At 39.0% G+C, this 72,089-nt stretch overlaps 1 protein-coding gene across 2 annotated transcripts; it reads left to right on the top strand.

Annotated features, from left to right (window-relative positions):
- Nucleotides 1-22,998: 22,998 nt before the first annotated feature.
- On the top strand, nucleotides 22,999-70,057 carry CARD11 (caspase recruitment domain family member 11). 2 transcript variants are annotated; one of them, XM_080556742.1, is made up of 24 exons: nucleotides 22,999-23,435; nucleotides 45,204-45,416; nucleotides 46,054-46,191; nucleotides 46,832-47,157; nucleotides 48,170-48,349; nucleotides 50,122-50,274; nucleotides 50,370-50,495; nucleotides 50,979-51,176; nucleotides 51,650-51,829; nucleotides 52,852-52,906; nucleotides 54,119-54,234; nucleotides 55,423-55,526; nucleotides 56,760-56,812; nucleotides 57,476-57,608; nucleotides 58,139-58,340; nucleotides 59,206-59,332; nucleotides 60,423-60,663; nucleotides 61,077-61,173; nucleotides 62,173-62,268; nucleotides 62,773-62,905; nucleotides 63,442-63,621; nucleotides 64,766-64,890; nucleotides 65,725-65,840; nucleotides 66,395-70,057. In XM_080556742.1, exons 1-24 carry the CDS (start codon nucleotides 23,423-23,425, stop codon nucleotides 66,597-66,599), a joined length of 3,510 nt encoding a protein of 1,169 aa, XP_080412868.1. In that variant the 5' UTR covers nucleotides 22,999-23,422; the 3' UTR covers nucleotides 66,600-70,057. The 2 variants fall into 2 exon arrangements, with proteins under 2 accessions (XP_080412868.1, XP_080412869.1); XM_080556743.1 differs by lacking the exon at nucleotides 22,999-23,435 and adding an exon at nucleotides 29,474-36,006.
- Nucleotides 70,058-72,089: the final 2,032 nt, after the last annotated feature.

Below are 72,089 nucleotides of genomic sequence, written 5' to 3'. Positions count from 1 at the left end.
TTATTTATGTTTAAAATTTCATGGTTTGGGGTGGATGTCTGTGCGTGACAAGAAATGATTTGGTGTTGCAGTTACCTGATAAAGGTATCGTACAAGATTAGTCAGGATGAAAGTTGTATTATGATTTCAAATTCTTTTGGAAATAAGAATCAGTTTTCAGAGAATACTCTGATGGGGAATGTGAAAAAACAATAAGCATACAAGTAACATTGCATTGCTTTTCATTGATAAGGGAATATTTTTAATTTATGCTCAGGTTACAACTACTAATTTGAAGCTCTTAATACATTTAGGACTCTTCCTTTGAAATATTAAAATACTTAAAAGAAATATACTCAGAAAGCGGTGGTTTTCCTAAGTCACCATTAGTCTCATAGTCTCTCTGATGCTTCTGCCCTCGTTAGAAATAAGTAGTGTTATTGTAGCTAAGGGGGCACAGGCTGAGCTAAGGCAAGGATCGATAAGGACAAGAACAGTGTCCAAATGATAAAAGTTTCCATCTAGCTGCTTCACTCTTCAATTTCCTTACCCCAAGTAGTCTCTCTAAGAGAAGGTAATGGTCCAGCAGTGAAGTGTACTATAAACTTGAGAAAGATGAATGATTCTTGTAATTTCTACCATAAATCTGCCATGCACAGAAACAGGATGGAATTCAAACACTGTTTTAATGATGACCGAGGAGGAAATCCAGAGGAGTGCCACAAGTTCAGATTTTGGTGTATTGACAAAGGGCATATTGCTTGAAAAAGAGACAAGCTACAACTGTCAGTCCCAAAATATAATGAAAAATGTAAGAGTTAAGAGGAAACACTTTGGGACTGAAAGAGGAGTGAGTGCTCTCTAGCTAGAATTAAACACGTTGTTAAGCACATGGGTTTACCAAAGGTGAGTGGTATTGCTTAAGATACATTTGCAGAGTTGATGAAGCTGGGGCTTAGACAAGTTTCACGTCACGATTAAGGCATTTAGGCAGAGCTCCTGAGGACAACACATTTTCTAAAAATACCACATAAGCCATTGTGTGAAAGACATTTGAAGCTTTTTATTCTAAAAGTGAAAAATGTTACTTTTTGCTGTATTTGTATGAGAAGAGGAAGAATATTAACTAGTTGGTATGCGAATAGTGATTGATCCTGACCCAGTTCTTAGCTGTCACTTGTCATCCTTTCAGACAATTGAGCCATTATTCCAGTTTACATAGCTAATATTTGCACAACCTGAGATGACAGCAGGAGGGAAGTTAACGTTATGAGCTCTTGCCCTACCCAACCCCCTTGCATTTTAGTTAAATGCCTCTTTAAACTTCTGCACCTTTTGCTTCCAAAACTTTTCCTCTGGGCCTTTCTCCTTACATGTGGCCAGCAGGAGACCTGATTTAATATAGACTCAGCAGCACCTGTGCTAAAAAAGAAAATAAATGCTGAATGTCCTAGCCACAGAGAAGCAACTTTCTAGTGAATTATCACAAAGTGTTGTCTTCTGTTATGTTACAGGATGGTACGGCTGAGAGCATTGGATCTAATTTCTCTCTGTGAGAATATAAGATCTCAGAGCCCCAGATATTAGGGAGAAGAAGACTTGTGCTGTATGAGTTTCATTTCTTGAGACTATCCTAATTATTTTGATCACCATTTGAAAAGTTCATGGCACTATGAAGGTACTGAAGTCCCAAAAGAAATGTGACAGCCTTTTTTCTTTGAGATCTGCCAGTGGCTGTTTTAGTAGATATCGTGGAGAAAGATGTTACATGGACAGAACCAACTCAATTTCTGATGCGAGCGTTCTCGCACTGAGTCAGTGGATTGAGAGCAGGGCTTTATTTTGCCTGCTCTTTCGAAGAGGTTAAATCCCCTTTGCGTTCGATGTGTGTGCAGAGGATTGGTGTTTAGGCACCAGGGGGCCACATGGATGAACTGCGGCACGAACACCGCAGCAGCTCTGCAACAGTGCACGCAGCTCCTGCTCTGCCTCAGAATTGAGTTGAAAACCGCCTGGTTTGAACATGCACGTTTTTGAATGTGAAATGTATGTGTGTCACGTTTATTCTTTCAGCATGGAAAGAAGTAGGTTTTATTTCAGTGATATATTTCTGTGGCATATGCTGTAGCATTGTTCCACAGATGCTATCACCACCCAGATGTTATGAAATTACTGTTCCAGAGCTCTGATTGCTCACAAGAAGGCCAGACCTATCAAAACTATTCAAAGACATTTCTAGAGGAAAACTGTACTCCTATGCTATCTTCAGAAGAAGTTAGCATTTTGCTACTCATATTCTATGTGTTCATTTCAACTTGTAGTAGTTTGCTGCAACAGTACCTTCTGGTGGTGGTGTTTCTGGACATAGTATTGCTGCACTACTGAACCATTCTGCTGGTCTGCATAGTAATAGTACAGCATCATCTTGTCCTGTGTTATAACACAGTCAGTCCTTGCACAGGACAAGTTTATAAAAGTGCTTTCTTATCTGAGGTTCGTTCTTGTGTATATACACACACATGCAAACACACAAGCACCATGCAGTTTCTGTATGTTTTGTATTTTACGTGTTGTGCATCTTTGGGAATTATTAACAATAGCTTATTAAAGAATAATACATGAAGATGACAACTGCATTTGCAAGAACAAATATGTGCAGCAATTACGTACATAATGCTGAAATAATGAGCAAAAATGCCTGTAGTGATATTCAGTAGTGGAACAGTTGTTGCTTTTTCTGTAGTGTGTTGAAGTGGAAGAGGGGAAATGGTGTTGAAGATAAGGATAAAGACTAGTGGCTGTGTGGCATTCCTGATGCAATGCTTGAGGGCTGATAACAGGCTTGGGTTTAGAATTTGTAGAGAGGGTCTATAAATCAGACAAGTGCTTGAAAATTCTGATCTTATATGCTTGGCCTCTGGGGCTTATTTTTGTTTGGTTGGTTTTTATTGATTTACACACAGTTAATGGCTTGTTGGAATTTACTCTTAGTCTGATGTAGGATGTAGGGATATAGTATAAGGGAGATACCTCATCCTTTCAAATCCCAGGACTGTTGAAGGTTAAGACCTTGTAAAAAATGTGCAACTAAGGAGTGTTAGGAACAAATTGCCCTCTATTTTCTGATCCCAGTCACCTGACGTAGGCCCAGGTTACAAGAATTGAATGCCTCCTGTCACATGGGTAGATTATTATCCATGGACTGGAATGGTTTCTGTCTCTGTGATTTCTTTTTCCAAATTTCAATCACTTCGCTTTTGCAAATGAAAAGTGTTTATACTGAACACAAGCATTTCTGTGGTGTAGTCTATATAGCCAAGAGAAAACTTTAGTCCCACATTTGCAATATTTTACCTTCATTCTTTCTGCCATTGCTCATGATTTGTGTTCTTAAGGAACACAAGTTTCTGGCTTCCTCCTCTTTACACTTTGAGTCCTCTTGCAATTCAGAAAAGGCAAGTACTTAGATAAGAGATGTTTTTCTCTTTTTTTCTGCCTTCTTATATCCCTGTGTATGAGGAACAATACACACATTCAAATAAATTAAGGATGCAAGGGCAACCTCAGCTGTGTCTTTCTTGGCCTATAAAGTGATTAGTTTTACAGCCCTGTTTTTCTTATGCTAGCTTGTGGAATGGAGCAATGCTCACTGCAATGTTGTGCATATTACAGTTCCAGAAAAAAGCCCTCAGAATTCCTGTGTATGCCATTATAAGCCTAAATCAACATTCATCCTGAAATTTTGCACATTGATTGCAAAATGTCACATACAAGAATATCGGAAGTTTCCAGAAATGCTTGAAGAGGAGCAAGGAGCAGTGAAGGTCAACAGACTTGGCTATGTCTACGGCATGGTACTGAGGAAGAAGAGTAAATAGTTTTAGTAGCATTAAAAAGCTGGTAACTGCACAGCTGGAAGCAGTGAACAAGGTTCTGGTCCTAACCAGCATGTATCCAGACTGTAGTTCTTAATCGCAGGGAGCCTTCTTACACTCCAATTGGTATAAAGCTTAACCAGTGGAGGTAATTATGTGGGGCAGTAACTTGGATGTTGTTTTTCTGATATATATATTTTTTTAATAAAAACAAAGGATTAGATTAGGGTGCTGCTATGATTTGCATTTTTTTTTAACAAGGAGTTATTAGGTTATTAGGATTGGCAGGTAGGAAGAGGCACCAGAAACTCTTTGAATGATGTTTTATGGTGTTATTGGCTTCAACAGGAGTTGGCAAAGAGATAGGAACAAAGGAGGTGGAATCTCTTTGTAGAAGAGAGAAGGACCCTGGAACTTGCATGAATATTTTGTCTGAGATACAAAGCAGGTCTCAGGCTTGAATTACAGAGCTATAATTTGCGCTTTGGGCTCTGTTGATTACACAATCCACTGGAGCTTCTCTCCCATAGTTTATGGTGTCGTTAGAAGCCCCAGCGGAATTAAAGCCCCGTAATTCAGTGCCTCTTATTATATGTACACATACACACACACGCGTGCACATTTTTTATATTTAGTATAAAATTCTGAGTGAAATTAAGGTCCAATCTGAAACAGAATTAAATTCCTTTGGAAATAATGGGTCATATAAACAATATGTTACTAGAGTTGAATCGTTTGGTGTCTGTAGACGCAGACATGCACTTTGAGAACAGTGGTAGCTATGAACGATTTTCATGGTTTTATGCTTGCAATCTATAAAGAAACCAAAAATCCACATAAACATCCTCCTTGAAGCAAGTGCTTGGAAGTGGAATTTAGATAGGGAAGGGTGAGATGAAACCCTGTAGGTTTTGAGTTCTGGGGGAACTGCACATCCACCTGTGGACTAGAATTACCCAAACATATTAACGTGATGTGTATCAGTCCTGGCATCTAGGTAAGTGTGGGTCTGAGGAACGGTTTCCTGAGTGGTTGCACAACTTATTAGTGGAGGAAACCAGTGTGAGTTTTGCAGTTCTTTCCATATAAATGATAACCAGTCACACTAACTTACACTCAGTCTACACCATAGTATTGTTTTGTACTGTTTTCTCACTAACATGTTGTGTTTTGTTTGTTTGTTTGTTTGTTTTTTACTTCACTATGAGCAAGCTGTCTTGTTACCATTTATCAGGCTACAGAAAGGTATGTGAACAAATAAATTCGTTTATATGACTAGAATACATTGATTCCCAGCTGTCTCTGAGGATGTGCAGGAAGCACACATTTTGAAATCACATACTTTGCAAAGCAGTAGATCTTAAATCTGTCAGTGGTTCAGCATTAAGTTAACCACTACAGACATTCAAATACTGTCTTCTGGTTAAGAAATTAACTATATACTGGGGGAAAAAGACTTTTTTGCTGGGCATTTTTGATTAAATAAAATAGCAGCAGTGTGGAACCACGTGATGCCTTAGCAGATTATAAGTGGTTGGCTGTTATTGTTGGTAACTAAGTAGTTGTAAGGATGAAGTCTACATAATAGTTTGCTTGGTCATATGTTGGCAGAAGTATGAACATATATGTGTCAATCATCAGGTGTACAAGCAAAACTGCCAGCAGTCAGCATTAACTTTGATTTTCACAGCTTCTGTCAGCTTAAGTTACATTTATAATGATGTTCTAACATGGTTTTCCAAAAGTAATAGAATCATGGAGGAGAAATGATACCCTATGTCATATAAACCTGAATGTAAGAAGTATAATACTGCAGTAATGGGGCTTCCAACCTGCCAGGATACCTTTTGTAAATGGAAATTGATTTTTCTCAAGGATTCTTTACTGGGTGAAATAAATTAAGTATACTTTTAGTTTTTCTTGTTTAAAAACCTCTTTGTTAAAATAAGAACCAATGATACAGACACAGATTCTAATAAATTAGAGCAAGATAAATTATATCAAGCAGTTTGCTGAATACCTCAACTTAAGAGTTTTTTTACATCTGAAGAATGCTATAGGGGCCTCATAGGAAGACAGACTGTGGATGTCATTGAAACACTTGGACTAGCTATAGATTATTTTAGTGTTGATTATGTAATTATATGTCTAGGCTCTTTTTTCCTTTTTTGCTTTAGGATTTTAATTTGATAGGATTTTTCTTGTGAATGAGTTGGAAAGTCAGTTTGGTTTAGGTCAACAGGCCTCAGTTTGACCTTAGACAGTCAGCCTCAAAATGCTACACAATTTATACTCAGACACTTAAAATGTTAATAGGTTTCTAGGGCACAGATGAAGCTTTTGTACTCATTTTGCTGGCATAATTTACTACATTAATGATCAAAAAAGAGTGAAAAAACAGAGTAAAAATGTTAATTTCAAGCACCATTACAGAAATACAATACAATAAAATAAAAAATCAGATAAATGTTCATTTGCTGCAAACTGATGATTGTTAAGAGTCCATTGCCCTAAAGCAAGTTATGCTTGTAGCACCAGAAGACCTAGGTCAATATCATTTGTGAAATGCAGATTACTTAATGGGGATTTTTGTAAATGTTTTAATAGAAAAATAGTGATTTAAACAGTGTTTCTTCAATAATGAAAAGTCAGCATTGTTATGGTGATTGTGTTAATACACGGCTGGCTGTTGCTTTAGCAGCTAAGGCATTCTTGAACAAATAGACTAAAAAGTCTCGGTGTAACTCATTAGTCAGCATCTTGTGCATCCCAGCCAGGTGCTGGGTAGCCAGTTCTTCAGCTCCTGTTGCTCTTGCTCGTGGTCCTAGGTATGGAGATTTCACTTTCAGCCTCTGCCTCTCACTTTCAGACTCTAAACACTGCTGGGGCTGTGTTTAGAGTGAATGTGTAAGCCCTGGTATAACACATGCATTGCCTTTCTCCTGGCCTGTTTGCTGGCAGACCTGATTCTCTAGCTAAAGATGGAGAGTCGTGTATTCTGCTTCCCCTGTTACTGGTTCAAATGTTGGTGTGTCATTTAACTATCACAGTAGTGTAAGTATATCTCCCCAAGCCCAAAATTAGATTCCAGTTTCTGACAAAGCCTACGTGTATAGGAAATTTACGGTGCTCAGGTGACCGCAGTAGATCTCTGTGCTGCTGCTTCTCTCTGATTAAAATTATGTACAAAGCAGAAAGTAAGGGATACCAAGTATAAGGGGCATTCAGGGTTAAAACTGGGTAACATCTGTGGGAAAATGGATCCTTAGAGAAGTATAAGATTTCAGGGTCTGCAGCATTTGTTGACTCAAATATGAGATGTTTCCCTCCTAAGAACTGGAAGGCACCTTAACTTTTCAAATTTGTTTAAAAACTCAGGTATGATAGGTTTGCTCAGTTTAAAGCTGTTGTGCATATTTATATCTCAGTGTAGATCCAAGTCTTGTTAATTGTTAGGTGTGCATTACTTATAAATATCTAAAAATCGGTATGGATTTTTTTTTTTAAAGCTAGCTATTGAGTGCTGAAGATGTAGCAGGAGAAATGTAGTTTGGAGTAAATATTTTTTTTAAATAAAAACTTCTCTAGTGTGCTTTTGCATACCAAAAAGGCCTAATGACACTTCTGATATACTTCATGCATTCTGACATTTTTGCATTTTCAGCCAGATAAACATGCAGTACACAGCAGAAAGGATTGTATTAGTTTCTTCGTTTCTTCACTGTCTATTGTATTAAATAATGGCTTAGAAAAATCAAATAGACCCAGGTCATGCATAAAGATGATTAGAATAGAATAATAATTATGTGCATATGTTCAAACCTTGAGTAGTGCCTTCTGGGAGAAGCCAGGCTCCATGTTGAGTGAAGGCATACAAGGGAAATGGATTTCTGGCATCTGAGAGAGCTGTATCAAATCCTTTCTGCATAGGTGGGGACACAGGCACTTCTTGTCAAGGGATTCTAGTGAGCTCAGCTTCTTTTCCACAAAGACTTTCACAATGGACACTACATAGACATTCCATTTCACCATGAATTAGGCAGATGATCTGCTTTCTCCCGTCTCCATACATCTTAACTCAATAAATACTCGTTGCTTTGGCTCTCCTTGTATTGAATAGCAGAAAAGCCACTCTTGCTGTGGAACATTTGTACTCATGTCAGCAAGGAATACATTTTTCTCAAAGTCCTTTTTATCCAAGATGGAGTTCACTTTGCAGATTGTAGGTCTACGCGTGCAAATATCCACTCTGGGGAGCAGTGCACTTAAAACTGGTAATTTGCCCAGGTATCAAGGAGCTATTTGTGCAGGGAAACATCATGCATGACAGCAAATTGTTTTCAGAATTAGAGGGTCTGATGCCTAATTCTGCATCCCATTCATTTTAATTGGTATTTTTGCTACAATAAAGTGGCGAGAATAAATCCACTAATTTCAGCAGTGCACTTAGAATATAGGTAAGGGTATACCACTGGTTCATGAATAGCAAAACTAGCAGAAAAGTGGTCTGATTTGAATTTACAAAACACTACAATTTCAGTGTTGTGAAAAGCAAAGGAACTGAACAGAACAATGTTAGAGTAGTATAGAACAGAATACAACAGATTAGAAGCTAAGCCTTAGCTTTTCTACTTTTCACATCCATTTTAACTTCTGAGAATATATTTCTTCTTTAATGCCAAGAAAAAATAGCCCAGAGAAGCTCATAGAAATCTTAGGAAAGATTTAAAATATTCCATCTCTGAAACTGTTTGCAATTAAAATATTGACACACAATCAATAAACCCAAGAAATTTTACCAAATATAATTCTGCAGTAGCTGCAAAAATGTTGTAGGATAATTAATATTGGAATAGTATGAATTAATTTAGTCAAGAGTATTAAAAGTACATGCAGAGAGTTTGAATTTTTTTGGTGGAATAATAAAAAAAGACACTTAAGAGAGATGATCATTATGCTTTCTCATGATTCTCGCATATGCTTGCGCTTTCTAAATTTCTTGGGCATTTGTCCAGTGAAGAAACACCAATAGGCTCTTGCTGTTACAGGAGTCATTGCTGTCAGAGGCTGAGCTGTAAAGACAAACCTGGCTTTGCAATGAAATGAATGGGGTTGGAAAGGTCCAAGGTTATTCCAGGACTTTATTTTGTCATAGGTGCCTGTATATTTGTTCTAGAACAGTTTTAAACACTGTTTTTAACCTCATTATGATTTTATTAATTTTGAGGAACTGTTTTGCTGTTTAATGTAAGAATTTGGCTATAGGTTTGCACGTGCTTCAACACAGAATGTTTTTTTAAAAATGAGATGGAGTAAGAAAGCAGTAGTTTTTTGACAGTATGACTTTATATTACAAACAGTAGTTCTGAGACAATATGCTTATTTATCCTCTCCTATGTTTGATACCAGCTGTCTTGTGAAATATAACAGTGACACAGATAACGACAATAGCAACAACAATAATGGGAGAATGCCTGATCACTACTATCATAACCTATACCCCCAAAAGAAATCATCACCCTGTGAAACTGAACCTTTAAAAAGAAGCAGTGTTATTTATGATGCTCAAAACAAGCATACTGAAAGTCAGAGAGCGGCTAGGATAATATCGGTCTCTCAAGGTGTAGATATTAGCCATATCTGTATTTAAAATTATTTCTGATTAGAATGTGATTCTGCATATTTTGTACCCCTATGCAAATTCAAAATGCAGATAAGGTTCTTAAAAAGAGGCACACAGAATAGCATACACTTGGAAAACACAGAATGTGAAACCAAGAAGCAGTTGGTTGTTAATTTTGTGTATTCTGTATGGTCTTTTATTGACCCAAAGAGATCTGGTTTTTTATGAGCCTAAAGAGAAGACACAACCTCACTAACGTTGTGGAGACCCACTCTGTGTGGGCTGCTGGGTTTTGTGAATTAACAAATGCTCTAAATGAATGCTATAAAAATAAATCAGTGATGCTGCATTGCAAGATGGGCTTTGTTCATTTATTTCTGACACGAATGGTTTAGTTTTAATTATTTATAGCACTTCACAGTGCATTGGTAAATGTGCTGCAAGATATTTTGTAAAAGTAATGAAGTTTTTGAAACAGCAGACCACAGTACATCTGTCACACCCATTTGGTACAGTGGGAAGTGACCACGCTGGGGGGAAGGGGGCGAGAGAGGTGCTATTTGCTTTATTTTGCTTGTGGTATGGAAACAGCTGCAGTCACAGACTTTGCGATCTGGGCTTTTTGTTTCCATTCATGCTGGTTGGTAGAACTGGCACATCAGTGTAAGAGCTGAGGGCCTTGTGCTGGGGATTTATGCAAGTATTTTGCTTAGGAAAGGAGAGCTGCTGCTAGCCCTTCTAGCCAACACTGTGACACTCAGTAATCAGTGACACGTGCAGATGGCAGAAAGAAGCAAGTAATACCAAGACACATGAAGCAATTCTACTGCTGGTTCTGGGGAAGACTACACAAGGAGAGCACACAGCACAAGAGACTGGGCATATACGGGAAGAACTTTGAAACTGCAAACTGTATACACCCTCTGATTTCCTCTTTTCAGATCATTGCCTGCTCTTTTAGGTCAGCATTGGGAAACAAGGACCTAGTTTTGGAGTCAAAGTTAGTTTAAATAATCCCAAATCTCTTTCATATGATTTTGCGCAATAACTAAAGTATGGAATCACCTCTTTTCATGAAGAACAAGGAGAAAGAGTGGGGTAGTTGGAGAGAAGGGAGGGAAAAAAAAAAAAGAAAAGAAATGAACAGAGTGTAATCCATCTTTCAATTCATCCAGAGCCTGAAAGTTCACTTTTAGTTTTGACTGTGCTAACTTATGAGTTTGTCAACTCTAAAAACGTTCAATTTAAATTTTCTAGTTTTATTCTATTTTTAGCACTTCTTATGTCCTTGAAGTCATTAGCTATCTGAATAAAAAGCTAATGTATGAAATGACCTGCTCTGCGTCCATGTGGAGGTAATGGAAGATATTGGGGGGAGGGGACTGATAGTTCGTTTGAGGCAGTGAAAACACTCATAGAAGTGCACCATGGGAAGGACCAATTTTTACCTTTCTTGTGGAAAAAAAAATAAATAAAACAAACAAAAAACCTAAACCCTCACCTTTTCTCTGCATCTGTTTTTGCATCGATAATAAATGTCTTCCCCTGGACTGGATGAAATGCTGGATCTGCACAGCTATTCATAATGCATGTTCTTGTTCCTTCTTTCTCTCCTGCTTTTATCTTGCTGTTTCACACTATTGGTATATTCAACATTGGAAATAACCCAGAGAATTAGCATCTTCTTTTTACCACTTTATGATGTCAGATATATCGATATAAGTATGGAGATGCAACACAAAGGCAATCAAATTTGGTCTGGATTTATATGTATGTAAACGTTTTACTTCTCAATAGTATTTGCAGCCCTTTGCTGCTGCAATCATGTTAATCTCTGATGACTGGGGAATAGCAGCAATATTAATGAATAGACCGGCTTGTATATGCTCTAAGATCATAGAATTCTGGGAATATACTTTGCAAGCTATTTTATTCTAATGTCTTCTTCATGAAGCCACCTTCATGGAGTAACATGGGATTTAAAATACAAATCTTGATGCTGATCTTGCAGAGACTTACTGACAACCTTAATTTTATGCGCTCACACTTCAATAGGACTGTTTACAGTATGGAAAGTTAAGAACCAACGTGAGCCTGCAGAATCAAGATATAGAATACTGTATCTTGTTTTAAGGCTGTTTTTTCTCAATTATAGTGGTGTGCTATTATCAGGGACAATTGCCAGCTACCTCAGTTACAGACAGCTGCAGAGCAGCAGGTTGCGTTCATGCATCGATCCTATAATCTTTGACTTTGCAACCCTGGTATCATCCAGTCAGTGAACTACAGACAATACGTATCCTTATTTTCCCTTGCTCTCTTTTGCACTATAACAGAATTAATTACCCTTTGCTTCTGACTGTTCCAGCAGCATAGCTGGGTGCTTCCTCCTCCCTTCCAAAGGAGTGCTGGGTATTCATTAGAAAAAAAAAAGAAAAAGAGAATGGCTGACATACCCAAAGGCATCTTCTCCATCAAAAATCTCAGTGGGCTAATCTAAGTTCTGTAATCAAAAAGATGGAGTTTGCCTTTGTAGTGCCCCTTTCTCTCCTCTCGGAGTCATGCCAGAAAGAATCCTTCCTTACTGCATTATCTTCACCCCCCACAGCACACAGAGACATTCTGAACTGTTAAGCAGTATGTGTATGCCTCATCCCAGAAAAAGATTTGTCTAGCATCTATACCATGTACACACTCCACAATACATCCTGATGCTTCTCCCTGTCATCCCTCCTCTCTTCAAGGATGCAAAGTTCCTGTGAGGTCTCTTGTGATGATCACGGTTTCCTCTAGATTTGCAATAGTAGACATTGTGTCCCTGCTTCTCTATTGTAAAATTGTTGAAATTCATACAAACAAAAGTAGCTGTCCCTGGTACACTGATTCATCCAGCTGATGTAAAGCTAAAATGTTACAGATAAGCCTGCAGTAGTTTTGTAGGATACCGTGTAATGGGCCGATAAACCACACAGTTACTGCATTCTCAGATGTCATTTACTTTCTCCAGGGCAGAGAAAGCCAATATGGGGTGAGCAGTAATGGTCTCCAGCAACTATAAAAGCAAAATGAAAAGTGACACTTTTCAACCCAGCAAAAAATAAAAGTGAGCTCCCCTTCTCCATTCCTTGGAACACTTGAGTTTTAGCTTCCAGCCAAGGCTGTCACTTTTGACTAGGCTCAGCAAAGTGAAAGCCTCTGCTGGAAGCATTATATCATCATTGTAATCTTTCTTTTCACTTTTTTTTTCTTGCTAATTCATCTTTATTGACTTTATTTACTTTACTAGTCCTTTGTGTACTTACTACCATATTTGTTTTCTTTCTAATACGCTGGGCACCCACAATGGTTTCCCATATTGATAAAAGGTTGGCCACTAAAGATAGCCCACACTTTAGGTATTGTTGAATTTGACAATGGTGCCATGTAGCTTACATCACTCCAATGGATATCCCTGGTAATCTAAGACACAATATATTTTTATTTTTTAGCTTACTTAATGAAAAGATCCTGATGAATCTTAATGATTCCCTAAAGAACTCCTCCATTTCTTCATTTTTCCCTAGGGCAAGAGGTCTCATACAGGTACATTTGTTGACTCTGATAGTTCAACTTACTTGTGGCATCCATTCACTACTACCTACTCTGATCGCTAATTCTACCTTAATCTGTTCTATGTCAGCACTAACTGCTATTACCATATAGCTTTTTTAGATAGAAATCTGTAAATGTTTATTTTAGTTACATAAATTAGGGTATTAAATATATCTGTAAGATATCTGTCTTAAAGATACGTAGTGCAAATGAGGATTGGTATATTTCATGCGTTGAAAAGAAGCTGGACATCAGAATTCATGATTGCTGTATTGCTTTCATGGTTTCCTGTTCATGTTGGGCAAATTACTCAGAATTCACAATAAATAAATAAATAAATAAATAAAATAAAATTTGTTCTAGAGTGCTCAAACACTATTTTCTTCCAGCCTTCTGAATTTGGTTCCCTTAACTTCTGTGTCTCACTTCATCCACTTATGAAATTAGTCGTTGTCTGTCTTCCAACTTCCTATGTTGTATGACACTTAGGTATAGAGATCCTTAGATGAAGGACCCATAAAAATGCACAGTACTATTTATAGCAAATGTCTATTTCTTAGTTTTGCTGAAAGCAAACACTACCATTTTCTTTAGAAATGTAAGCTAATGCCTTGCCTGTTTCAAGAAATCAGTACAAAATCTACCTGACTGTATACATATTTTCAGTTTCATCATTACTGATTCTTTTACGCCTGCTCAGCAGCCCTTTACACCAGTGCTTTGTGTCCAAGATTTGGTTTTGCATTTTGCCCTTTCATCATCTCAAATGCAATATTCATGAATTATTTTTTGACTTCCTGCAGATTCTGTATTCAGAGCTTTTTCTTCTTCCTTGCGGTCATATTTTCTCTCTTTTCTTCTCTCTGAAGCCTTCAAATACCAGAGTATTTCTTATGCAGGTCTTAGGCCAATGACTGCTGTAGTTTCTGGATCAGAACAATATTCTTTATGTATGAAATAGTTTCAAGACAGTTTTAATACCTTTCCTTTTGCATTGCTTTATTTTTTTGCTTCCTTTTCTATATAGAAGTATAGAGAGCTATAGCTTCTGGACAGCAGACCTTCATTTGCTGACCATTAATATCTTTTTCATTGGTCTACACAAAGAGTTAAATTTTCTGAAACTTAATTTATGTACCTATCTTCACTATGCCTCTTTTTGCTCCAAATCCTGTTTTGTATGTTATTACCTAGTTTGCTTGTATTTGCGTACATAGACTTTGTTCAAATGTGAAGTATTTTCTTGACCTTCTATTTTAAAAAATAAATTAGATTATACCCCGGTGGAAAAGCTGCACCCTCTTTCAGATCCTACATTAAATTCCAGAGAATTGCAGTTTTCCTCTTTGTTACTGTCACATTTTGGCTAATTCTCTGTGCAAGGAATATTTTATGTATGCTCACTGTTTTAGAAGGATCTTCTTTATCAAAGTTGTACTCAATGATCCTTGTGGGTCTCTTCCAACTCAGGTTACTCTGTGATTCTCTGATTCTATAATTCCGTAAAAGTTAATTTTACTTGTACCATAGCACACTTGACAGTAAAAATGCGACTTTTAAAACTATGCAGTAGTCTTCCAGTGAGTAGCAATTTTAAATTACAAATGTTCAAGAAGTCCAGTCACACATTGAAGGAGATGATCAGAAATGTCTTGCTGGACAAAGCTAAACTCAGATGCAGCCATATACTAAGACACTGTTTGTTTCAGGGGTCCCGTGAGAGGGCATCTGCTGATGCCTGTACGGGGTTTGTGTAGTAGTTTGTTTCAGTTTCAAAAGCTGGTCACAGTTCTGCCATCTGTCTCATTCGCATCTCTGGCAGGCAAAACTAAAGATAGCATTAATGTAATGGTTTCCAGCCTGCTAGAAATGCAAGCCTTTTTGTTTCCTTCACACTTCACTCTTCCTACTCATCTTGCCTGCACATGGTCAAAAAGTCAGGAGAGGACTTCTTGTTTTTCTGTCACATTGTGCTTCCTTAAGATGCACCCTCAGACATTTGTATTCTGCTGGACTCAAACCCCTAATCACGTGCATAAAACCAGTTCGGTTAAATTGTCTCAGGCAACCACCTGTTTTTCCTTTAAATATACTTTTGAATTCTTTCCCATATTAGAAATAATATGTGATTAAGAATGTACTGTTACTGAAATCAATTTTGATATAAAAAGACAATTTCTAAAACTAAAAACCAGAGAAAGATTAGATCCTGTTTCCAGTCTTTCTTCCTACATCTTATGAGTGTCTTGCATCTAACAGTTACCAGAGCTGGGCTCTGTAAGAACAAAATAGGACACAGATTTCAGAACTCTTGCTAGGAATCCAATTCCCTAATATATTAGTATAAGACTAATAGTTTTCAGAGTACCTTAAGTTTCATCCTCCATGACCACCTAGCATGATTTTTTTTTGGTCTCTCAAGACCCAAACCATAATATGGTTCAAACACTTGGCTATTTCCTTGGGAAGATAACACACCTAGAAGTGGATTACTAACCATTCTTCCTGAAGGTGGTTTTCTGCCTTATTTGAGTGGATGAGGCTAAGTAAAACATGAATCACCTGTTAGTGATCTGTTAAATAGAGTGCACAGAAAATATACTCTCACCACACTCATTCGTTTTTCATGATACAATAACCTGCAGTATAACATGTACATGGCTTCTATTCAGAAGGGAAAAAAAGCAACTCTCTAACAATGGGTATGTAATTAGTAAAAGACGATGGTGATATGTTCTGAGAAAGAACCATTTCACAGCGGATAAATCTCAGGATTAGTGTGAGTAACAGTTAAATTCCTCAATTATACTGGAGTAAAGAAAGAGCTCAATAGATCAATGGTTATAACATACAGTATAGTTTGTTTCATCATGTAAGGATAAGAATTTGATGCAGCAGTTGCAAGGAGAATATATAATTCCCTGAAGCTTAATGTAAAATTGGAGCTCCTTCTTTCTGTCAATACTCTTAAGATCATTGCTGCTGCTTCTCACCAAAAGTCCAATTTTGGAATCACTGCAGTTTTTTAAAATGCCCTGTTTTTACTCATTGGAAGTTTAAGCCTAAAAGTTTCTGAGCACTTCTTTATATTTTAGTGAGCTATAAGAGGATAAATGCATAATTTGATGTCTTTTCAGAAATAGACACTACAGTTTCTTTGTTTTATCCAAAACTTTTTAGATTCTTGAAGATCGGTGCTGTAAATTTAAGACAAATGTATTTTTTCAAGTTAAACTCTTAAATGAAGGGAATGTGTCCATCTCTGTGCTATTTCCCTCCTACGTGGAAAATGTAGTGTAGGCACACTTCTCTGAGTGAATGTGGGTCAGTAAGCACAGCAGTCTTTGTGTTTTTCATTATTGAATCAGGTAATTAGTATAATGTCTCAAAATCAGAGTTGAATTTTGTTAAAGATCATTAGCTAATAATGTAATAAATTTAAGAAATTATTACAATCGTCTCTAACAAGATCTACAATTTGGATCTATAGACAAAAAGCTGGACTCAGTCTACATATGCTTAAAGCTGTTTCATTTCCATTACTTATTTTGATATGTGATATCTGCATTCTATTACATCAGATGAATCAGAAATAACTCTATGAATGACAAGTGAATTACTGTTTATTACAAAGTTTATGGCCTGTAATTTGTGTGGGTTATGAGTATTGGAATGGAGTGAAATGGAAGTCCTATATCTAGATGTAAAAGTATTTAATATTCTAACACCGAGTTGTCGTGTAGTGAGAAGGCATAGCTTTCAGAAATCTGTACCATTGTTTCGAAGAGAAGTGTAAAAAATTCAAAACCAGGTATTCATTTATGGTTCAATAAATAGCAGTCATATAGTTTTATGGCTATGTTTAATCTCACATATGTAAAATCTTCAGTGATATATGAGTACTATTTATACACAGTTTAAGAGCTCTTCTACAAGCATGCTTAGCCTCCTTCCCTTGGGAGCTACACAGTTAAAAGGGAGATGAACTTGAGTGTTTGGAAGAACAAATACAGTCAATGATGAAAAAATCATTTTATAAGTAACAAGTCTTAGAGGGATCAGACATACTGATCAAGTATAACACCAAGATTTTTAAAAGCTCAGGGCAGTGCTGCAAGCAGTGAAGGGCAGTTTAGTCTAATAAGGTGTTAAAAAGCACAAGAATTCTCCACTCCCTACTGTTTCTACTATTTTTTCCAATGCTACCCTTCTCCTCTTTCAGGTAGGCATCTCCTGCTTGGAGCATATTACGTCTTTACAGCCTGCCTCTGAAACCTCTGCTTTTGCAAGTGGTTATTGCTGTTTAGGCAGAATATCCATGTGTATATGGCTGGCTAAATCTTGATCTGTTTTAAAACAAACAATAAGGAGAAATAACATGTGAATATCTCATTCTGACCTCTGGTATCTGATAACTTTTCTATCAAACTACTGACCCAACCCAAGCTGCTTTTGGCAAATTTCTGTTTCGTAATCTTCTCTGTGTCTCCTCCATAATGAGCCAGCTCATGTTCCTGCAGTGGTTTCTTTGCAGAAGAGTAGGTGTGTTTCCTTAAGGATGGGTTCAACTTCCACTTTGGGGAAGATACAGTTTCTGTTTTCTGGCGGAGGTGAATCTTTGGTAGACTCAATATAGTCATTCTTGTTTTTATAACAGTTACTTATCATATGCTCACATGGCGTTCCAAGTTCTGGTTTTGGCACATCTCATTCATATAACAGTTTCAAGTTCAAGTCTTTTCATGGTTCTCTTAACAAATGTGGAAATTGAAGCACACTTAGATTATGGGAGCCACAGAAGATGTCTATATAAGACCTGTAATGAAAACTAAGAAGTCTTTAACTTTCAGGTCTGTGCTGCAATCACTGGACATTCAAACTATGGAAAATGTCGCCTTACCACTCAAACTATATGGATTAATACGTAATTATTGTTTTAGACATTGCATCACTTACATTATTAATTAATCCTAATATTTTATTTTCTGTGAGGCAAATTGTCACTTTGAGCACAGCACTCAGAAGTTTTCCTTCTTCTGACCTTTTATGGAAGCTGTACAGAATAAAGAGGGAGAAAAAGCAAAACCATTAAAACTGTAGTTTTTTTCAATTTGTCTCTATTAAAAAATATGCATACTTCTTTAATTAGAATAAATGTTGACCTATAAATAAGACAAGAAACCTTCTAATTTAAAACAAACAAGCAAGAATAAGTAACTTGCCTCTCCTTATTTCTCCTAACTTTCAGGTTTGATAGATTATCCTTCAGGTTCCAGATATGTTAAGTCCTTCACAGTCTAATCCTCATAATACATATTGATAATGCTGTTATTTTATAAGTGAGGAAAGATGACTTTGTGTTTTAAGCAAAAGATGAGGTATGAAAGTGATTATTTAAAAATATATTTTAAATAAAATTTGATGAACTAAAATTATTTTTCCAGCCTGTTTTCCTGTGAAAATGATCTGAACTCTGTTCATTTTTTTTCAATAATATTGAGTAGATGCCCTCCTTTTCCTCTTCATAGGAAATGTTAATTTATATGTGCTTGCCTTGAGTTTCTAACTTTTGCCAGATTTTATAAAATAGCCCTTTTTTTTTTAATAAACTATGCAAAAAAAAAAAAAAAAAAAGCACTTTTATGACTTTTAAGAGGTAGGAAATATTCTTTTCTTTTATCTCCCCAAAATTTAGTTTCATCATCTATTGAGTATGGATATCAATGTCTAACTCATTGGTTGCTGTGAAACTTAAGTATTTGTCTGGAAAGTTTAAAGTTTCTTGGATTTTAAGCACTATGGATATATAATTAAGAGCATAAGGAACAGCATAAGGACCTGAGCTCATACCCAGTTGTGATGAATAATTTATGTGTAATGAAAAGGAAATGGTTGGAGGAATCATGAAATTAACTCTGCCTTTTCTGGAACAAGTGTCACAGAGCCTGGAGCTTTTTTCCATTTGGCCCCAAGAAGTGGCAGAATAGGTCTGACTTCTTTGCTTCAGCAGAGGGCAGATCTTTCAGCAAGGCACTGTCTGCTCTGCTGTGGGATGTCAGCCCAACTCATGCAATAGATTTGAACCTAACTTTGTCATAAAACGGAGAGCGAATATGCTCACAGCTTACACAGACAGATAAATTGTCAAAGTCGACAGAGACAGAACATTTTGTGCAAAAATATGTAAGCCCCAACACTGTCAAATGAAGAGAGAATTTTATACTGTCTGTTTCCCACTGATATATGTTTGGCTGTCATCTTATTTCATAGTTCAGGCAATTGAAACACTGTTTAAATGTGTATCATAAACCTATAGATGGGAGCATTTCCCTACTGGATTTAAACCATTACCCCAAAGGTGCTAAAGGAACCCTGCTGTGTGTCGCTTTTTAAGATCAAGGGGCATTTTTGATGTTAATGTCTAGAAAAGGCAGATGAACACTAACAGCTGCTTATCCACAGGCTGGTGAATTGAATAGGGAAATACTTCTGTTCTGGAAGTCAGATCTCCAGAGAGAAGTGATAAATTATGAGCATCTCTAAGTAAGAGTGATAGTCTCTAAGGACAGTTGAGCAAAGCTGATAATATAAAATATGTAAAACGTGGAAAATATTTAATACTTCTGTTTCTTTGCTCTAAAGAGTTGGAGGGGTTGTGTTAACAATATATACGGTGCTACTGATCTAAGACATGCAGGAGAAATGCAATATATTAATTCTCAGATCACTAGTTTGTAAAATGCTTTTCTGGTACCCAGGGATTTTCAGGACTATTACACTGATAAGGAGTCAAGGGCAGTCTCCTCATGGGCTGGGATGGCTCTCTTGGGAGATGAAGGGAATAGAAGAAAATGAACAGCAGATTAAGAGCTGGACAGTTTAGTATTTCTCTGCTTCCAAATGCTGATTTTTTGAAAATTTATTTATTTTTAGCTTTCCATTCTGCAACTACTTAAAGATATCCAGCAGCTTTCTTTCTGAGTTATGACCTGCTCTCCTGAGTGCTGATGAATCAACTCAGTAAAAAGGCATTCTGTAGGAAGTCAAGCTGCACGCAGAGAATCTTCCCCTGGATAAACACATTTTGCACAATTCCTGTGGCACAGACAGAAGGAGAAGCTTTCCCTACAGGCTCTGACAACAACGTTATCATGTGAAAGTTGCTGTGAGCAAAATACTTTGAAGGCCGGCAACAATGTAGAGGAACCTCTCAGATGCCAAGTCTTCTTCACTGTTTGATGGCACTAATAGAAGGCATAGGATAACCTTGAAATGTTGCTGTTTTTATGCAAGGATACTAAAGTAAAAGCCTGGAGGAAGGGAAGGTACAGCATCAAAAAGCTTAAGATGCTCGTTATTCAGGTTTTACCATTAAGGCTCAGATCATGCAGAATTAGATATACCTGTATTTTAGGTGGAACATCAGCATTTTCTTGAATTTTCTAGTTGCCTAACAGGACATAATTATTTTCCGCACTTGCATTGTGTGAAATATATCACCTCGGTCTACCAGCTTCAAAGAACTGTAACCTCAGCCATAATATATTTATAGTTAGAGAATATTTTTTTAAAAACTGAAAACTGGAATTAAGATTTGAAATTCTTGTGAGAGACAGTTCATACTCAGTTATGGGTAGTTTTATGATTGATAACTGGATCCTACTTGACTAATCTCAGTTTACCAGTAAAGTCTTTATGATTAGGAGAATTTTACATTCTTCAAGTTTCAGTAATAGACTCCTTTAAGCTGCTCAGGCTTTACTGGGTAATTGCTTCATCTCTAGGGCTTCACTTTAGGCCCAGGGAAATGTGGAATCTTTAAAACAATTACTGTACATTTTGAAAGCTGTTTGTAGTCAACAACATTAAGCAGAACAGAAGCAGGAACAGGAACAAATGGTATCTAACACTGCTTTACTCAGGAGGGCACTTTTGTAGTCTACTGTCTGATACCCAATTTGCTGAAGAAATCAAGGACAGGAGGAGAAAACTGTAACAAGCTTTGGTAAGTTTTAACAAGAATTCTGTCAAGTTTTTATTTTCAGGTTAGGAACTGTGTGTGGAAGACCTGTGTTTTTTAAATTGAAGTGAAGCCGCAAAGCCTGCTTGTCAGCAGAGTTAATTTCTCTGGTTGTGCTGAAAATGGTTCCTCTGTTGCATGGACAAATCGGCTTCCTCTATGAAAGCAGTCGAAAGCTTGGATCAGAAGTAACTTACTTGTCTTTTGATGGAATAATGGTAGGCCACAATTGGTATAGCAGTATTTCATAGTATTTTTCCAAAGTATCCATGGCTTTCCCCTAGTTGTGCTGGTCATGTCAGAAACCGCAGAACCTCATCCATGCAATTGTCACGTGGATAGATTTTGGTTGCTCAAAGCACGAAGCTTTCCTGCACCTTGTCACATGCAGCTTGCTGTTTATTTAAAGGTGGATTTTGATAAAGTTGCACAAGAATATAAGTAGCACACCACAGTATAGTCCTCAATGGAAACAAAAAAATTGTTAAGGGGATAGCATGTTCTACTGCTGCCCAGTGGGAGAGAGAAATCCCTGCCTTCCTCAGTCTTTGAGTTCTTGATTTAGAGAACTGGAATCTCTTCCAGAATCCCTTTCATCCTTATGGCTAAACTTAGGCCCCTATCGGTCTGGCTACAAACACATGAAATCAGAAGGATGATAAGGCAGAATAAGAGCAGAGCTGCCCCACGCATTTTGCTGTCTAGAATATATTTTGCTCCCTCCCAGCTTGCACAGGGTTGAGGTTTTCAGTTTGATAAGAACACTTTTGAGTGTTATTGTAATGACACTTTGAGCCATATATTACCTCCCTTACATTTCTTCTTTTCAGTTTATCATCTCACTTCCTTCATTCTGTTTTCTTTGTCGCTGCTGTATCCTTTGACGCTGCTATATCATTTGATAATTTTTTTCCACTGTACTTTCTTTCCATTCATTGTTTTCCTTTAGTCTAACAACTACTTTTCCTTTCTCTGTCTCTCACTCCATTACTTTCCTGTTGCTGACTCCAGTGAGTCTTCATTTGAGTGCATCCATCCAGTGCAAAGGGCAAAGCCTAGGTAGCGACTGGGAGTAGAGCATTATTTGTGCCCTGTTTTACCCCTGGAGGTCAAATAGGCAATCGCAGAACAGGAGTCGGTAAGAGTGGCAGGCGCATCATGCAAGTGATGCAGGCTAAGGATCCCTGAAGAACATAGCAGCACTGAAGGAAGGTTACTAGCAGCAGTGGTGTGTCCTGGCCCCCAGGACTAAAACAGGACTGGCTTGCTTTGTTCTTGTTGGCTTGACTGTGGGAGAAGCCTCCCAGCCAGTAAATGTCGTCAGTGAGACCCACCAGTTGTTAAATTTGCCCGTGTGTGGCTTTGAGCCCAGAGTCCAGCATTAAATCCATTCAAGATCCTGCAGCTTATTTATGTCAGCAGAGACTTCCTTTGGAAAATATATATTTTATAAGTATCATTCAACTGTAAAATATTCTAATACTTGCATGAAATTTTTTTGACTACCCTTTTAGTGATAGTAGCTGTTAATTAAATAGATGTTTTCTTGAAAACCCTTTGAAACCTTGGGAAAACACAGAACTTCTGCGTGGAACTATTTTTCTTGAAACTCTCTTCTGTCCAGTCCTTCCTTTCTCTTTTTCTTTCCTGCCTGCTTTCTAGCCAGCGTGTGTACTGAGAAGCAAAGGCTGCTGCTTTGTGGTCTGAGAGGCACAGCACCAGTAAGGCTGGCATTCAGCATGCCCGCTTTTGCCTGGGGAAACATGCCCTAAAAGTCCAGGAAACTAGAAGTGAGGCAGTGAAGACAATCTGCCTTTTCAATCTGAGCCAGTTGTTTGTGATTGCGCTGCTGCCTGCTCTGCCCACTGCTCTTCCTGGGGAAGGGGCAGAAGTGTCTCTGTATTTGCTTACAGTGGTACTTCAGGGCTCTGCTGTCACCTGCGTGCAGACTCATTTGCAAACAGGCTGTATCACTGGGGAGCAGAAATGTGTTTTTTTTAAACCCTAAGCAGATTTATAGTCTAGTTTCCTGTCAGATCTTTGCATTTTCCTTCTCCGCCCCTCCCAGCCTCTGACACACTTTTTCTCACTTTCTGTGTCGCTCTTTGCTCATTCTGACACCAGTGCACTTGCTTCCTTTATTCCTGATTCTCCCTAAACTTTCGGCACTTTTGGGGTCAGGGGGTGTTTTGCTCCTTGTGTTTCCTTTACTTTTTAACAGCTGCAGAGTACAAATAACCTCTCCAGGCCCCCTGGAGAGACGGTGGCAATTGCATGGAGGCAACATAGGGACTCTCAGCCTGCAGCAGCTGCAGCGAGACAGCCTGGTCACTCATGAGCACCCAAGGTAAGGAAAGCAGCTGTCAGATCAGCTCCACCTCACTGCTGGCTAGGACGGCATTTGACTCTAATCACTACAAGTTCCACTTTCACCTTTCACCTCTTTTTTTTTTTTTTTTTGTGTTCATTTTCAAGAGCCTGTTTCTTTGAGAATGATTGCGTTCGTGCCTTCCTTGCCCTCAGCAGCTCTAACTGTACTCTGCACGCGCGGGTACACGGAGCCGAGGTTTCAGCGAGGTAAACAGGTGGTAGCTGGAGGTGAAAACATCTTCTTCAAGAAGTGTGCGCTGGGAAGGACGATTGAAATGGAGGCCTAGCAGGGGGAGATGAAAGGGCTGATTGTCAGCACTGGTCTCCAGGGAATTTCTATTCATGGTGTGTTGTGCCCTAACCCTTTTTTAAAATCCTTTCATTGGGGATTTATGCTTTCTATTAACTAATACAATCTTTTTTTTTTTTTTTAATTAGTTCTTCTCACTTTCTTTATTATTTTCTCAACCCTAGTGGATCTCTTACTTTTTCACCATCTTTTTATGCCTGTTTTTCATCAAGCGCATTTTTTTTGTGTGACAAATGTTCCCCTTGTTCCTTTCTTTCTCTTCCCTCCACCTTCTTTTTCTTGTCTGTGCAACAGACTGTACATCCTCCCCCATGTTCTCAGTCTTTCTCTCCTTCCCCTCTGTGATTTACTTCTCTATCTTGTGTTCCCCTTTCCTGTTGCTTCTCAGATGCACTCCTCCTTCCTGCTCCATCCTCTTTCTCATGCACACAGCATACATTGCAGCCCTGCAGAGTTGATTTTGCACACACAATGGTGTTGCCTCTCCACTGGGCTGTCCTTGTACACATATGCTGCTTGTATATCTGCCCCTTTGCTCATGTACATATTCAGGATTTGCATATTTGCAGTTTTGGAGATGCATCCCAAAGTAGCAGACTTTCATACTTAAGTAGCTTCCCTCCAATTCTCAGACTCGTACTTAGAGATTCACAACAAATAACCACTGTCATCCTGTCTGTTTCCTTCTCTCTCACAACAAAATTTTCTAATACCTATAACACACCATAGCTTCCTTTCTACTCACAAATACAGCCTTCCCTGACGTTGTTTTTTCTATCCCTGCTCTTTATATCATCCCACTCTTTCCAAAGTTTTTACCCCAACCCTCCATCAGATTTTTCTATCTGTTTTAATCTCGATGTTACATTTATGTTGGGAGGAACCACTGAAGCAGATGGTCTTACTCTGTGCTGCCTTGGCATCTCCCCGCATACGTGTAGGGGAACTGGAGGAAGTTTTGCAGTTTCTCAGCTCCTCTTTCCTTTACAGCATATGCAGGCTAGAGCAGAGCAAGAGCTTTGTAAAGCTCTTAAATACAGAACTTCTGATCTGACACTAAGGTAGTTTATGTCCCATTGAATCCCATGGGATTTCAAATCTCAGCGGTAGAGAGAGGTTCCCTGCTGTAATGCTGTAGTGGGAGTAACTTTGCTCCAAGGATTTGGAAACAGCTCATTTTTTAAATACTACGAGTTGCCAGGATCAGATATGGTTAAAAATGCATCCAAGGATAGTATCTGCTATTATTGTGTATTTAAGTTTGTAAGCTTTGAACCAGATATGACAAAGTAGTAAATTTTTTGATGAAGCTTTTTAGCCTCACCTTCTCAAGCAGGGCTATTGAGGCTGAAGATTTATTTCTAGGGATGTTCTGGTTTGGGCTTTTGGGGACTGAATAAGGATCACATATTAAACTCAGCTGAATTAATAAGAGAATTATTGTGTGAGAGAATTCTCTTAGCAATCTACCCTGCTCTCTCAAATTGTCTATCTCCTTATGAGTGAAAGAAGCTTAAACTATGTTTGCAATTATAATATATCCTTTTTGATTCAGAGCTAGCAAACTGTGGCCTTTGAGCTGTGAGCATTCTCTTCTGAATACTGAAGCAGGTACATTAAAATATCTTTGTCTTTTGGATCTGTTGAAAAGTCCAAAAGCCTAGAACAACAAAATAAGAGATGTTCGTACAATTTTAATATGAGTCCTTACTCTGTTACAACTTGTCTTGTGACACGAAATGTTCTGGTGTTCCTTTTAGTCATTCTGCAGAACTTGCATGATGATTTTGTGCTTTGTGTTTTTGGTATCCTGTGTCCCCAGTACTAGTTCTTCTCATGCGGCCTTGATACCTCCCAGAAATAAATTGGCTGAGACAACATTTCGCCGCTTTTCCCTTCCCTCTTACCATCGTCCCTCATCATCATGGTTTGCTGTGGGTTGAATTTAAATGGGCATTGTCAAAATTGCGTTGACAGATTCCAGGGGATGTGGAGCTAGAATTATTTTTTTTTCTAGTTTCTTTAGTCATTTACCTGGCAGAAGTGAAATTTCAGCTGGAAAGAGCCTGGAATCTTTCCACCCACCCAGCAAATTGCTTTACTGGGAGGGGCACCCCTGGAACAGACATTCAGAATCACATGCTGGACTCCCTGTTCTTACGCAAATAGTTACTTCCATTTATATTTAACTCTGAACTAAGAGAAAAATAAAAGTTTAGCATGATTGAGAAGAGAACCATTTGACTGCAGTTTTACCTCTTAAAATTAAAAGCAACTTGAGCCTTCTCTGAAAGGATGCATCCCAAATAACTGGGATATGCCGAAGAAATCTGAATGTAGTATATCAAATGATTTAGTTTTATACTGTCACTTAGTCAAATTTTTAATGAGTTATGTGGCATGATTACTCACAGAGGATGAAGCATATAAAGATCTTTATTTCTCCCAATATGATGTCTATATTATTGAAAGAGAACAAGCTATCCACTTATCAGGTGTCTCAACTCTCTTTGATACTGAAGTGCATGTTTCATGAAATACAAAAGTTTCACTTAGATGTGGTCATTAAGGTTGTGTAACTGATGGTGGAATTTGACCTGTGACAGCTTTCTTTGTAAGTAACCCCCACAGTTATCTAAACCATAAAAGAGTAAGGAATATTGGTTCAGGTCTTGTGGCTTTCAAACTGGAGGGTAAAACCCTAGTCCTCACCAAGTTTAGTGGAGTTTTGCAACTGGTATCAGTGAGATATGATTTTTGCTTTGGCTGTTTATCACTGCTGTCTGTAGGATTTGCATTCTCAGAATGCTGTCCGCTTTGCTGAGAATAGAGTATCTGCAGTGAATCTGCAATTCCCTTTTCAGAACAAATGATGGGGTTTTCTCAGGTGTATGTGTAATAAGATTCTCCATCTCCTCTCTTCCCCAAACTCTCTCTTAAGTGCTGCCTTCACCCTCTAGTCAGGGTCAGTTATTTAATGGCAATGAACATTTTCAGGAAGGTAACCTTTCTGCTTGTGATTTGTTCAAGGACTCTGGAATTATAATGGTTGATGTCAAAAGTATATAATTGGTCTCTGTGGCACACATCCAACAAGTAATAAAAGGCTCTTTCTCTCTACTTCTTCAGTCAGTATTCTCTCCCTATATTACCCTCTCACTTTTGCTCCTCTCAGGCAAAAGGAGAATACAGTGCTAATCTGTTTAAAGTGCGATTTGACAGAGTGGACCATCTGCCATATACCCAGACATGCTCTGTCCCAGCCGCAGGCAGCAGTGGATTGCTCCCTGCCTGAAGGTTTGCACACTGACTTTAGTTAAACATAAATGTCTTCTCTGAACTTTATTTTGAGCACCTTTCTTCCTTCATACTCTTCCGCCAAGTAGCTGGGCTCTAGTTTGTGAGTATCATGAATTCTCACATGCTCATTGATGTACTGGGGGGGGGGGAGGTGTTTAAAAATTTACCATCAGGTAGGGCCTTTGTGCTCTTTTATACAGAAGGCAAACACAAGTTTTTTTTCACAGCTCAGGGTAATGTATTACCAATAGCACCAGAAGCTGACCGTGTGTTGTGCATTGTCTGCTATCACTAGTGAATATGTAGTGAAGAGAATATTCTTGTTACATTAGTCCCACAAAACCTATTTTATCTTCAGTGCTGGATGGAGCTTTACTTTCTAATGCTGTTTACTTCAGTGAATCTGTTTAGCAACTCAACAGGAAAGAAGAATTTGTCAAATCTCACTGGAAATCTATCAGAAATGTCAAAGTAAATGCTATAACATTCTGGTTTCGTCAAAAGGGTAAATGTATATACAGCTGTGTATGTGATATTATTGCTAGTAATTGTTGCCTCGGTGAATCTGTCTGTATAAAGTAGCACTGTGTGATATTAACAGATATTTTTGTTCTGGTCCCTGAGGCCAGTTTGGCCTTACACAAAGATACTTGTTGTTTGCTCAAGCCTGATAAGTCTGCCCTGTTCATTGTAGTTCAGGGAAGGAATACATCTTCATTGCAACCAGTGAAAAGATTCCCACCAGCCCCCTCAGTGCTGGATGTCTGCTGGCAAATTTTCAGCAGGTTGTAACTGAGGCTCTGAAACTTTAATGCAGGCTTTCTGTCTAAAATGAGATCCTTTTTTTTTTCTTTCCATATGAATGCAGACAAAACCGTATGCAAGCAGGACATATATGGTTTTCAGTAGCAGTTAATAGGTTGTTTCCACTTCATTTCTTATGGCTCTGTATGTGTATAAACATTTCTAAGCTACCTACTTGAAATCAGTGAGCATGCTTAATAGGTTGTTACACACATTTAATATATTTGAGCACAAAACCAAGTTCCTCCAAAGTTTTAAACACTATTAAAAGGCAAAAGATTTTCCCTTCAGATGTTTTCCTCTATGAATTCTGAATCCTGAGCAAACTGGGAAAACACCCGAAGGTTGTTTCAATTCTTTTACTAAAGCTAACACCAAATACACCTAATTTCCAAACTGCAGTGCAACTGGTGATTGAGTCTTTTCTTCTTAATCATCAACTGAGAATATGACATAAGATCAGTTGGAGGCTTTTGGCTTTTAACATCTCAGTTAAACTACCAGGGATGTTTACAATTCACTAACCATACTGGGCTGTTGAATGAAGCCATGGCAGTTTTGCATGGATCATCTCCATGCAAAGACTGGTGCATCCAGTCTTTTACAAGAACAAGGCGCAGTGTCTATCCAGCAGCTACTGCGTGCATCTCTATTTCTTGGCTTTTTGTGAAGATAGTTGCCATTCTGTACATTTATAATGGAGTTTATAAATTATTTATTTAATATATTATAATATATATAATAATTATATAATATATTTTAATATAATATAATTATTTATTATAAACTTATTATAAACTTTATAATGAAGTAGTTGGTGTGATCATCAAACTAATTTCACTAACGCCTTGCACAGAAGGAAAATACAAAATTTCATAAACTTTCTTGTCTTCTTTACTATTGCAGAGCTGATTTTCTCGGGGACGGGGGGTGGGGGAGGAGGAGGGAAAATAATCTCTGCTACTGCTCTGGTAGTTTCCCTTCACAGTTCCTGCCAAAACAGGACAGAATAAGTCTCAATATTGATTAGTTTAAGAATATAGAATATCCCGAGTAGGAAGGGACCCATAAGGATCATCAAGTCCAACTCCTGGCACCGCACAGGTCTGCCCAAAAGTTTAGACCAAGTGACTGAGTGCACAGACCAATCGGTCTTAAATTCAGACAGGCTTGGTGCAGTGACTGCTTCACTGGGGAGCCTGTTCCAGCGTGCAGCCACCCTCTCGGTGAAGAACCTCTTCCTGATGTCCAGCCTAAACTTCCCCTGCCTCAGCTTAACACCATTCCCGCGGGTCCTATCACTGGTGATAACGAAGAACAGGTCACCCGCCTCTCCACTCCCCCTCACAAGGAAGTTGTAGACTGCAATGAGGTCCCCCCTCAGCCTCCTCTTCTCCAGGCTGAACAGGCTGAATATTTTTGACATGTTGCATCCTTCCAGTACCTGTATTTTCAGTTACATATTTTTCAGGAAGATCCAAGATTAACATGTTTTATTGTAGAAGGTTTAATTTCCTTCTGTCTTTTATTCTCTCATTTTTGCAATTTAAGCCATGAAAGCTAACAATGCAGTATGAAAAAAAATATGTATTTAAACTTTTGTCTTAGGTCAGAAAGGAGTGTGTTTTTCTTCTGCTTTATTTTTTAGAAAAAAAAAAAAAGTGAAGGAGTATTACATTTCCTGTAAGGCTGGAAACACTGAGTCAGTTTCTTTTTAATCTGAAATTCAATGGTTTGAAGGAAAAATGATACTTGGGCATTTTCTTATGGAGTGTTACAAAACAGAATGATGTTTTTGTGACTTGTCCGTATCCATAGTGAGAGCAATATCAGTCGGTTTTGCTGGAGTAAGTGCTATTGACAGTAACACCTTCACTGAATCACTGAACAACTGGGGTTGCACACCTGGGAGAGTAGTGTCTGGCTCAATAGTTACTTTAGAAGCTGTATGAGAATACAGTATCAGGAAGGAATGAACTTTTTCACCTGCAAAGAACAATTGGAAAGTGCTAGGTTTAAGACAGAAATGGTCAGGATTTGAATGCCTCTTTTTGAAGGTTGTGAGTTTAATGACAAGCTCTGATACCTTTTAGAACTTCTACATTGTGGAAAAATGCAAACTCGTTGCAATTGCATCATTATAAGATATTTGTGCATAAATACAAAGCCATTTTAGCAGGATAGTATTAGAAATATTGGATGCAAGCCTATTAAACAGCTAATGTGATCAGCCCATATCTAAGTGCAGTCTCTGTACAAAGGGATAAGAACAGTAAAGATCATCTGAATATTCAAAACTGTGAGGGAAGAACATGCAAAAAGGTGAGGGGTGGTTAGTTGCTGTTATCTTGGTCCTTGTAGGACATCCCAAGTCCTCTCTACCTTCAGTCTGATGCTTTTTTCTGACTTGCCTCGCTTATGTTTTCTGTATCTCCTTTCCTCTTCCTCTCTGATTCTCGTTACCATCCCATATACGGTAGTTTCATCAGGTGAGTGAGAACAGCTAACAAACTTCTCCCTGCACAGCACGCTTCAGAGCTGAGGATATCTGTCACCTCTGGTTTGTGACTGGTCCTGAAGGAAATGAAGCAATACATACAGCATAGCAAATGAAAAAAAATCAGAAATCAGAGGGAAGGCATAGACGGGCTGTGGTGCTTTAATAAGTCTTCTGTACCTCACTGTGGAAGTCGTATTTTCATCTGGAGGATTCTTTCGCATTATTTTCTTTCGCTCTCATGGAGAATGCTTAACGTATACAACAGTAGTAGGGGGCGGTGGTTGTGCTGTTTTTCAAACATGGTCCAGTATTGGTTCTCTGTGGTCCTGCATTTAACATCTATAAAAAGCCGCACAAGATCATCAGACTCTGTGGGCTGCGCAATGCCACATCCTGGCATTCTGTGTTACGTTCTGCATGTCTAGAAGTGGTTTCTTCCCACCTTCCTCCTGCCCTCACATGGAGGCAGTGAACTCAGTAGTCTCAAACCAGAAATTTGTTCTGCCCTGGGTTTGGCCTGACACAAGCCCAGGAGGACACATGCAGCTGCCTGCAGCCCACACTAGCAATCTAGAGAAAATCACAGTGAACTGAGTTAGTCTTCCGGCTGGATATGGGTTATGAGCGATCAGCTGGACCGTTTCTGTCCTGAAAATGTATGGTAACATTTTTGGCTGAGAGCTAGAAGTTTGCATATAAAAATCTGCGGGGAGAATATGGTTATTATTTTAAACTTCCTTTATGCTTTAAAACATTTTTTACTAGAATTATCCATCTCAGGTCCTCAAACTGTGAAGTGAGAAAGTCTAATTCCGTTTTACCTTGCTAGGGTGAATGATATCATAAATATTAGAAAGAAACGTAAAGAGTTATTCCAGAAATTTGAATTGAGATAAATGTGCCTTACTGATGTCAGCACTCCAGTGGAGATACCAGGAGCTGCAAATGTCAGCTTCTGATCCCTAAAAGAAAGGTTACCAACTTTCTGAATGAGTCCTCACTCAGTTTACCTCACCTCCACCATTCACCTCATCACTACCATTGCTAAGAAATGTCCAGTGTTTCCTGTTTCCCAAGTCAAACCCAATGATAGCATTTTTGGGTTGTAGTTGTTGGCCATTCTAAGTGAATAATTACGTGAGACCAAGAGGAAGAAATCTATTTTTAACAGACATTCTTTGTAGCTTTTTACTTTTTGAAGTCAGATTTCAACTCACTACAATCAGAGCTTTCCAGTTGTTTATTTAAAAGTTTTGCTGAATTTTATTCTTTTCTGGAAAGTCCCTTCTGTCCTTGGTAGCTCTGCTTTCACTCTTCCTGTTACACCAGTCTTCCTTCTCACAGCTTCCTCAGCTCCAAGCAGGCAGGGTTATTAGGACAGAAAGGGTTAATGCTAGGAGAGAGAAGTGGTCAGGATGTCATAATAAGGTATATGCTTCTCCTCTGTGTTTTTACTTTCTGAGAGCCATAATTTTTCCTGTTATATGCAAGGAGAAAGGTGAAGACAGGATCTAGAAAATGAACAGTTCTTAAAGCGGCTTCTTGCTGCTTTTCGTCAGAATATAAATAGACTGTCGCTTCTGCGAGCAGACACGTTGATGAGAGATGGGGGGAGATACTTGAGGTATATCAGGGCAGCTGATCATCAGAACTGGAGTGCACTTGGTTTTGGCAATGCGGACACATGAGTATCATCTAACCAGTCCATCCACCAGTCTTCACAACCAGTATGAAAATACTGCTGTACTCATTGGGGGCTGCCCTAAAGGCTGAACAGTACTTTTAAAGGGTTATGTGATTCTCAAGAGAAAATTAGTCAGAGTATCTGAGAAACCTTCATTGCCCCTGAACTGCTCTCGCCTTCCTCTATTGAATGCTGCCTGATGTATAACCTCTGCTTTCCATTACTGAGAACAAGGAAGAGCTTCAGGTTTTGTCAAATTGCAAGGCAATAAGTTTTCAGGATGCTGCAACCACATTCTTGGATGTTTCCAGCTTTCAAGTCACATCAGGGAACACAGAAGAATAAAGGAGTTGTCCACCCAGAAGCAGCCATGACCAGCACTAATAAAGCCCTTTTTACCCTAGGGAAGGTTGTTACTTGAGAGCAACCAAAGAGCATTCAAACACCCAGAGCAACTTCAAAAGCTTTACTAGCAACCGGGAATCATTAATGATTACTTTCTCTCAGGACAGGTCCTGCAAACATTACCTCCCACACTCATTTGCTATGAACAATTTCAGTGTGAGTATAAGGAGAAAGTACAGTTCTGTGGTTACTGTAGTTCATCAGCCCTTTCAGAGCTCTCCCACGGTACTTGCCCACTTCTTACCGAGTTCTCTCTTCCGTGATGTTCTGCATTTTGGTCTCCTTCACCGAGGCACCTCATGGAGCAGGAATAAAAGAACCCCTGGCTCTTTTTGCCTTCCACTCAAGTAACCATCTGTGTTGCTGGGTAGGGAAATGTCACAAAGGTAACCCTGTCATACAGGCAAGGATGGACAAAGACAGATCAAGAACTCTTGTCCTCTCATAAAATGCAGAGAGAAGATTTCAGAAGTAGCTCTCAGTAGACAGGATTTTACCCAGTAATGCCAGCAGCAGTGCTGGTTGGTGTCTAGGACATTCCTTCTAGGAATGTTAATAATAAAAGGCTGGACAAGTTTCCTTTTTAAAGAGGCTTTTTAAATTCTCCATGTGCTCTTAAAAAAAAAAAAATCCTTTAATCTTTCTGATGTTTGCAGTACCCTGGAGAACAATATAAATTCTTTTCTCAGGTGATAAGTGTATTGCTTTTATAGGATTTGAAACACTTATTGACCTGTTTATCTTATGACAAAACAGGATTTTGAATTCAGATCCAAGTTGCTCTACCTTGTTTCTGTTTCTAATCCCAATTGAACCTTGTATATTCTTATTTTACTTTATGCTATATCATGCTAGAATAATTTCTGCCATAGAAGATAGAAAGGCCTTGCCATCAAAGAAGGAAACCTGTGAACAGAGCACACAGTTCTTAAAAGAGCTGAAACCCGTGTGAAGGAAAGCAGGAGTTAAACTGGCTCCTGCATAACAATTGTTTTGGTTTACGCTTGAGGTTCCATCTCTGTGCCTGATTCCTCAGTCTCGCCTTCCACGGTGACTTCGTTAGCAATGAGATGCTAATTAAATTTCATATTTATGATTAGAAAATAAAATCAGTGGACCTTTTTAAAATAGATTTTTATGAGTTTTGGCTCAGTCAGCTGAGTCAGCAGTATAGAGTCTGCAAGGCTGAACTTACCAGCTTTGGAAAAAAAAATAGGATAAATAGAGCAAATAATGATAGAAGGAGAATCTAATCTAAAACCTCATACTATTTCTACACTGTATTAATTTTTGAGCATAAGAAAAATAACTTTATTTTTTTCCTCCTAGAAGAAATATTCATAGAAATCCATAGTCATGTAGTCATGTATTCATAGAAATACATAGTCATGTGGAAATGAACCTTTTTTCTTTTATCTTGTCTCAGAGGGTTCAAAGCTTCAAATTTAATCTAATTCTTAAAATCTCAATTGTAGGTGGAGATATGGTGAAAAGAGATTGATCTATCAGTAGTATTTACCATCATCTGTTAACTAGCAAAATATGTATTTCATGGATTCAGAAGGACCAGAATTAGCACAAGTAAGCACTGACAACACAGTGTCAGCCCTCTTCCCCATGGAGCACGTATTCCTGGGTGGTTTGTACAATTCTGGGGAATCAGAGCTACCTAAAGACTGCTGTTGGCCAGATTTATAGGTGCTATATAGTGAGGTTTCTTATTAATGTAAAAATTGTCATTTCACAAAGATTTAAAGGCCCATTTTTCAAATACTTAGCAGTCAAAGAATGCTGTAGTTGACAAAAGATTTTTGAAAGAGCTCAGCTTCAATCTGAGCATATAAGAAATCCCTGATTTTTAAAAGTGCTTAGCACTCAGCAGCTCTGTGATTCATAACACTATCTTATCCCACACTCTGAGGCAAGTCTTGCAAAGATCTGGCCATTTATTTTAATGCCTATAGTCTATCTACACTCTTTGAAAATCTGACCCTAATTACAAGTTGTGCCCTTGAGTGGGAATGAGAAATAGGGGAAATCAACCCCCAGGAATCAGAACCATTAACTAGTGCTCATGTTGCATGTAACCTTAGTTCATATGCACACACAACGCTGCATTTAAAACAAATGCTTTTCTGCAGTGTTGTTAGCTTGCAATACTTCAAGCTACAAGGTACAGTTAATGCAAATAACACGTGAAGAATTGTTATGCTTCGAGGCATAAATTAGGAGAACGGGGGGAAAAAAAATGCTCCCACTGACTTTTAGTTGATTGTGATGCCTTACCACCCTTTGTATTGTGAAGCATCTCATAAAGATCAGGATTCGGGTGAATATAATCCTGCAAATCTTGCTTTTGTAATATTGCTCGTAAATGCTGCTTTACAGCAGCTGCCCATGCTTAAAGACTGGGATGCTCACAGATGGAGTGTAATTCTTGCATCACTTCACAGTTTCTATTTTCGCAAATATTTATTTCCACAGTCAGCAGAGAATTCAATAAAATATGGTCCCTCATGCTGATTTTTCTTCATACTTCTTATGTTGACTCATTCTGAAGAACCACACTCAGGTGAAGAGAGAGAAAGATTTCTTGCTATTTCAGTAATTTGCTTCTTCAGTCTTTTCCAAAAATACAAGTTGACCATGAACGGAACTGCCCAGAGTTTCCTGATGAGAACAGAGTTTAGTGTCTTCATATGGTTAGTTAATTCTTCTGGGATAAGCTTTCCACACCAAAGCTTTATAGCATTTTATTCTATATCGTTACAGCAATGGTCTCAGTTATGGATAAAGCAACAGAAGATACTTAATTCCTCCTTGCAATGCTTTGGAAGTAGAAAATACTACAAAATTGCTAAGTATTTGGTATTCTCTTCCCCAAGACAGCAAGACAAGGTCGCAGAAAGGTTACCACTTACAGAAATAAAGTACAATCCCATTAAGCATGGAATCAGACTATTTTTGCTTAAAATTGCTGTAGAAGTGACTTAAAGGAGCCCTCCTGCAGGATGCAAAGAGGACTGTCTCTATTTTCCAGTGGTTGCTTTCCTGCTCTTAACTGCACGCCTTGCAGTGAGGCTTTGTTGATGATGCTGAGCTGTTAGCTGCCCCCAGCTGTAGTATCTTTGGGAAGCAAGGGTCTGCATGAGGTAGTGTCTCTGCTGCTCCATCCTGAGCTCACAGCTCTCTGTGGCTTTGAGAACACTTCCTCTAAGACTTTCCTCTACAATGTTGTCAAATTTGAAAGTTACCCACAACCTCTGTTCAAAAGAAAAGGGAAGTCAGGCAGCCCCCAGCACCTTTCTATCTGCTATATATAGACAGTGAGTTTGAGAAAGAGGATGGTGGGCGTATGTTTCCGGAGCTACGTGACACGGTCCTGCTACACCAGTACAAGAAAGGAGAGGACACAGAGCAAGGAGAGGAGGTGACCAGGAAGCAGAACTGGGAAAAATATGATCGTAAAGGAAGTGCAACCATTTCCACGTGAAAGGGGAATTTTGATTTCCAGCTGTAAAATAGTGATCTCCTTCTGATTCTTGGTGAGGTTTTGTTCTTAGGCCGGGCTGTTTGTGATCTATTGTATACTTTCTTGTCAAATGGCATCCAGTTTTCTTCTGTGTGTTTTGTGCTGGACTGGCTGAGAAGTTCTTTAGGAACGCTTAAGAGGACAGAGGATTTGGTCAATGGCAGGTGACAGAGCATCAAGGAGTATTTCAGTGGCAGTCTGTGACTAGGAGGGAAGCTTACTTCTTACAGGGGCTTTGAGGTGCAAAAAGTACAGGTACTTGTTATGTAGGGCGCAGCATTCCTCAAGCAGCAAACTAGCATGTGCAAGAGAGTTCTCTGTTCTTTAAAAATTGCAAATGTTTTAAAGTAATAGTTAAACAGGATACAAAGTGGCCTAAATTATAAATGCCTGTGTTCTATCTACATCAAGTTCTTCGTTTACATAAAATGAACAAAATGCGTGTGAATGATTGCCGTCATCACCTCAAGGAGACCAGACAGTGTTTGATCAAAAAGAATAGATATTAAGCAATCAAGAGCTAAACAAGATTGGATGTCTTCACAGTGCTAGGTACAGACCTATTATACCTTTGCATCATGCATTGAGATAGTTAAGTGATTCATACTCTCATCCTGTGTGTAAGTCAAAATGTATGCTGCTGTCATAATGCAGTATGCAGTTGGCATGGGGGTTATTTTTCATGTGTTTGGAGCAGTAGTGTTTGTTAAGGTTGATCCTTATAAAGGCTTATGACAGTTTTTTATTTGTCCATTCTTTGAATTTTCTTTATTTTGCCTAGCCCAACTTAACAGTGCGACTCCCACTAGAGGGTTCTGTTGTATTTTTCTGTACATTCACAACAGTGTTCTAAAGCCTACTGAATGAAGTATTTTTTGCAAACTTTCTTGGGCCATGGTGAATTATGGTGAGATTATCTGACAGTATTCAAGACTGGAGCGTAACCTTTTCTGTTGTGAGAATGGCCTACACATTTACTGGCAGTTGTTGCTGAATTTGGAGATAGATAAACTAGAGTGCAGTCCTCCCATCTGATGCGCTGTGCATTAGCCTTTGACTGCTTGGGGATGAGAGTACCACCTACATGGAATCATCATCTGACTGCATGGAAAATGTCCTTCTCTGAATGTTTTTTGTTATTGTTTTAACTTGTGTAATGTAGCTGTTTGTAGAAAGTGCAATCTTTTAATAAGCAGAATGAGTAGCAGTTTTGGGTGGCACAGCAACACTTCTGTTTTCCTGTTTTGTGTGACTCATTATATTAATAGAAGTGAAGTGTTAATAACACTGATGAGAACCAGGCTATCTGCGATAGGGTTGTGTGAGTTTCAGATATATGTATCAATGATATGAATCATTGTCCTTACCAGATTCTTATGTAGCTCAGTGCATGCAAATTACCTAGGAACACCCACTCTCTGAACCAAGGAATGTGCTGTTTGTTGTACAGTGAGCACACATTTGCTGGCACCTTACCTGCAATCATCAACCCCATTTGCATGTTGGGCTAACTTGAGTTTTGAATTCAAGACTCCAGATCTGATGGCAGGAGCTCTCCTAATTACACTCTACTACCTGCTTGCCTCATGTTGTGTCTCCTCCTCCTAAGCTAGTGAAAATCTCATTACCAATTGTAAAAACAGAGTGAGTTAATCTCAAAGAAAAAATTAACCTGAAACCTAATAACTAATTCTGAAACATTTATTGAACCAGCATTCTCATGAGCCCTTGGCAGCCTGAGGATGACAGCTTCTTCTTGAGATCTTTGCTTTTAGCACACATTAGTTGAAAGGAAATGCTCATGTCAGTAGTTAATGCTGCACTCAAGCAAGAAAGGCCAGACATATAAACATATTTGTACTACGTTAGCACAGTGATTTCTGTTGTCCTCATCATCATGCGTAACAGCATGGAGAATGTGTAGATTAAAGCATTTATTAAATGTCAGGCTTTCAGCTCTCCACTGTTACTTTCCAAATCCTTTTAAATAGATGCACTAAATCCCTGTGGTAAATTATTTATTTAAATTATTGTGCCATTATCTTGATTTGCATGCTCAGAACTAGCACTAATTTCTGATGTATCAGGGTTTGTGGCAGGATCTTCCCTATTTATCCCCTCATTTGCTTTACACCCCATATTCTTTCCTTTGGCCTTTAAAAAGGTTTTCCTGTTCTCATCTCTATCTCACTTCTGCTCCTCACTTTCATTCTGTTGATTTCCTTTTTATCTTTCTTTTTCTTTTTTCCTGTTCCCTTTTTTATGTCTCATTTTCCCATGTCCTCACCATTTTTCAGCCCTAAATCTTGTCTTTCTTTCTTCTCAGATTTTTTTCACCATGTCTCATTGCTCACGTCTCTCATTTCTCATTTACTTTCACAAATATTACCACTTAATGCTAGTGTTGATAGTTTCTGAAATCTGAGCATCAGATTCTTTAATAATATAGAAGAACAGAGTAGACCAATACCAAGACCAGTGTAGACAACGACATTTAAAGAGGCAAATCTCTCTGTAGACCCTACAGGAAATCTAATCAACAATTAGTTGCAGATAGGACCAAAGTTCTAAGGTAGAAGTCTATGAGATGAAGTTCTGAACAGACAGATTTCTTTTCCATTCATTAGAGAGAAACTAGATTTCTAAGTTAAACTGGATGCCTTATTCAGGTTGGTGAGATGACTCCACCCTCTGTCTCTTTTTATAAATTCATTCCTCTATCTGCGATGCTTAGCAGGAATGCTGCTGAGGGAGCTAGAATTAGCACAGAGCATCTTCACGGTACGTAGAAAATAGTGACACAGAAAAATGACAGTGTCGTCAAAACATCATTGCTACATTTCTTTAAGCTATTTGTAGAGGAGGATTTTTCCATTTTCTATGTTTATTATTGGTAATATATGTTCTACAACCAAATCTGATTGGATCGTGCATGATCAGGGTAGCACAACCTGCTGTCGGTTTGCTATTGAGACAAAATTAGTCATTTCCTTCCTGTGTGATAACGTGATAAGAGCTGTGAAGTTCTAAGCTGGCAGACCTGAGGAGGACATAGGCTTTAGATATTCTCACCAACTGGAAAGCAAAGTGATAAAGCATAGATCTCTGCCTTTTATGAAGCCCCGATGATTACAGGATCCTCATAAATGCTACTGGAGTGATTAAGGACTCACAACAACATTTCATTGGGCAAAATAGCATTCTTAGTATGCAATCAGTTTTTTCCTTCAGGAACTGATAGGTACTTTATAGTGTTTTGTGTGCAATTTCGAATGCAGGCTAAAGCTGCATGCAGTAAGTGTGGAATTCAGTGCAAGGATTATTAGAGTATTAAGCAATATTATCCTGCAATTCTGAAAAACTAGTATGTCTGTTGTATACAATGTTTTCTGGTTTAGGTGCTAATATGCAAAGCATTGGGTGTACTGTATTAACAATACTAATAATTGATCCTTGCTTTATCTGTGCACATTTCTATTTTGCTGAGATAGTTTTATGTGGATCTATTCTTAGTAGAGTAACTAAAGGCAAAGAAAGAAGTAATTAAAGAGAATTTGTATAGTATTAATTCTTCTGGCCCTCTTGTGTTAGGGGAGGAATAGTGATTAGAGACAAATCTCCTCTGATTTATTCTATTGCTTTCATTTTTTCATAGAGCAGAGATACTGAAAGAGTAACATGATAGAATTCTTCATTTCTTTTTCTCTCATTTGGTTGTTTTTGAGATAATATTTATGAAAATGAGGGGAATTTTCTTTCCCTCTTATGTTTGTAAATGCAAGATGGATATGCCTCCGGAGCCCTTTGAACAAGTTAGGCAAGTTGTTTTGGTTATCTCTGTCTCTCTCCTATTTAGAAAATGGAAATAGTATTTATGACTGTGGCTATCATCTGGCTTCACTGAAGATCCAGGTTTACCTCACTGAAGCTTTGCATGTCTAGTAATGGTTTGGTTTTGTTTTTTATACATTGTATGTAACAGGAAGATTGACTTAATGGAAGTGGACAGAAAATATTTGTGCTAAAATAATCCTACTTCGTGTTTAAAGCTTCCTGCTCTTCTTCTACTTTGGAATTCTTCTCCTTTGGTATACTTAGTCTATATTTCTCTTCTATGTTTTATTGGGACTGTGGCGGTCTGTGGGCTGGCTGAATCTTTCATATGAAGAGGAAGTTCTGCTATATACAAAGTGGTTCTTTCCATGTCCAGCCACAGTGACCTGAAACAGAAATACAGCCCTATTTTTCAAGCGCTGTTTGCTTCGGAAAGTATTCTCAGGGTTACAAAACCTGAAGTAATAAAACTGTGCTAATAATCAATGTTTTTCTACGGCCTTCCCATCTTAGTGGTTCCAAGTGCTTTGCAGTCACTACTGAGTGAGTCCTACCTTGTCACAGAAACACTTCCTACCAGCCTCGGTTTCAGATGGGGACACAGAGGTAGAAAGAATATAAAGTGTTGATTCTCAACGACAGGTTAAGGCTTTGTCTCCTCTCATTTGCAGTCGAGATTTAGACACCTGTATGGAAAGCAACTTGAAAGTGTAGGCAAGCAAATTGTTGTCTTAATCAATGTTTAAGCTTTTCAGAAATGGTTTGCAGTACTGTAGAACATTCAGCACTGCAGCTAGCATAATTGGAAACTGCTGGTAGTGAGCATTTGAGAAATCCGGGATGTGAATAGAGCTCTCCTGTCTCCTTAAGCAAAGCAATATAATTTCCCTATCACACTTTAAACTGTGGCTTTCCTCTAAAATTAAAAATAGCACTAAATCCCTTTGTGGTTTTGTGGTTCTCTGATATACAAATCGACATCTATCCATACAAGCAGCTTTTGAGAAAATTACCTTGTTGTTATGCTTTATATCATATGAGTTGCTACACAAACTTGAGGGAGAAAGAGCATCGCCCCATGAAGTCTAGAGATATGCATAGAAAAAGGATGAAATACAAATAGCCTCAAAATTTTGGGGATAATATACATAGCTTTATAACACTTTTTTCATCTTTATATTTTGCTTTAGAGTGTGCTAATTCATATGTAATCCTTTTATTTTTTATATGCACATATTTAGTATTTAACATGAACAAACTCATGTTCATATTAACTTTTAATTTGCACATTTTGCGTGGTGGTTTCTTTTTAAATACTGTTAGTCTGTGAACATCTGTGACAAATGCAGAAGTCCCAAGCATTAGAACAGTTCACCCTTCCAAAACAAACTTCCTCCTGCTCCTAACCATGAGTACAATACCCTTTTTGTGTGTGTGTGTGTGTATTTTATGAAGGGCATATCAAGAAATCAGCAATGCTAGCTGAAGCCCTCATTTGCAGTCTGCTACATGGTGGTTTCTCAGTATCGACAGCCTGGCAAGAATTCACAGCAAGGGCATGCAAATAATTAAGCAGCTGAAGGGTTAATTTCTGCACCATCATAAAATTAAATCCCAAAAATGAAGCCTTAGGATCTGCCTTGATGAAGAGCACTTTATAGAACCCCTGGTTCTGAAGCCTGGAGGCTTTATTCCCTTGATCAGTGGAGGGTGTCACTGACGTATGAAAGCATGGAGTCTGGGTGAGAACAGAGAACAGCTTTAACTGCAAGGTGATTTGTTCAGTTGAAAAATATAACAAAAAAATAGCAAACACATAGAAAGATTCATTTATGTGTAACAGCCAAGAGAAGAATATTCCCCGAGAGAGCAAAGGAGATGAGGGGAGTAGAGCGTTTCTTTCAGTGTAAAAAAGGGATTCTCTCTTTTATTTGTCTGCATCTATAGAGACCTTTGAAATAGATGGGACTAGCTGAGATTATTACTGGATTAAGGTCTCCTGCAGTTAAAAGCTACGTTGTATACTAACTACTGAAAGGAGCAGCAGGAGAGCAATTTTTTAACTGCTGTGGCAATTCTTATTTCTTTTTGGCTACTGTTTGTTGAAGTCAGTCCAAGTCTGTGATTTCACACCTGTGATTTGTAATGGACATTGTAGTATTTCTGACATATCACAACTTCTGAACGTGTTAGGTTACAACTCGAGAGGTGCTGGAGCTGGAAACTAACTAGATAGTGATAATGAAGGTCAGATTAGATGATTACACAGTTGAAAACTTTTTAAGTCTGTCATTTTTAATTTGATAAGTAAAAACAACTTCTGTGCAATGTCATTACAGGAAGGAAGCAGGGAATAAGATCCTTTAAAAGACTGCAAAATACATGTGCTGCTGAAAATCTCCTTTTACAATTAAAGTCACTAATGCAATGCCTTTATTAGCTTCCTTCTGAGTTTCAGTTGTCACATCTGGTTTTGTACCAGCATAAAAAAATTTCATCTAATCATAAGCGTTTTATTTCTTATTCAATATTATGTTATATGCTAAATCAAAATACTAAGTGGTTACTATGAAGGCTGCTCTATTAGTATCAGCTATTGGTTTCCATTGTCTCTGGAAAAGCTGCAAAACACAGTGGAGTTACGTGAAGGTTATATGCTCATAGACCAGTCTGGCCAAGCTCTGGGAAGGAGAGGAGTGATACCCATTATGCAGCAGTAATCCCTCAAAGGGGGTGAGTAACAGCATGGTGAACCAGGAGAGAGCTTAGCTGTGCTTCTGGTAGGGCATTTCCATCTTGAAAATGTGAAGAAGAAAGCAAAAGGATGATTCTCACATTCCTACATGGCAATGACGGACTACTCCACTGAACGTTGTTTCTAAGGGCTTGATCCTGACAATAGGCTGTGTTTAATAAGTCTGCTGCCAGAAATGTGCTTTTAAAATTCTTAACCACTCATACAATATATTTATTACTTTCCCATTAAATGTTATATCCTCAAAATAACAGTATAGATATGTTATGCCCGTACATGAAGGACTATTTGTTAAAGGTATTTTTAATGTAATGTAAAAAATGTATTCATGTTGAGAATTATGCTGATGAGCGAACTTTTCTTTGAATCATTTAATGAAGAAATCCCTTACTAATGTCCTAAGGGAAGTGCTGACAGAGAGTGTAATAAGTTCTGGTTCAGTGCAGCAGACTGCAAGATATTTTGCATTTTATAAAATTCAGGCAAGTGCTTCTGAGGTCCATCTGTGAGCTTACCGGAATACTTTGAAAAAGCAAAGGGCCTGCAACATACCTTTTTTTTTTTAAGGTGCAATAGCTGTGGCTAGATGACTAAAATACTGTGACCTTCTGCTTTACTGCCTTTTCCCCAAAATTCAGCTTTTTTTTTTTTTCTCTTTTTATACAATGTTTGTTAAATTCACCTTTGAAATGAAATATACATTTTTTTTTCCAGAACAAGTGGTGGACAGTAAGGTTCATGAGAATGTATGGGTATTTCAAATGAAGCTGTATTTCACCATCAGAATTCCTCCCACTGCTACCTACTTTATATAGCTTTATATAGCTTTATCTGTTGTTTTACCTTTATACTGTTAATTGCTCCAGTGTCATTTTACCACATGCAAATGCTGGTATGCAGTAAAAATTTATTCCAATTTCTAAGGGGTTCATAGTCTCAGAGAGACTTTCTCATAATGACAGCCATGGCCCCACGATCCTAGATCCCACTGGGCAGATCTGGTCTTCCTCACCCTCTGAGGATGGTTGTCTCTTCTGGCCCATTTAATAGCAGCCAGTGGAGTAGTAAAATTTACATGCAATCAGCAGAGGTAATGCTAAATAATGGTTCCTGGGATATGAAGCTACAAAGAAAAGAATTCTGCGAGAGCTACTGGAGTACAAAAGAGAACAGCAAAGCTTCTGGCACTTCTCCCATAACCTGTCCATGATATGAGGAACCCATTCAAATTTTTCTCATAGAGATACTGAACCCCAGCCTAGAATTCTGGACAATTTGGGAAGACCTTTGAAAGGAACATGCGTTTTTGTAGGACTGTTTTGCATTTTATTATGATAGAACACTGACAAACACATTATCTAGAAGATTAGCACTTGCGTTTTTAGTTTCCAAAATGAGGAGTTAATCGCCTCTGGCTATACAGAATAATAGCTGGTTCTGCCCAGCGACATTCAGTGTAATGCATCATGCTTTGCAGTTCCTGAAGTTGGAAGCTGAGGAAATTATAACACAGTGCAGAGAGCTCTTCTGGTCCAAGAAAAACACCTTGCTTTAGTTACTGATTACCACCAAAGCCTCATAAAGCACTGCTCTCAAATCTTATGACCTAAGAACTGCACATTCTTCTTATACCATGGTCTCCGATAGGCTAAAGTAACTCTTGAAACAGAAGCTTAACTTCCATGTGCCACCTGGATTGCAAGACCTTGAAAAAGCAAGAATGTAAAAATAAGACTTTTTTGAGATCTTGACATTTACCACAAATTTAAGAGGGAAAGATTTTTACAGTTTCCTTACTATTGGCTTAGCTTTACTACAAGTTTTTTCACCTTGTTTCCTGACTTGTAACCTCTAATGAGATGGTTACAAATTAGGAGTTGGCAGGAAACTGCTTAGCAAGCACTCAAAAGATCATGTGATAATTTTTGCATGAGCCAAGAACATTTTCAGACTTCAGTGATACAATGCTCATACCTATCCACTCATGCAGAGAAAGGCAAGGTCTGAACTCACGGGTACTGGCATTCGTGCCCACATGTCCATCAGTACACACACAGCTCCAGGAGGCAGGCATGCATAACTACTTGCCTATAACTTAACTCCTCTTTAGGTATAGTTATTGTCATCATTTGGCTTGTCACAGATATGCAGGGAAGTTGCGTGTTCAAATCAGTACAGCTGAGAGGAACAGGGGAGATGAGAATGAAAGCCTTAGCTTCCTGCAGTGAGTATTTGTCTTTGTTCTGAGCTTCGTATGTTCGTACCCTTTCTTGAATCGCACCACGTCCTTTACTATTGCTTCTATTATGAAGAGGGATTCTCTGACTTCAGGAGACCTTCATGGAGTTAGCTGAGCTACAGATTCATCACCAGAGAGCAATATGCAATAGTTCATAGACTCAAGATAGCTCTTGTCTGAACTGTCACTTTCCAGATGAGCTGTGGACAGGCTGCACTTCAGTTCAAGCAGTTTCAATATAGGGCAGACCCAGCATTAGTCAGAAGTGATTTTAAGCTCATTCTGTATGACATGGAAGCACAAAAACAAAACAAAACAAAACAAAAACAGGATAGAAACTGTCCCGTTTGATATTCATTTGCCAATTGTTTCCCTTGTTAAGGAGGAGAGCCGGAGATGGATGACTGCCTGGAGACACTGAAAGATGAGGAGGAAGCTTTGTGGGAGAACGTGGAATGCAACCGGCACATGCTGAGCCGGTACATCAATCCCGCCAAACTGACCCCTTACCTGCGGCAGTGTAAAGTAATCGATGAGCAAGATGAAGATGAGGTGCTTAACTCGCTTATGCTACCCTCCAAAATTAACCGAGCAGGTAATTATTTTATGAATGGCTACATCTGTATCCCTGTTTGAACGGTATTACTTTGCTAAGTCTAGAGGGAGCCCATAGCAAGTTACAGATGATCAAATGGAAACCATATATCCCATTTATGGGAGGTTTAATGTGAAGGGGGGGGAATCTGCTGCTGTTATTTTGATAACAATGACTCTTGCCAGTGTTGTGCAGACCAGAGCTCGTGGGGTACATGTTCCCATCACAGCCTTGGCAAATATTTCATTTAACACAAGCAGCAGCCCTTGCCATTCCAAGGGTAGATTTTCAGCTGTCTTGTGATGCTTTGTGATTTGTCACCGAAGGGTCTGCCATCCTAGCATTTCAGTACTGCCTGGTAAAAGCTGCACTGAATAAGGCATCTTTTGAAATTCCTGTTTCAGAGACCAATTTGCTTGCACACCTTCGGAATAACGATCAGTGCAAACATAAAGAATGTGTGGCATTACTTCATGAGTTCAGCTGAACTCAATTAATCAGCCAGATTTTCCACAGTGCATTGCTGTGTCAGAGACAAGCCTTAAAGAGATTTGACTTCAGGGATATGCCACTTGCTTATGCTACTCATAGTGCTGTTATGTCACCTCTCACTCTGTTCCCTGTGGGTTGTACTTAGGGCGGCTACTGGACATTCTTCACACCAAGGGCCAAAGGGGCTATGTGGTTTTCTTGGAGAGTCTGGAGTTTTACTACCCTGAGCTCTACAAACTGGTGACAGGGAAGGAACCCACACGGAGGTTTTCCACTATTGTTGGTGAGTAAAATCAGTCCCAAAGCCTGTCGAAATGAGGACTATCTTGAAGACTGGGTTTGATCTTTTAGGCAAGAAGTGTGAATATAAGCTAGTGTTTTAGTAGCATTGTGCAGTTTTTCAGTCCCTTTCAGTGCACAAGGAAAGAGCAACAGGTGAGGTGAGGTATAAAGAAAAGGAAGATCCCAGTTGTCAGAATGGGGCTGTAGAGCTTCAAATGAAGTGACAACCATTACAAGAGGTCTCAAGAGAAGAAACACTGGAACAGCAGAGTTAATTTACATGGACGAGTGACACGTGCAGAAAATCTGAAGGATTCAGATTAATTGTATTTGTACAGAGCCATTTTACAATGTTTGTGCTATTTCCGTAGGCCTGTCAGCTCAGCTGAAACAACAAGACAAATGTTAAGGCTTCATATTCTATCTAAACAAAGCTGTATGCATGTATATTGTGATTCTGGTAATAGTATGCTGTGTAATACTTGTACTGTTGCCAGTTAGATATATAAACGTGTATGTATTTGTGCATAAGCTACATCTCTGTACATGATTTGGGACACTTATTTCTTATTCACTTTTGCTGATCGTACTTAATATTAAGTTCCTTTAAGAGAAGTTGATAAACTGTTCAAACATTTCAGTGGAAGAGGGACATGAAGGCCTTACCCATTTCCTAATGAATGAGATCATTAAGCTTCAGCAGCAAGTAAAGGCAAAAGATGTGCAGCGCTACGAACTCTTGGCTAAGTCTCGCCAGCTGGAGGATGAGCGAAAGCAACTAAAGCTGAACAAGATAGAGCTGCTGACCTTCCAGGAGAGATACAACAAGATGAAGGAGGAAAGGAACAACTACAATGATGAGCTGGTCAAGGTGAAGGATGAGAACTACAATCTGGCCATGCGATATGCCCAGCTGAGTGACGAGAAGAGCATGGCTGTGATAAGGAGCCGAGACCTCCAGCTGGAGGTGAGAGAAATGCTCTGGGTACCTTTAATCAGGAGTAGCAATGGAGGATGCCAGTGGCACATGGCAAAAAGAGACCTTCCCTGACAGTAGAGAGATGTAGAGCTCTCATTTGCTTTGCTTATCCAGATGATTAGGGGCATCACTGTACAGAAATGCCTACTGCAGTGACGTGTATTAATGGCAGGTAATTTACACACTTATAATGGATTAGCAGAAAATAACATACATAAAAGCAAAATTTTAAAAACATAATTGTTTGCTACAATAATAATTTTAGCTTTTCAAGCTCAGTAATGTATTAAGGCAGTTATCCAGGTTTGCATTACAGTGTTTTACTGAAAGAGTCTCACATAGTGTATTGAAATATCTTGGGGCCATTTAGAAAACAGAATTATTTCAAGTGTGTTAAAATTTATTCTTGTGTGTGTGTCACAGGTGAGACAGAGTAAACAACTACCCACAGTGGATATGGATACTGAGGTTTATTTTAGAACCAAAGAGATTAGACGTTTTATGCCACTTTGCTTTTTCACGCAGTCATTTGTTCCCCTCCCTTGGTGCTGCCTTTTATCAGGCTCAGTGCTCCTACTCTGCGTGGAGTTCGCTGCTGGTGCAGGAAGCTCGGGCAGAAATTTGTGTCAGTTTCTGCTGCTTGCAGTCACCAGTCACAGTTGTTACTGGCCAAGGGTGCTGGGTTTTCAGGTTTTCCCTGGCATTCATATCCATGCATCTCTGATCTCCAGGATACTCCACCACTTCCAGGTTTTTCCTCCAGCCAAGATCATCATTCTGCTTGAGAGTTCAAAAGTTCAATACTGGACATTCACCACACACACATATATACACAATTATCTGCTGCTTGTTAACATTTGCAGTTTAAGTTATTTTTTCCACCTATGACAGTATGTTTTCACCTGAAAGTGAGAGTGTTTTCAAAACAGTCACTGCCAGAGCTAGAAATGATTTCTTTCCTTTCCTATTTCTCCTTTTCACTGCTCCCTGGCTGTTCTAGATTGACCAGCTGAAACATCGCTTGAACAAGGTGGAAGAGGAATGCAAACTGGAGAGGAACCAGTCACTGAAACTGAAAAACGATATTGAAAACCGACCCAAAAAGGAACAGGTGCTGGAGCTGGAGCGGGAAAATGAGATGATGAAGACTAAAATCCAGGAGTTACAGTCCATCATTCAGGTATAAATGCAGAGTACTACACTGAAAAAAGCTGTACCCTTCAACTTATCCTCCCTGCTTACCCAGATGATGGAATCAGCAGCCTTTGATCGCTCCTTGCCTCCAGGCATCCCCACACTCACCTCCCATACCATGTCACATACCCCACATCTCACAGCCTGCTTCACAGTGGCTACCCTTCAGTATCTCAATATCTGAAAGAGGCTGTGAGTGTGGACAGAGAAGCAGCTGCTGGTGACATCTCCCATATGTTTTAGTAAGGCACAGGGGGCTGAGTCCATAATGGAGAAACTAGAAACTATGAACAGGAGAAGCTGGCATGGTCTCTGCTACAAAAAATATTGTTGTCTGATAAGTCAAGCTGTTGAGAAATTGGGTCTTTCAAGGTGCAGAGTGCAGCTGTTTAATTAATGAGCATTCAACTCCATGTTTTAATCCTGCTGTGGTTCTTTTTACCAATATGTCAGTACAAAGCTGTGTCAAATAGCCAGCCTAGAAATTTCTGACACTGGCTCTGTGTACCCTGTTCTATGCTATTGCCCCATCTGTGCCAAAAAGTCCTGATGAAGCAAAGCATAATAAAGGTTTCTGAACTTGCGTGGTCACTGATTTCCAGAACACCCCATAGAGCACTGCTGTAACTTGCACAAGGATCTTAATTAACCCTTTTTTGGGGAACAAAATTGGGAACTAGGATGATATGCAGCTAATTTAGCACTGCATTACACTGTGAAGAGCATAGCCAAGTATTAGGATATATGTGAAAGTGATCAGTACTTTGCTGGGCCAGGCTAGTGGCCTTTTAAAATGACACTTTAAAAGTTATCAATAGAAAGCGTTTCAGAACACGGCTGTAGACTTTAGCAGTACCTAACAGTTCTTATTTTTAATACAAATCCAATTCAAAGGTTGAAAAAGCGTGTAGTGTAGAAGGTTCTGGGAGTTCTGGTCCATGTAGACCCTCTTGTATTGATTGAAATGGTCTTATAACACCTAAAGAAATAGAGGAATTATCATGAAATGTCTAAAAATAAGGTTGTAATTCTCCTAAGTGAAAGTATAAATAAACAAAAGGCAGTTTGTTTTAGAAATATTTACTTTATTAGGTAACCAAATGTCACTGAAATCTCCAACTTAGTCTAGGTATTTTAAAAATAAATATGCATATTACTTGCTTGCATTTTGTGCCTTTTTCATCTTGCATTCATGGTTAATTTTGGATGACAGTTTATTTGTTGGAACCTGCTCTGGTAATCTTGTTAATTTTAAATCTGAAAGAAAAAATATTGCTGGACACCATAGAAAATGAAGCTGTGGTACAAGCTACTTCGGGCATGTTTAATATTCTCTAAGCATAGCCCTCTAAAGCCTATGCATGCTTTAAAAATTCCTCTGAATGTTTTCTTAGGCCCTGCTCTTTGGCAAAGGGTGAATTTTGTGTTCAGTGAGAGCTGATTAATAGAGAAGAATTTTAAATGCAGGGCTTGGAGTGAAGAATTGTGACTGCATCCAAAATGGATCAAATTATAGCCAGTACAATAAAACAGTAAAACTGTTCCTTCATCAGACTATTCTGACAGCAAGACAGACTTTATTCATCTTCTCTGACAGTATTTTAAAATATGAACAAATGTCCATCTCTTCTGCTGCTTTCCCATTGCAATACCATGTTCATTTTATATTCCTCGTTTGTTACCATCTTTGTTTCTTTTTTCCCCTACAATATTCTTTTCTCTTTCCCTGGCCAGTCTCTTAAAAATGTCTTTTGTCAGGCTGACAAGCGGAGTTTACCGGATTCAGATAAAGCCATTTTGGATATTCTTGAACATGACCGTAAGGAGGCACTAGAAGATCGTCATGAATTGGTCAACAAGATCTTCAATCTCCAAGAGGAGATTCGTCACGTGGAGGACTTGAGAGATAAGGTGAGAAATGAAAGGACGGAAAGAAACAGGATATTTCAGGCTAGTACCCAAAAGATCTTTTAGAGCAGCAGTAGTTAATGGTCTGTCATTTCCAGTATCTTGAAGAGAAAGAAGATTTGGAATTAAAGTGTTCAACGCTAGGAAAAGACTGTGAGATGTACAAGCACCGTATGAACACTGTGATGATACAGCTAGAAGAGGTGGAAAAGGAGCGAGACCAGGTATCTAACAGTTAAAGTGGGGAAAATTAGTAGCCAAAGCCTGTATCTCTTCTGTGTCACTTTGGGGGATTGTGGATAACTGGACCTAAAATACCATTAAAACATGAACATTTACAAGAAACCCTACTTGTTGGAATTTGCATTATAATAATTATACATAGGATGATATTGGGTTGTTACCACAGAGTAGCATCCTCTAGGCAGGACCAAGATCTTAACAATTACTGCAGGCTTCATATTAGTGTCCATCCAATTTGCACTCCGGAGTATTTTGCCACCGACCCGGAGGGAAATGGAGATGAACACCCTCATCATCATCTTTTTTAATGGTACTACTGTGGCACGTGCTGGTCTTCACTGCTCTGTTAATTGCTGGATGGTTACAATTTCTGAAGTCCCTATTCCAAATGCGTTACAAACAAAATCACTGGGAGAACGTATCTGGTGCCCAGATACAAAACAGGTTTCTTCTCTCCACTGCAGGCATTCCGCTCACGTGATGAGGCTCAGACACAGTATTCACATTGTCTGATTGAAAAAGATAAATACAGGAAGCAAATTCGAGAGCTGGAGGAGAGAAATGATGAACTCCGAATTGAAGTGGTTCGGAAAGAAGCTTGCATTGTTAACCTAGAGTGCAAACTCCGACGGCTCTCTAAGGACAATAATTTTCATGACCAGGTAGGGTTGAGAAAGGTGAATGTGAGTTATTTTTTTAAGACTTCACTTGTAAAATAATTTAATATGGAAGGAAGAGAGGACTCCCTCCATTTAATTAACTAAAAAATCCACTTGTACTAAATGCCAATGCTCTGAGAAATTTTTCAGTACAATGGGGTTCAAGTTGTCCATGTCACACACATAGCTTCTCAAAGGCTGGAATTTCACACCTCGATTTAAAATGGATGGGAAAAATTGTAGAAAGAATGAATTTCTGCAGTGGGATAGAAATTGTGAATTCTTTTGAGGAATTTGCTCCAGTGGACAAAAATCCCCACAGATGTCAATCTGAGTTACTTTTTTGGGACTGGACCATATTCCACATGAGCCTCTGAAGCACTCAAGTCACAGAAAGTTCCATCAGATTACTCTAAAGGGAAGTCATGAGGAATTGTACCAAACTCTTCTCAGAAGTGTTTCCTTCTGATCTTTAGAGTTTGCCAAGGAATCTACCCATTACCATTATCTCCCAGACCTTTGGAACTTCTAGCCCAAAAGCCAATGGTCAGGAAGCAGATGACTCCTCCACTTCTGAAGAGTCTCCAGAAGATAACAAATTCTTCTTGCCTGATCAAGCTCGACTCAAGAGAAGAGTAAACCTAAAGGGAATCCAGGTATGTTTTAATATCAGGCTGGAATGGTACAGTGCAGGGACTGTTAGAACAAAGAGATGATACATGTTGTGGTTATGCCTCTGGAGCGCTGTGCTATAAAGATAGGAACAGATTTGTATAATACTGTCAGTTTCTACCCTGTGGTGATTTGTGTCTTGAGGAGCAGATTTAATCAGGCTTCATTGACCATTTTCTGTCTTTTCTCCATATTCTCCTTGCTTCTGCCGTTCATTCACATTCTTGGAGCGTTGTCAATAAATTGATTCGTTGCCTCCTTAACAGTAGTGAAAAAAATGACATAATGCCTGAAGTCTAGCACACAAGGAACTGAAGGTGGAAATTGAAGCATTGGTGGAAAAGCTCGCATCAATAGGTAGAAATAATACAAAGAAATGGACACAATCTAGAGTCAAATTAACTGTCTAATTTAGAATTAAATTATGGCAATTTCCTCTCACTTAAAAGTAAGGGGTAGCATGAGTTAGGTCCATGATTTCACCAACTAGCTGCATTCACACTGCTATTATCTGATGCTTTGTTCATGAATTGTAAAAAAATATACAATCTAACATTTGGGGTTTTGAGCTTCTCTTCCCTTTCATCTGCATTTGAATTCTCCCTGCCCTTCATAACCTTTCTGAGCTTTTACTGTCATTATTACTTATGGCAATAGAGCTGCATTTTTTACATTTCATGCTCCAAAAGGATGCCTGTTGTATTAACAGCTGCCTGAAACCAGTCCCAAGGCACCCACTTAGCTTTTTTTTTCTTACTTTGTTCCCTCAGCAGAATCTGGAAATTGCAGTACATTTAGGCCGGCTTTTAAAAGTAGTAAGGTAGATAAATCCCATTCATGGCAGTGGCATTTAGATATCTAAATATCTTCAAAGTTTGGGGTCCTGTTGTTTAAATGAGGAGAAATATGTTGCAGCACAACAGTGAAAAGGGGGGTGTAAATCTCTTTTTTACAGTATGTGGCAAATATCCTGCATTTGTTTTGATTTTTGTCTTCTTTCTTATAGATCAATCCAAGAGCTAAATCCCCTGTCAGCATGAAAACAACATCAGAGTTTCAAGGTCAGAAAGAGCACCTATGTCCTTATTCCTTTTCTGTTGCTTTGTCTCATTCATTCCGTCTCTTTAAGTTATTTTAACAAACATTCCAACTCCGGACGTTCTCAGCTAAGTCCAAGTCAGTAAAATAGAGAGTTTATCTCACAGTGAATAATGTCATAATTTGAAGTAGTCAAGTGTTTTACCCAATCAGCCTCTCCATCCAGAGGTACCTCTACAAACACGCAATATTGCATTCAATAACTAAATTTTCAGTTTACTTAATTTTCCTTTTAGCTTATAAAAATAGTAAAGGCTGTTTTGTGATACCTGTACTAAAAGTGAATATACTATTCTCTTTTTGCTGTTGGAGAAATCCTTTGATCAATCTAGTGATCATCTAATGAGTTGCCTTGTCCTTCAGCAAAAAGGAAGGACTTTTTAAAAATTATTTTTTAAATCTAAAGCATTGCAAAGGTTGGAGTGGGGGAGGGTTGACCCACCCATCAGCCAGCTGCCAAGTTACCAAATTAGTTGTTGTATACTCCTAATTCCTCTTATTTAGCTAACACTGTTCTCAAAGCAAAGATCTTAAGCAGCACTTCCTTTATTTTTTATCTGCTGCAGCATGGTTGCTTTTGTACAAAATAAGAAGGTAAACATGGTTCCCTGCTGTAAGACATCATATGTATGTTTAGTATTAGGTAATGGCAAACTTAGTTTGAATTAGAGGTGCTGGAGAAGGGAGGGAGTCCACAGAGACATTCATGCTGTGCTACCTGGGGCTGCTGAGGGATCTCAGACTTCTTGGTCCCAGTTGTAAATTTTTGGTTGTAAAAAAAAAAAAAAAAAAATGTAATTCAGTGAGTCAGCCTTATTGCAGGTTGTCAGATCCAGATAATGAAGTTAAAACACAAAGGAATAAAACAATCCTTCTCTAATCTGGTATTTAGTATTCGTAGAGCTAACAAAAAAGTACAGGAAAGAATTGAGAGAAATGGTTGGCAAGAGGCTCTTTGGCGTGGTGTGCATTTCTGTCCTGGGGCAGGAAAGGGTGCCAGTGCTGCCGAGTGCCTCCTGCAGCCTCTGTCCAGTACAGGAAGGGCAAACACGATAAACTGAAATGGAAAGATAATCTTAAGTTCTGTTGCAAATCTGTGAAAGATTCTGTATTGAAAGTGATCTAACATCATTTTCTTTGCTGTGTGTATTTTTCTCTGTCATCTGTAAGCGCAGCAGTCAGAGCACAGGATGAAGATGGGGCTGATGCCAGCAATGGCCGCACAGACACTAGTTCCTCTAATTCTGTTTCCATCAGTAACTCCATCAACAGCTGTGAAGTCAGCAAAATTGTAAGGAGCCTTCAGATGCCCCTTGCCTGTCTGCAACCTTCTCTCCTAACGTGGCTGAGAGCTTCTGCAACGCAGTGTTATCACTTTGCTAGCATCCCAGCTGTGATCAAATTCAAGACCTTTGTCAGAAGCTCTCTTAATCCTTTTACCAGCATTTTGTTAGAACAATGTTATTAGCCTTTTCCAAAATTACAGAGCTGCTCTATGTTTATTGACAATTATTTTAGAGGTATTTATGACATCTCACTGTCTCCTTATACCATTTCACATTTGCTGTTAGAAAGATGAGATTCTCTTTGAAAGCTGCTTTAATGTAAGAAAATTTTCAGGTTATACTTTTTCTTTTCCTTTTTTTTTTTTTGATTTCTCTAATGCTTCTTCTGTCTGTAAGTAACAGTGAGTGAGAAAAGGGGTGCAGATCACAGCTGGAAGTTTCTGCGTGCCGTAGCCAAACCATTTCTTCCCTGCTTGCTGTATCCCCATAATCTCTCAAGGTAGATATTCCATTATACATATGTGAGCACTGACACAGCAGGACAAGCAGACAGAGAGAGTGCTCTTGCAGAGTGTTAATAACAAAGAACAAAACATCTTTCTAGAACACCGTGAAAAATGCTGCCCCCAGGAAATTAAAATTATACCCAAGAATAGCCAGGAAAGAACTCCCTGCCACTCGTAATAAGCTTAGCTGTTTTAGGAATATTCTTTGGAATATCTGTTGGATACTTCGATGACTTACACTATCATCCCTGCAGTACAATGTAAAGTTTAGACTCCGAACCAGTATACTAGATTAATAATTGAATCTATAGAGATCTGTATTTTTCTTCCTCATTCCTACTATGTGTATGTCTAGAAATATATGTATATATGTATCTGCATTCTACTTCTCATCCTCTTCATCCTGTATGTCAGCTGTGCAACATTTATTCTACATATCAAGGATAAAGTTAAAGTTCTTCAGTAAATCCACTCACAGAAAAAGGTATTTTGCCATCAGACAATCTGAACATATAGGTATAATGCTGGAACATATGAATGTGAGTCTATAATCATTTTTTCTTACTGTTGGATATGTTTCTCAGTGCAGAATACTACTGGCAAGCTAACAGGCTAATGCTTTTGTAAATTAAAAATGATACCATGTTTAATACAAACATCCTTTCTTTTGCTGATGTTTCTTGAAAGCAAACCCTGAGAAATCGCAATGACAGCATCATGTCTACCACTCCTGAGCCTCCAGGAAATGACTCAATCGTCCGACGCTGCAAAGAAGATGCCCCTCACTGCAGGTAGGTAGTTGATAAAGTATGTCCAAAACCTGGTGGCACAAGAAGGAAGTAAAAAGGGCCTTAAATGTCCTATTGTGTGTCTCTAGCTGGAAAGCTTCTGTTAGGAAGTTGGGGTAACTTCCTAAATGTCTTTGGGGGGCAGTCATTCATCCCTAATCTTTTCTGTCTCACAGACATCTGAATGGCACTGACCCCTTCTCTGAAAGCTTTATAGCAAAGCGATACTTAGAAATAGTGTTTTGGTGTTGGTGCCAGCAGCATTGGTGTTTGTATCAGAAATATCAGTACTCTGGCTTAGCAAGGTCTGAGTGTGGCATTATTTCGTTGAGCTAGTAAGCACTAAAGTCAAGTATCTTGAGAGTATGCCCAAAATTTCACTGTAGATTATAACTTTATAATCAGCCTGCAAAGTTTTTTTTTAAAAATTTGTTTGTGAACATAATCCAAAATAATTGCTATTCGCATGCCAGGTTGTGGGTTTCACAGTTCATCTGATCTTGATTTGTGTGAAAAAGGTGAGATCATAGTTCAATATGTAAGAAATGGTATATTATTTCCTTGCTTATGCATGGTGTAAAAATAGCTGATTCTCCCCAGACTGACTGAAGAAATTCACCCTTTACCTGAAGCCAACTATGAGGAATATCAGCTCCACAGGAGACCTACAAATCATTCTGAATGGGAAAAACAACAAGCTGTTATTTAGACAGTTTTGCAACCGAAGGACACACTTTAATGAAGTTCTTCTGGTGAAGCAGACAGATCACTTGGCTGGATATCACCAATATCCCCTTAAGAGCAAAATTTTGGTGCATTTTTCCTGTTTAGTTATAAGGCCAACCATTCCAGTCACCCTTAAAAGCAAAGGTTTTATCTAAGTAGTGTTAGTGGGAGCTAGGCTGGGGCCAGAGCTGTGGCATGAGTTTCTGTGCAAACGCTTGGTACACCTTGCCATTCTTTTACTGTAGGCATCTGAGTAACCATGTGAGGTACCATTAAGCTGTTATAAAATCCTTCAAGTACTTTAAAACAAGCAGGTAAATTGCTCCTAAACATGTCATTATTCCTTTTTTTTTTTTCAGCTGTGCTGTTGCCTTATCTAACACCGCCAACATTTTTCTTTGTCACTGAAAAGGTTCCTCCTTCAGAACTTAATGAAATCTGTTGAAAGTGGGAAAGTGAACATCTTTTTCTCTCTCTCTTCTATTATCTTACCTTTGTTTTTAATTCCAGCCTGGTTGAAGAGGACAATGACAGCTTTGGATTTGATGCTTTGGAGCTAGATGGTAAGAAAGAGGATATCATATAGTTTAACTGTGAGATGTGATGAGTTCACCAGCTACAGGTACTGTCAAATTATCAACTCATACTAGATTAGAAGGGACACATAGTTTAGAGAAAAAAAAAAAGATCATCATAAAAAGAAAGCAAACCTTAAAATAAGGAAAGCATCAGACTGAGAGGGGAAAATATAAAGAAGACAGCACTGAGAAGAGTATAACTGTACCCAGTGAGAGGACAAGAAGCAATGGGTACAAACTGAAGCATAAATACTTATTTAATAAAACAAAACAAAACACTTTTTACTGCAAGAGCAATCATGCATTGGAAGGTGGTTGTCTGGAGAGGTTGAGGAGTCTCCATGTCTGGAGATATGCAAAACTCAGCTGGACCGAGTCCTGAGCAATCTCCTCTAGTTAACCCTGCTCTGACCAGGGGGGTTGATTACATGGTCTCCAGAGATCCCTTCCAATCTGAACGGATCTGTAAGAGCAAGTGGGTAGGTCTAGTAAGAAAGATTGGCATTCCTTGCCACAGTCTGTAATTAATAAAGCCTCTTATCAGGGATTTCCTCATTCAGTTTTGGCTAGGATCAAACTTCCATTTTCACCTTTTCCATCTTTGTCACCCTATCTCGGACTCATTTTCATTTTTGTTACCCTTTTCAGATGACAGTCATGACAGACACTCACATGGAGCTCCTTCAGTTCACTCTTCCTCCTCTTCTCACCAGTCAGAAGGCCTGGATGCCTATGAGCTTGAGCATGTCAACTCCATATTTAGAAAATTCTCTCTGGAAAGGTATTTGAGATGCCAGTTTACCTATCATAGACAGAGACCCCCATTTATCTATTAGTTACTGAAGATATATATTAACAGGAATATCATGTCACAAGTTGTCACTTGACACAAAGACCTCGTGGCATCGTGCTAAGTCTTTACTTCTTTATGTTGACAGCAGTATAACATTATTTTGAACCACTTTCGTATCCTGTAATCCAGTGAAGGTCATCTTAAATTTTCAAAAACTTCAAGGCAGAGAAAATGTTCTGGAGATTTAAATTTACCCCTGTGTTCTTGTTATCTTTCTGCCACAGGTTGTTAGGTGAGGTTGCCATTATACATCTGAGTGCTTGAAGCTATCCAGTTGATCTTCTCTAGAACTTAGGCAGTAATCAGAAGAATTTGTTTTAGGGTCCTTAGATTCTAGTACTTGATAACATTAAAAGTTTATTTATATGTCTCTCATTTATCGTGCATGCATTTAACTCTGTATTGTTAGTTAAAAGATGAGATAATGGCGTAACTGTTGCTTCCTTTCACAAACACAGACCTTTTCGTCCCTCTGTCACCTCTGTTGGTCGCATCAGAAACTCCTGCCATACCATCCAGCGCATAACACTGAATGGAGACAGTCTCAATTCAGAAATCACTCTCGTTGGAGGTAACGATAAAGGGAGCTTTATTAGCTCTGTCAAGACAGAATCACTTGCAGAGAAAGCAGGTCTTCGGGAGGGACACCAACTCCTACTGGTAAGCATAAAATAATCAACACACAGCATTAAATGTCTGTGCACCTGCATGCATTCACGCTCATCACAATACTTTCCTTTATGTCTTCTTTTACCTTGTGTTAATGGAAAACCATACAATTCTTTTGAAGAAAAAAATAATCTGATATTGACTATGAAATTATGGGAGAATAGTATTTATGGTCATCCAACACAGAGACACATACCCCTTTGCACTTTACACTACTTCTGTATGGAAGAGATGAGAGTAACTGACACTTTACTAAATGCTCTGCCCTTCTGAAAAGAGTAGAGTGGGAGTTGCTCTCAGCTTCCCAGTAGTTGCCTGAAAGGAAGTTCATGCTACTTAGCTCAGCATGATGACTCCTAAACCATTATTTAGAGTGGTCTATCCCGGCACTGGACGTGCAATGAGACAGAAATGTATACAGCTGCAATATGAACGGGAAGAAGGGCTGCACAGCTGTGTAGCTGTACCCGGCATCATGTAAGCACTTCAGTGATGTTTCTGCTAAGTTGCTCATTGCTTAGAGTTTTCCATCCATTGCCAATAATCCCAAACCCTTTCTTCCCATTAAAATACCTCCAATGGAAACAAACAAACAAACAAGCAAACAAAACAAACCAAAAAAAATTATATTCTTGCACTACTTACTACTGGGTTTATCAAAGAGCTGCAGCATGAGTCCATGACTGCTAACGGTCCTAATTTGAGAGAAAAGAAACTAAGTAATTGGAACATAATCTGCATCTTGATGGCAAAGTATCGGGATTGATTAATGAGAAGATTATGCTGCTTAAAAAACTGGTATAATGGACTCAGAGATTGAACCTGCACTGGATAGTAATATTTCTTTCATATCTAGTTGGAAGGCTGCATCAAAGGGGAAAATCAGAGTGTTCCCTTGGATACTTGCACAAAGGAAGAAGTTCACTGGACAATTCAGAGATGCAGTGGTCCAGTAACACTCCAGTATAAATCAAATCATGAAGGTAAGACCAAAAGTATTTCTCATCTCTAGTAGCTCCAGGTCTATTGTACTAACTAGTGCGGATGAGAATAAGAGAACCAGAATATCTTTTATATTGGTATAAATCTGAAGTATGCCCACCAGTGTTAGCTATGAACTGAAAACAAAACAAAAAAAAAAGCCCATATGCTTGTCACTACAGGACTCTGAAGAATTTACATGGTGGGCCAATAACTACATGACTCACAAAACAGAAACTTATTTTTATGTACTGTTTTCTGTAATACAGCGTGGTGACCTGAATCATCTTTTATCCAGCCGAAGTCCACTTAGCATTTTACCTGATGGAGTTGCCCTGTTTATTACCTTTGTGGCTTTATCTTTTCCTTAACATCTGGAGTTTGTGTTTGATGGATAGAATTTGATTTTAGTGTTCAAGGCTTGTGATGATACTTTGGGGTTGTGGATCAAAAATTACATTCCCAAATCCATTTTTTACCGGTGTATATGAATTTTCAGGTTTTATTTATTTATTCTGGTTAGAGAATTTCAGCTGAATAAATCACACAGGAAGTGATGTCTTTGCTTTTCTTTGATGTTTTCAAAGGTGGGAAAGAATATTGCAAATTTTTGAGCACCGCTTAATGGTAGATAAAGCATGTTATAGTTTGTGGGAGTGCCAATTACAGCTAATAATAAAGGGAATAGCTTGTCATTAAAATTGGTGGCAGAACTCAAGCTGTACTTACAGGATAGAGTTACAGTTATGTCTGCATCTTTGCTGAGAAGTTCTCTGTTTTACAGGTCATGTTTGGAGCACTGAAAATAGGGTAATGTATTATAGGTATCATGACAATGGGAATACTCTCACAGATTCTTATACCTGCAGCATGACCTGTTTCTGAACCAATGCCCTGTTGGTGTCTTTAAGGTGCAGACCCATAACCTTGCTGTAACTGGTGCAACTAGCACTCTAGAAGTACAAACCCTCTCTCAGAGGAGCCTCCGAAGTTTGTGCTGTGTGCTTCTCTCAGAGGATGCCCCGGAACGCAGCAGTGCTGAGGTTTTGACCAGTGGCTGATCGTGCTTTGCCCCTTTCCTCATTGCTGCAGGTTACCGAAAGCTGCTGTCAGAACTGGAAGAAGGGCTTATCACATCCGGGGACTCGTTTCATATCCGCTTGAATCTGAACATCTCCAGCCAGCTGGACTGCTGTTCCCTGTCAGTGAAATGTGACGAGATTGTTCATATTCTTGACACCATGTACCAAGGAAAGTATGAGTGGCTGTGCGCCAGAGTTGATCCTTTCACAGACAGGGATCTGGAAACAGGGACCATCCCCAGCTACAGCAGGTGAGTGTAATGCAGAGTGACCATGACTGAGAGCAGTGGTTCCATAAATAGGGAAATTAATAGCTGCTGTAGGAAAGATGTGTATGTCTTCGTTTTTGGGAAAAGACCTGGTGGTGTTAAACTGTAATATGAGCTGTAAAACTTTAGAAAGGAGGCTGCACATCTCACCCAAAAGAATAATGTGGATTTCTCAAAAAGAAGCATAAGACAATATATCATGGAGATTCTTTAATCCTTAACTGCACTGCAGTCCTGCTCATTATTTTATTCCTGTATTTACGATGTCATTTATTCAGTCCTCACTGCTATTTCTATTTAATCTTTTCTGTCAGCACAGACCCATTGCAGTTCAGCCTTTTTTCTGTGGGGTTTCAAAGGTTTCTTGATCTATGAGATTTCATCCTTTCTTTCAGAGCCCAGCAACTTCTTCTGGTGAAGCTGCAGCGGTTGATGCACAGAGGAAGCAGAGACGAGACAGAAAGCTCATATAATACTCTTCGGGCACTCCGGGTAAGGACCTACAAACAAGGTCATTTTAAAATCCATTACTCCACTGCTAGTTGTTGTTCATCATGTTAATTTTATGGGAATTCCTATTTACACTCTGTGTAGGTTTTGATCGTCCCAGGTAATGGGTGACCTATGTTTGTTTGAAATAATATTGTCTCTGGCAATGTACCTAGCTCCAGGGTACTGTTAACCCTTCCTGCTATGAGGTAGTACACTTTAAATGTATAATATCTGTTCTGTGTCATAGTTAATCCCTTTCATTCTTCTCTTCCCATAAGCCTCTAACACAACATCACATCCACATGAGGAAGAAGCTGTGTCCTTGGAGTTAATAATTGGAATTATTTCTTTCCTACTGTGAACAATTGTCTAATCCAAAGAGCTGTCATTGTCCCACATTAGAAAAACATTTGTCTCCCAACCTACATGCCATGGAGAGAAGCGGGATTGTCAGGTCTTCACACACAACAGCCCTGCCAATTTCTCCTTTTCCGTCAGTGAAAGAACTTTTATTTTTCTTTCTTTAGCCCCAAGAATTCCATCTTTACACGATTAAAAACTAACTTCCCAATGTATTACTTACCAGAGTTTTTTTCTAGAACTTTTAATAGAGCTTAGGAGACATACACACTTCTAACATTTGCAGAGACACTGGAGCCACGATATTTGATTTCAGTCAAGGTTGTGCTATGCATTCATCCTGTACTCCAGTCCTCACTCATCAAAGGGATGGAGAGCACCAGCAGCGATGCCAGTGAGAGTAAAAGCTTTGCATGCTATTTCTTGATACAGAAATTACCTCCATCATAAACTGTGGAGTGCAATCTCCTGTGAAGAAAGGAATGTGGAAGAGCAGTGACCGAAGTGCTATAGCTTGCTTAGAACATTGTATTTGCAGTAGATATAAATCAGTCACTGTCCCTTTTACTGGAAATACAAAATATCTGCTTCTGCTTGTTTCTCTGATGCTATGATTTAAAAATATTTTTTTTTCACTAGAATACATTGCAGCCAGAGGAGCCTGCACCACCAAATGACCCAAAAGCCAGCCCTCGCCTGTCCAGAGCAAGCTTTCTTTTGGGCCAAATATTACAGGTAATAAAGTTTAAACTCTCAGTGGCATGTCTGAAATAGTAGATCTGAATAACAGATATTCTCAGGCTATCCTAATCTCCCCAGAAACTCTACCTCAGGTATAGAGGTTGCATAAGCACTTCTCTGTGGTACGACAAAGAAGGGGCAAAGCTGTGGGTATGATCTGCAATGCTGTTGTGCAGATACTCAGTGCGTGTGTGTTAATCTGCTGTGGATACATCAGTGCTTTGACTCATGATAGCAGCGAGCTCTGCCAAGGAAAAGAAAAGCATGCCACTTAAGAGCAGAGGAGAAAATAAGAAATCCCAAAGGGCATTAACAAAGGCTGTGAATCAGATCTATGATATTTAAAGAGACTTAGAATTTAGTCTGCAGATCCATGGAGTTTTGTCTTTGATAGACATAGGTAATTCAGATCTCATAGATAACAAGTGTGGACTGATGAATGCATAGGAGAATAAAGAACGTAAGAAATGAGGGTCAAATCTCTGTTCACCTTTTCAGTTTGTCAGCAGGTCTGAAAACAAATATAAGCGCATGAATAGCAATGAGCGAGTCCGTATCGTCACTGGCTGGCCCTCTGGTCTGGCACGGACCTCATCTGAAGCAAAGAAACCCTCACCTGATAAACTGGAAGGTATGGATATAAAATAATGATAGCTTTTACACACGTGGTGCTGATACGAAGGCACACTGCGTAACCGCATGGTTGTTAAAAATGTTATAGGACTTCCCTATTACTAGCTTCTCTGTTCTACTCTGTGCAAAAATTAGGCAGTGTTTGTTACCAAAAGACTGATTTTACTAGAAGTGTTTGGGGAACCAAGCCTTCATGAGCAAGCTTACAACACTGAAACTTCCTGTTTTGTTGGCAGTTCTTCCCAGGTTCTCTCTTGCTCTTTGTCTAAAGCAATTAACTTATTAGCAGAAAGATTTCCTAGCAAGTCTCCTGTTAAACCATTAAATAATCTCGTGAAAGCAAAAGGCACTTGAATTATTTAGTGTTAGATTGGACATTTTACTACTGGATATATAGTAGGGATAACCCTGGCACAAGAGAAAGGAGAACCAGTATGAATAACCATGTCATTTCTGGTTCACAAGTTTCTCCTTTTTTTCTCCAAATACTGATGGAGAGGAAACACCAGTATAAATGTCTTGTTTTCTACTCAGATTTGGATTCTGAAAGTGAAATCAACAAGAGGCTCAGCCTGATCCCTTATAGCTTGGTGAGACCCATCCACTGTGAGCGCAGGCGCCCCGTTCTTTTCACCCCCACCATGCTTGCCAAGACCTTGGTACAGAAGCTTCTGAACTCTGGAGGTGCCCTGGAATTCAACATATGCAAGCCAGGTAATGGGATAAAGGCTGCCAACCCTCAGCGTTGGAAATAAGAGCATACACATATGTGCACATACACAAGGGCGTGCACTATTGAAAGTTGCTTGAGGTTTTTAAGTCACATCAGAGTGGTGTATAACTACAAGTCTTGTTTTTTTGAGACTGAGATATTTGAATGTTTTTGAGACAGCCAATGCACACAGTTATGAGATTCTGTGTCTGTGAATATTATCCATGTGTATGCTGTGTGGTTGCTAGGATGCCCCTCAGAGACTGAAATGCTGTGAGTGCTCTTTCTGTTTGCATACTGTTTGCATACTGCATATCTAGGCAATGTGAAATTTTGATTAATTTGTTTCTAGTATTTGCTATTATGAGGAATATCTTCCCTAGAGCGATTTTATGTTTCTATCTCGTCCAAGGCTGTGAAGATTGTGCATTTGATCTGCTTGAAAGACTGATTTTCTTCCATTCTAAGTATTTACTATTAAAGCAATATGCAGTACTGTGATTGCTGTAGGGCAGGATTGTATACAACACAGCATTAAACACAGCTGACGTTTCATTTTTACACTAATATTGAATACCCACCGCATAGTACAGTCTTACAGTTATCCAGACAGAGAAACTGAAAAGTTAAGTATCATAATAAATATCCCATCTTGCAATATAAAACAAAAGCTTTGATGTAGAGCCGCAATTCACAAGGGGACCAGTATCACACATTGCAACCTAAGCCAAAAATTTTTGAAACTTTAAACACAAATGTTGGAACACTAAATCCATGTTTTAGGATCCTGTACTGAAGCGACCTTCTTTTTTTTAGCATTTCTCAGCATCCTTCAGCCCTGTAATGTTACTCTGTAACATGAGGTGCTGGAATTGTATTTACTGTTTTAATTTAATGCCTTCACTGTGTTGTGGTAATTGCCCAAGGCCTCATTGGTGCAGGATATAGCTGAGGTGCTCAGCTGTGATCAGATTAAGCTTTAATTGAATTTAATGGAAGAAATGAGGCAGCTGTTAAGAAGACAATTCAGTGTTCATCTTCTTTCCCTGAACCATCCTGACATCTTGGGTGAAGTGCTATTGGACAGTTGTTAGGTGTACTGCTGTTGTAATCATGATTTTTGTCCTCATCCACTTCTTCTACCAGATATTGTAACAAAGGAAGAGTTCTTAAGGAAGCAAAAGATGGAGACTATCATCTTCAGCAGAGAAAAAAATCTGAACACATACGAATGCATTGTACCTGCCAATATTGAGGCTGTCACTGCAAAGGTGCTGAGAGTACTCTGTATCCATTGCATAGGCTGTCTGTGAATCTGTCTGCAGTGTGTGTTTCTTCTTGAATGAGAGATTGACCAATTTATAGTTGCATGTTCTTTTTCTTGCCCACCTTAAATCTTAGATTTGTATTTATTCTCTCACATGGCTTTTATTTGTGCTCTTGCTTTTCCTTTTCCTTTTCATCCTCAGCTATATCCTTTTATATTCTCACTCATTCCCTGTGATGACCCACATTGATGCAGCAAAATATCCTTTCATTTTCTGTGCTTCATCCCTTATTCAGTTCCTTTTCGTATTGTAAGTATATATGAATGCGTGAGAGAGTAAGAGATACAAGGACCGAGACAAAAGAAAGGATAGCCTGAAACACAGACGCAGGGGTGTACAGTACAAAGATAACGATGTCAAAGACAGAGACGTCATATCAAGTAGAGTAGATTTGATGCACAGCATGGAAAAAAGGAGAATTAAAGTGATGTTTTTTCTCATACAAGTAGTTGCAGTAGATGTTCTCTCTGAACAAAGACCATGTGTGTGTTTGTGTATATATGTAAAACTTTTATCGCACTCTTCAATTTTAGATCAATTAATTTCTATTTTAAGCCTTTTCAGAGAGCTATTGAGCTTCACTTTTATTTGACTGGCTAGTTGTAAACCAGTAGGAGGAGTTGGGACTTTAAATGTATATTTGATTAAAAGGTTTTAAATCAGTACAATGGTAAATGGAGAGCTTTTCAGCTGACCCCGTAAGGTATGGATACCTTTATCTCAAGATTCTACAACAGTGAATGTTCCTTTGTAACACTGTTATGACTTTGTTTTTAGAATAAGCATTGTCTACTGGAAGCTGGAATAAGCTGCACAAAGGATTTAATCAAAGCCAAGATATATCCTATTGTTCTCTTTATCAGAGTCTCGGAGAAAAACATCAAGAGGTTCAGGTAAAATATCAAACCTTTTGCATATTTGATATTCTTTTATTCAGTGGGTAATTCTCGAGTCCAATAAGGTTATCACTGAGAGAAATGCAGGTCCTCTTCTTTCTTCATCTGGTGTCTGTGTGTGCATTGTTTCCTACCATGTCTTCTTCCTGAAATATTGACCAGGAAAAAGAAGGAATTCCCCAATTTTTACATTCTTTCACTGTCTCTGATAGCAATGATCATTGTGGGAGGATAAGACTGAAGAATATGTCTTTTTCTCCATGCTTAGCACTCCCACAGCATTTCTTAAGGTAATAATAGCTGTAAGAGGAAAGTTCACAAACTTGCACTCTCCCTACATTCAGCCCTCTTAAATTATTTCCCCATAGCAAGTATTTTTCCTTGGGGGAAGGATGGAAGTAGGGGGGGATAGACCTGGAGTAGCTGTATTCTCCACTGCTTTTATTGCTTGTATATAATCAGTAGAAAATAAATTCTTAATAGGGCAGCTGGGACTACAGGATTCACTTACAGTGCAAGACATTTATTTTTGGTCTGCTCATTTGGTACAGGAAACTATTGCCAAAGCCGGAGACCGAAGATGAGTTTTTACGTATGTGCCGTCTGAAAGAGAAAGAACTGGAGGCACTGCCATGCCTTTATGCCTCTGTAGAGGCAGATGCATGGAGCAGTATTGAGGATCTTATCCGAGTAATAAAAGACAAGATCGGAGAAGAGCAGCGTAAAACCATCTGGGTAGATGAAGATCAGCTATAAAAAACCAGTATGTAAAATGAAGCTCTTTGGTGACAAAAGGACATACTCAGGTGGAGCGGGGGCTCGCAGAATTCTCTGATTCGGTGCCCAGTGCTCTCTTCTGTTTCATCCTTGCTGGCTGGGGACTTGCTACTGGCAGAATGCATGTATGGAATGGAACTGGAGCTTTGCTGAACAGCCAACATCTCAGATGCTGGGGATCTGGGGTGTGGATCGGACCACAGCCACCACCACAACTTCTGACCCACCAGCATCTCTTAATGGACAGCAGCTGTTTAACAAGTCAGAAGGACAAAGATCTTGCGAGGGAGCTTAGGGTAATTTATTATGTAAAAATACAGTTCACAGCTGGCCAATCAAACACTTCTGATGAGACCAGATAAGTGAAATCGAAGAGAAATAAAGCGTGAGGATTGGACTAAAGGATATAGAATTGAGACGTGTCCTGCACCCATCCTGAGGTGAGGTTCCAAAAATACTGCAATAAGGAAGCTGTTTGGTAGCAACAGAAACACTACCGCTGGTGGCTGAGGCAGCTCTGTAGCCCTGTTTTTCCATGACCATTTCAGTCAGAAGGGAAGAGAATAGCTGTAATTCCTGGCATTAATTAAAAGGACAATTTTCACTTCCTCTTTAAACCCAGTCCTGTTTAACAGTTTTGTGGGTTTTGTTTTAGTCTTGGCAGTTACAGAAAAAAAAAAAAAAGACTCCACAGTCCCAGTGGCACATCAGATCTTTCCAGATCTGCCAATGTTTCATTTATTTTTTCCCTGCCTCTGTACTGTATTAATTTGTATGTCTCTCAATTTTTACCATTTTTTACTTGTGGAAAATTCTATTGTGCCTTCTCTAGGCAGCAAGGTTCTCTGTTTCTCCACTGAAATCTGTATTTTTGTACAACATCATTGCCTGCCAACATGCCTGCTCTCAACAGGAGGGACTATTCTGAGAAGAGGAAAAGGAGAATTTCATAAGCCAGTAATCGCTGTGAGCCACTCAGTCCTTGACCTCTCTGCCATGACTGACAGCAAGGAGACCAGTGAGTGTCACACTGTGCTGTGGCCAGCTAGTATAACATTTTCAAAAGTGTGTACATGACTTAGAAGACCACATCCCATTTTCAAAAGCACTCGACTCCTCAGAGACTTTAAGTTCCACCAAAAATGAGTGGGACTAGGACTCCTAAATCTCTTAGGGCTTTTAAAATTTTTCCTCTATACATCAGACACTGCATTGAGACTGCCAAATTGATTCAATAAAACTGATCCGATAATTATGACTTGCGCAGTTGCTGATCTGAAATGCAATAAAATCTGACCTACAGATGAAGAGGTGTACATCTCATTATCCTTAGATCTTTCATTCGCTGCCATACCCCTCCCTTTTAAGATGCATTTAATAACAAACAACCTTATCTCTGCTTCTGTGTTCATCCCGTGCGCCCTGTCTTGGTAGCTCAGGCCAGCATGCAGCAGCTTGCAATAAAAAGACAAAGAATCCAAGCAAAACATCTGGCCTGGTTGCCATTAACTGCTGCACTGTCCTGGTGATGAGCTTCTGATGTTGGGGGTGTCTCCCAGGTGGACTGGGTCAGTTCATGTTAGCTTACATGACTGTGCTTTTCTGCTCTCCTCTTACTTTTATGCATATCATTTTTTTAACTAATGCTGTTTTCTAGAAGTCATTTATGTCAGCTTACATCTAAATTTCTGCTGCTGTGTTTTTCACATTATTAATGTTTGAAAGACTGCTCATAGCTAGCGTTTCTCAGATAATAGCTTTTTACCTTCCCAATGCCATCTGTTTGGACTGCGCAAGCAGGGGGATACTCCTATTTTGCAATCTCTTCACAAAGTACAGGCTGCATCCACAATTTGCAACTCCCTCCAGGGCAAAGAATAACAGCTGATTGGGGTATATATAGAACAAATTGGTTGATTCTTCATAGAGCCTCTGTAGCTCAACAAGAAAACAAAGTGTCGGCTGGGAAAGCTGAGCCTTCCAGGAGCATTTTTGCAGACATTCCTAATGTCCTGGTCATGCAACCTTGTGCGACAGCTGCCTGTGCTTTGTTACCGTGACAGTTTTGAGTCCGCAGCTGAGCAAGGGGTGGGACTGCAGGAACATTCCTGGGCTGCTTCAGCAAAAAGTTCAGCCAGGTCAGCTTCAGAGCCGGCAGGAGCAGCCAGCTGCCTGCCTACAGGACAGAGCTCACCCCCTGTCCCTGTTGCAGGGATCAGGAACAGCTGGCAGGGCGGCTGGGACAGACGGGGAGCTGGAAGGAGGGGCTGAAGGATCTCCATCTCTCATGGCTGCTCCTGCAGTGGTCTTCTCTCCCCACTGCTTTAGTTCTGAGCCCTCTTTACACAAACAACAGCTGTGGATGTGATTTATCTCACTTAACTTCAGACATGGAAAAGGTGGATGCCAAAGTCTGAAGGAGGTTCCTTTCACAGTGAATGGAGATACACCTCCCAAGAGCTATTTGTCTAACTTACTGTAGATGGCTATCTTAGGATGAGACAAATTGCCCTCTGAACTGTTTGTTTCTTTCCATGGTCTATAGAAGAAAACTAGAAAATTTGTCTGGCCTAAAGGCCAGCAAAAAAAAGCATTTAGCTTTTTGATCTGTAAAGCTAAGCCCACCTTGTGGAAAAGGTGGGACTAGAGATGGAGGCAGGGAACAATAACAGATCTAATTATTTATGTGAAACAAGAGGAGTAAATACGCGGAACACATTCTTCTTGATATCTGAGTGAATCTCCTGTAAATTCCCAACCCTGCAGATGCTGTAAGGCATTGAGGTTGTCTACCCATTTGACGCAAGGCAACCAGACTCTTAAGTGAAGTAAACTGGCAGAGCTATGTGCTGTGGCATTCATAACCCTCATCTCTCTTTGACTGAGTGGAGAAGGACTGGAAACTATATTCCCCCTTGACTTCTGGATGTGAACTCAAAAAGCAAATCTGTAACTGGAGCACATTCCCAGAAGCGCAGCAGAGCAGTAAGGGCCATTAGCATTTACACTAGCTGAAGAAGTGCTTCTGATGTAGTTCCAAATGCTGTCCATCTAAACTGGAAGAAATTAACCTCTGTGTCTTTTGAAATATATTCAAAACTACAGGCTTGAAAAGAGGCCATGAATTTCCCTAAATGGCAGGGTATTGGAGTCAGTGTGAATTCCAAGTCCTGAACTGGCAGATCTGAAGTGCAAACTTTGAACTTGGGCTGTAGATTTTCTCAGTATTCTTGATTCTGCTAAGTCTTACTTATGAGGTATTACTTTAATCTACCAACCACTTCCCTCCTCACATACAAATGTAATATAGACAATCCTGAGCTTCTGATCACATAAACAAATGCCCACCCATGCATAGTCAGCTTATTTGTCAAGGACCAATAGCGATCATTTTGCTGAAAAACTGAAAGCAATGATTAATAAAAGGCAATCGAAACTGGAAATATTGTAAATGTGTGTTGTAAGCAGTGTAAAAACTGAGTGCAAAACAGGCTTTCAGCTGGATCTCATGGAACTGTAAGGATTTGACAAGTTTTCAGTTGGATTTTCTTTGGGTGTTTTTGTGTTGTTAGACAGCACTTGGTATAAGATTTGCAAACAACCGGACTTGCAGGTACCACTGTAATTCAGACAAATTATCCGAGTCTAATAAAATCAAGCTGCAGACCCACGTTCAAGCTGGCTGCCGTGGCTGGACATCGGAGTTCAGATCAAGCCATCTGACAGAGACATGTCTGGATACCAGTTGCATTTGTCTGTCTGAGGTAAGCAACTTTTACATTAATCCGTTTTAAAACATACCACTCAAGGTTTTTAACTGTAGTCTGTGAACATTTCTCCACAATCTGTATTTTAAGCTAAACAAGGAATTATCAGAAAATCAGGGTAATTGTCCTGTATTCAGTATGCTACTTTTTTTTTTTTTTTAACAGAAAAAGTTCTAAAGCACCAAATAATTAACAGCCTTTCAAAATATATTATCGGAAAACTACTTCTTTCATTTAAGAGCTCACAAGAGCTTGCTGAAAAATTTTTAGATGCGGATTGTTCTTTGGAAAATGTCATTGAAAAAATGGCCACTAGAAAATGCAATTTGAATGGAATCCAATGGAATATTGTGCTGTTAGAAAATGTGTTTTCATCCAAATCAATTGTCTGTAAAAATGTTTTCATTCTGACATTTCATTTAAAAAAAAAAAGTTTTTAAGTAATACTGAAGTAGTTCTTTTCAGTATTTCACATACTTTCAGTCTCTTACCTAGAAATATTTCTGGCTTTAATTTTTTTAATTTTTTATGGTTGAAGTATTTTTAAGAGTCTACATTTAAGCATTTAATTTGATTCAAACACTTTTTGAAGAAAATCTTGTATTTGATTTTTATATTCTACAAAGTAATAGAAGTAAGGCCTTATAGCTATCAGATGCGGAATAATTTCTGTGATCACAAGAAAAAAAAGCACTGAATCTGGCTTTACATTATATTTAACTCTGCTGCTAAAATGATGTGTTATATAAGTCAGTATCATGCAGTTCAGCACATTTGGGAATTGTTGCAGGTAAAAATTTCATGCAAACTTTATTACACAGAATTTGATATTCCTTTGAATCAGAATTCTGGCTGGAGGCTAAGCTGTCAATTGGTCTGTCTGCAGCACAGACAGCTCTGGCAGCACAATTTGCAGGGGGGTAGGAACACACACAAAGCAGACTTTTGCTTATGAACCTTAAGTGGAGATAGTTGCCAAAGCTGGAAAAATGCCTGTGAACCTGTTAGAGCTATTTGTATTCTTTTATGCCAAGCTATTTTCATGGGTTAGGGTTGGAAAACTCTGTAGCAAGGATGAAGGCAGAGAGACAGTATTCAGGTGGGCCGACTTCAGCTCTGGGGGGTCCAGAACTGCGCGGACCCCGGAGCTGCTGTGAGGGTACGATGCTCTGCATGGTCACCTAAGGGGAGATGTTCAAGCAGCAGTTGCTGTGCTGGCTGCTGCAGACTGAAAAAAGCAAGTCACAGTTAGGGATTTGGGACTTCTAGGAGAACAGCATTCTAGGATTTTGCAATTATTTGAATTGAGTACTCTGAATCATTCAGCATTAATCAGCTTATACTGTGAAGCATATCAAATGTGTTCCCTCTTGGTGTAGTTGCTATCTCCCTTGCTTTTGTTCCAAGGACTGAATGGTATTGTGCTATTTTGTGCTGTTTGCCATTAAAAGGTATACAGGATTTCAACTGAGATACGTGATTCCTTTCTTACAAGTTCCTTTGCTTTCCCCACATCTCCTGCCTTGCTCAGTTTCCGGAGTTCTCGTTTGCTCCCCGCTCCATGTAACGCCCAGGCTGATTCAGGGTTCGCAGCACACTTGGCTTGCCTGAGGTCCTTCATCAGAACACTGCTCCGTGCAGTCGTGTCCAGCGCACCGAATGATTAATGTGTAAATTGAAACTGTAATTCAAGAAAAACCTT

This window comes from Anser brachyrhynchus, assembly GCF_964034855.1.
Source record: "Anser brachyrhynchus genome assembly, chromosome: 15".
NCBI lineage: Eukaryota > Metazoa > Chordata > Aves > Anseriformes > Anatidae > Anser > Anser brachyrhynchus.
This window is presented reverse-complemented; position numbering and strand designations above follow the sequence as displayed.

What these genes read in the sequence shown, in the direction of transcription:
- CARD11 (XM_080556742.1), top strand. An exon ending in AGAAAATTCTCTCTGGAAAG is followed by an intron (nt 57,609 to 58,138) that starts GTATTTGAGATG and finishes TCACAAACACAG; the next exon opens with ACCTTTTCGTCCCTCTGTCA. An exon ending in ACCATCCCCAGCTACAGCAG is followed by an intron (nt 60,664 to 61,076) that starts GTGAGTGTAATG and finishes CCTTTCTTTCAG; the next exon opens with AGCCCAGCAACTTCTTCTGG.